The following is a 72,089-nucleotide window of genomic DNA, read 5'->3' as shown; positions in this document are numbered from 1 at the left end:
GAAGGAGAAAAATGACGACATGGCTGTCAGGAGGAGGGACTAACCAGCCGAAAACGAATGAGAATGCAGCATTTACAATTTAAGCCAGTGAAAAAGATGTGCTGAAAGTGGGCAGAGCTTCCCGCCACTATACTGTATACTGCATGCCTCGCAAAGTGAGTAGTGCATGCGCTGCACCGCTAGACGAGACCTAAAAATGGCAATGTCTCATCCCTGGCAAACAAACCTTTAGCTAATGCTGGAGATCCTAAGAACCTCTGCCCTTGTCATGCTTTCCTTTCCTCACAAAGATCATTAAAAGTTGTTTAGTTTAATGTATGGAATGGCTAAGAATTGCCATTTCCAATTGTGACTAATGTACAGGAGCAGGCAGTCTCAGAAATAGACCGCATGACCATAGTTCACTGCCTCATTCTGTCTAGACTTGATTACAGCTGCTCCCTATTAACAGGCCTTTCAAAGTGCACTGGGCAGGTTTGCACTCAGTCACTCACTTTGCCACTGGAAGCAAATCATTTGAACACATCCTGCTTCCTTAAATACCATCCCATGGTTTCCAATTGTGGCTAGATCAGTCTATAATATGGCATGTATCACTGGTAAAGTCTTGCACAAAAGCACTCTCTACTTGACCTAAAAACTGAGCATTTGAAAACTTCTGGAGGATAATGGATGCTAAGCAGAACTGAATCTCTTCTGTTGGAATCAACAGCATGTATAGGTTGCATACTTTTCTTTTGATGAGTGGACCATGACCCTATCATTTCTACTCTTGTGGACTTCAGGCTCACTTTTGGAGGTTAATAGAATTGTGTATGGTCATAATAGATGTCTCCTCTCTCTAAAAGTATACAACTTTTTGTCCTTTACCTCTTAGGCTGAAAGTGGTTTCCACCTGTTCATTTTATCTTCATTGGAAGTGAATAGTATTGTGTAGCTCTGTTACTTCTAAGATCTTTGTCTCTGCAAGGGGATCCAACCCAGCAGCATAGTGGATGGCACTCCCTTCATGATAATTCTGGCTGGAGGCTAGCTTCTCATCCCCACATCTTCCCCTATTCCCCCCACAGAAGCCTTTCTCATCACCTCCCACCCCACGTCGCTATTCTGAGTTCCATTTTCAAGCACAGTCATGGATCCTACCTCACAGAGATTGCTTGACGCCAAGTTGAAGACATTGGGGCACAATGCAGTTACTTGCTTAGTGCTTTCCTTAGTCACATGGTGCAGCTTCCTACCCACCTCCCATAGTTACTTCTGTAGTGTTTTCCTTAATTATTTGCTGTAATGTCTTCCCTTTATATTGGCATACTTGCTATCTTATATATATATACATACTGCTGCCTTGTCAAAGCATTCTTGTAGCTTTGTCTTTCAATTGTAAGGCACTTCAATCCCCTCGTGCCATATCTGTGATGTTCAAAACCACAAAATTAAATAAATAAATTGTTATTTGGGAACATTTCATTCAGACGTGAGAGGTTGTCTAGTACAGCAGTTCTTAATCTTTTGGTTTCTGTGGACCCCCACTGAATCACTACTGGAAGCGGAGGACCCCCACCTGAGCGATTTCTACGTTTTGAACCTTAAAACAATGCATAAAAATACTGAAACAAATATACATCAAACAAATGCACATATAAGGACATATTTTATTTAATTCAAAAGTAAAAATAAATAAAAGGTTTAATAAGAAGGGTTGAGCTTTCCAAAATGCGGTTTTATTTCTAAAAGAAAAACGATATGCTACACTCTGGCATATCACTTTATCTTTGTCGCGCCTAGTGCAGGCTCTCTTTTTGGTGGAGTATGCCAGTGTTTCAATGGAGACCGCTAGTCGACCATGCTAGATTCTGTTAGCTATGTCTGTGCTGCTCTGACAAATCAAGCTAAGGATACAAACTTAGGGGCAGATTTATGTCGGACTTGCGCCACGTTTACGCCGCCGTTGCGTGACGCTTGAAGCAGGCGTAAGGAGTGACGCACCATGTTATGTATGGGTGGCCTCTGTTATTGCAGGAGTTGCGTCGCACTTGCGACGCTACTCCAGCAATGCGCCGCCCGTACACCACAAGATGCGTCACGCATCTGCCCTTCCTTGCACCATGGTGCGCCGCATTGTAAATGCGACGCATCTGTGGTGCCGCAAGGAGGGAATTGCGTGACGCATCAGTTCTGGCGCATCCCTGCTGATTTGCAGAGATGCCCCATTATTTCTAGATGGTCCCTAGAGAGATGTGGACAGTACTATTGGGTTCTCCCAACACCTAAAAATAAGAAGTTGAGCAGGAAATTTGTGCTTCAGGGCTTAATAATAGCAAAGAGACGCATTGGAATTGAATGGCAAAAACCAACGCCGCTGAAGCGTAAAAGATGGCTGAAAGACATGTGTGACTGGGCAACTGCCGAGAGAGTAGGAATGAAACAAGTTAGGAGATACAACAAAGTAGAAGACAACCGCCAAGCATGGGCGGTAATGATAACTGACCTACAGCCCCCAACAGAAGTGATCTCACAGACTGGGAGAGCCAACCCATAAAATTCATAAGGCACACAAACATAGGATAGTTGAACAGACGATACATTATTCAGACAGCAAAAGGAATACAGATGTCTGATGGGGTGGGGAGAGTTAAAGGGATAAGTTGGAATAAAAGCAAATAAGCAGGAAACACCGACATTAAAGGTGTTTATCATAGAGTGGGAGAGAGACACAATCTAAAGGCCGCAACATCAGTAAATCATGTCTTAACCTGAAGGATACATAAGTATGCATAATGACCAGCGGAGCACGAACCCGTTGGAAGAGTTACTGTACGATCTATGCTAAACAACGCTGTTGTATGTATTTTTGAAATGCCAATAAAGATGTTTTAAAAAAAACTTAATTTCTTGACTCAAATTTCAAATTCTTCATATTTACAAAGTGTTTTAAAAAAGTTTAATTTTACATTATGTTTTCCTAGTGAATATACTTTATTGATCTGCTAATATTATTTAACTTTCTAAACAGTTGCGGACCCGACAGTGGCCCATGGACTTCAGGGTTAGAACTGCTAATCTCGTGGACAGCCCTAAGGCACATGAAATTCGCCATATAAAGCAAGTAAGCTTCCGAGGACAAACAATGCAATTAAACAGGGCAGGAGCACCAGAGCTGTTCTGTAAGGTGAATATTTCATAATATTTAATGATGCACACTCTCACGGTAGAGTTAACACCATCTGAGAAACCCAATTATGAAGCAGCCAATTGCAAAACAGGAGGTAATGGAACAGCAGCCAGAAGCTTTGCTTTGCTTTGCTAGCTAGAGTGGACCAGGATGCTGAGTGGATGCATTTTGATCTAGTGTTACTGCAAATGACAAGCTATGTAACTTAATTAAAAAGCATATGCTGATACCCAATAAGCGCATTAGATGGTACACGTAGGATACAAACTTTACTTAGACATGGAGATATAGTGATAACATGTATAGCTGGCACATAGTCCAGATGCGTTTGCTCTGTTGGTGCAATAAAAACTGAGGGGCAGACAAGTCTCAAGCTGATGGCACAAAGATAAATAGAAAGGGATCAATAATAAAGCAAGGATGTTCAATATTTACAGGTTTCAGTGGAAGGATACTGAAATCCTGGAGTTTTAGACGCGACAAAGGAGTTTAAAGTGTTTAGGAGCACTGAAAACAATAGTAGTGTCTGTATTTGGGAGAATCACTGGAATAATAGGAAAGGAATGAAAACAGATATGAGCGATTGCTGTTTATATCTCCTGCCATAATCCACTGCAATTTTTTTTCAACTTGTTGTAAAGCGTACTACTCACCCGTGAGGGTCTCAAGGCGCTGAGGAGGGTTAGGGGGGTGCTACTACTGCTCGAAGGGCCAGGTCTTGAGGAGCCTTCTGAAGGTGAGCAGGTCTTGGATCTGCCGCAGATGGGAGGGGAGAGTGTTGCAGGTCTTGGCGGCGATAACAGGAACACAATCGTGGAAATATTAGGTATGGGGTAAGAGTAGCAATAACCAAATACAATGCCCAGGACAAGATTGACTCGTGGTAAAGGTAGAACTTTAGAAGTAGTGAGAGTCAGGGATAAGACCCATATAATTTTATTAGTGGGAAGCTGTGAGTATCCTGAGTCCTTATGCAGTATGGCCGATAGAAACATTTGTGAGTTCTTGGCAGTCCAGTACCCCGCATTGGTTAGATGTTCAAAGGTCCTTCAGAATGCCAGCCGCTAAGTAATTGGGTTACACTAGAATAATTCATCAGGCTGGGTTTGTGCCCCTAGTTACTTGAAGGAGTCTGGCCTGCTGGGTGTACCTCATCTGCAATGTTTGGGATATTAGAGTAGCAAACTGAGCCTGGCCCCAGCAGCCTCTCTCAAAATGGCAAAGGTCTTAATACCTCAGTGAGAGTTTGTAAGTCAATTCTGGCAGCCCGCTATCCTCCACGCACTGGCCGTGTATTGACATTCAGTGGATCTTTAAGAGGCAGCACTTGGCCCCTGGCATTCAAGGCAGACTCGGCATCTGCTGTTTACCAGGGACTCACCAAAGCCGCTGTTCAGCAATCACCGTAGGCAGAATAAGAATAATGCAAGCGCCCTTTTATTTAAAAGACCTTAGCCTAGCGATTTGAAGTTGGGGGCAGCACCTTAGGCCATGCTTCTCCAGTCAATTTCACCAGCTGGAGATCCCTAACAGTATGTGGTCACCATCTTTGCTCATCTCTGGGTAACCAGGTATCTTGACTGGCTCTGGATGAGATAACCTGGCCAGTGTCCACACTACACTGGAGTACGCCCTCCTTCACGGTTGAAACCCCAGGCCTTGGAATGAAGGTGGCTTCACCGTAAGGCCTGCCAATCCAATTGACAAGATAATCCATTGCAAGGCGGGTTAAGGGCCAGATTGTGAAGTGACAGCAAGGGTTATTGATCATGGCATGGTGTCCTTTCCATTCAGTATTTTTCCAGTGATATTTTAGGCCTGGAGCTTTTTGAGGAGTGTCCATTCTTGGGATCCACCTGAAGACCCAGTGTCAGAGCTACACCTCGAGATAAACTGAGACTGGTTGTCACACAAACATTTTTGGAAAATGAATTGTACATCCAAGAACTGAGTCAGAACCATCCAACTTGTCTCTATTTGAGGACTCCGTCAACTATACCTTGAGCACATAACTCCCAAATAATCAAAATTTGGGACACCTTTTAGTGAAGCATGAATGGTAAGCTTCCAACACCTTGGATCCTCTATTAGGACTTTTTTTTTTACTGGTGCAAATCATTATATTCATTAAACATATAGGGCCAGATGTATGACAATTCCGTTTTGCGGGTCGCAAATTGCGGTATCTTGAGACTTGCAATTTGCGACTTGCAAAACGAAATGTACTAATGTGTCTCAGACACATTTAGCTATTCCCAATGGGGTCACAAATGGCCTGCCTCATCAATATTCATGAGGCAGGTCGCAATTTGCGACCCATTGGGAATGACCAGCACTCACAGGGATGGTGGTCTGCTGGCATCAGCAGACCCCCATGTCTGTGGCTGCTTTTTAAATAAAGCAGAGTTTTTTTTAATGCAGTCCATTTTTCTTAAAAGAAAATGGAATTCATTAAAAAAAGTAAAATAAAACATTTCTGTTTCATTTTTTAAGATTAGGAAGTGGTTCGTGGAATCATTGGCTGCTCTTCAAAAATATTTCCTCTACCCCACACAGAGGGCAAGGGGTCCCCTGGGGATCCCTTTCTGTTTGCTACTGGCTTACTACCTATTTGAAGTAGGTGGTAACTGCAATTGTTTTGCAACCTCATTTGCGGTCGCAAAACAGTCGTACATACCAGTGCAACTCGCTGTTAGGAAGGGACTCCCTTGGTACGACCCTTCCTAATAGCGACTGGCAAACACTCTTTTGCGAGTCGATAATAGGTTGGTTACCGACTCGCAAAATACGGTTTGTACATACCACAAACCTTTTCAGAGGTAGCAATCGGGTTGATTTCCCATACGCTACCAATAAAAAGGGTTGTACATCTGGACCATAGTTGTCTGCAAAGGTCTTGGATTGCATGTGCAGAGCTTTATCGGGATGCCAACACAATTGCGTCATCAACAAGGAGCAATACTGGGACAGGAAACTGAGTCACTAAAGGAAGATTGTTGAGATGAGACTGAAACGAATTGGGGTCTAACTCCTGTTCTTTTTCTCTGCATTAAGATCATATCCTCTTGCGTCAGGATGATGAGGTAAAGAAGACTTGTAACAGGCAAAAATAAGAACCAGAGATGGGTGATCAAGGCCCTCTGTGCAAAGAACTGCCCATTAAAGGATTCCTCAACTCAGTTACAGTTATGTCATGTAGTGAAGGTGGGGAAGGTATATGTAATACTAAAGCATGCATCCACAAGCATTGTTCATCTGTCCAACTCCCATTTTCAGCCTAGCATATGTCACTGAATAAGTGTTATTACCGCTTTATTGAAATAACCCACCATTTTCGTGAAGCAACTAAGAAACTTTCTTCTTCTGAAGGCCCCCTGCTATGGCAGCATCCTTTCTGAAGCACTCTGTATTTGAACCTTATTACCTGCAGCTGAAGAATCGCTGAAACCTGTGCCTGAAACCACCCACTTCTTCCCACGCCCTCCCCGAAGCCAGGCTGCACTCACTGGCGGTCAGCTGAAAAAGGACCCTTGACGTCAGTCACCCAGACTGATTTTTTTAAAACTCCTTCCTCGCAAACCAGTGGAAATGCAACTAAGAGCTCCCCAAGCACCGCATCTTCTCAGGTACAAGGCGTTTTATTTCTGTATCATCTTCACAAAAAAGAAAACAGATCGATAGACGACATGGTGAGGGGACTAGGCTTTCGTCACATTTACCTCTCACAATAAGAGTATCCATGAGGGCCAAATCCATGCCAAAAGTTTTAGGGTAACCACTGACTATGTAATAAAATAGTTCCATTTAATATTCATCATGTGTTAATTACCTTATGAGGCCATCCAGCCACCCTACACCAACGCTTTTTTACAAAATGGCGTCCGGGACAGCGGGGGCTGGAGGGTTGTGGCGGAAGATTGTCAACTGTTCAAGATACCCACACAAGAGGGGTGTTTCAGCTCTTTCCCTTGCTTTATGAAAAAATACTTCATTGCTATATGTGTAGACAGGAAAGCCTCCCCTCTACTGGACAGTGTTTATCCTTGTTTAATTTTAAAGAGGACTTTTAGTTCATATGAAGTGGGTGATCCCACCAAGATCCAGTCAAGTCTTGGGTTTATAGTAAACTCCTGTTATGTACAGGCCCATTGCCTGTCAAAAGAGACACTGCTCAGGCCAAGGGCTCTGTATTATGTGTTAAGCGACCACCTTAGTGATATGTTAAGGAGCCATCACCAAACTGTGCAGTGGGAGCCTGTCATTGAGCTTGACACCTCCTGTTCTGAACCAAAGGGTGTTATTAAAGTGTATCAGTTTGCAAGAGCCCTTAGGGACTACAGCCGTGGCCGCTGCAGGTAAGAGTGGTGGGGTGGGTTGGTGGGGCCGGCTGAGGGGATTTCAACAGACGACCATAAATTATTTATTTAATTTTTCCTTGTGGTCATTTCTCAAAATCCCCCCCCCTGCCAACACCCGCTGCCCCATCGCTCTTACCTGCAGCGGCCGTGGATGAGGGACTGTGTATAAATGAGGGGGTTTGAACCTCGCAGACCAGCGTCTGCTCGAAGTAGTGTATAAATGAGGGACTATCACAAATGTGCATGTTGTTGAGCATGGTCCAGGGCTGACCCAGGAGATGGTATTAAAGAGACACTAGATCCAGACCTCCTAGGGATTGTCGGAAAAGTGCATGTTTCTAGGCAGTGTCTGGGGCTGGCCGAGAGGTGTTATTAACGTTTCTCAGTTTACAAGGGTTATCACAAATGTGTATATTCCTGGCAGGGTCCTATGCCGGGCCAGAGGGTGATATGAGAGTGTCTCAGTTTTGAAGACCTTTTAGAAATGATCACAAGTGTGCATTTTGTTGAGCATGGTCTTGGGCTACTCTAGGTGGTTTCACCCATTTCAGGACTTCTTAGGGATTGTCACAAATGTGCATGATGCTAGGCAGGGTACTGGGATCGCTCAGATGGTATTATCAAAGTGTCACGGTTTACAGGACTCCCGGTGGAGTGTCACAAATATGCATGTCACAGTTCACAGGGCCCTTTCAGGATTATCACAAAAATATATGATATTCAGCAGAGTCCTAAGTGTGTCCAGGAGGTGCTATTAAAGATGAACAATTTACAGCAATCCTTAGGGGTTCTTACAAATGTACATGTTGCTGGGCAGGGTCCTGGGCTCACGCAGGGGGCGTTATTAAAGTGTCACTGTTTACAGGAAACCTTAGGGACTGACACAATTGTACATGCTACTGAGCAGGGTCATACAATATAAAATATTAAATTGTCACCGATTATAGCACCCCGATTATCAAAAAAGTGCAGGGTCCTGGACTTGCCCATAAAATGCTATTTTAAAAAATCACAGTGTACGAGACCCCTTAGAGAATGTCTCAAATGTGCATGCTGCTGGCCAGGGTCCTGCGCGGGCCCAAGGTTTTTGTCAGTAGTGTAGCTCCATTGCTGCAGCTTCGGTCCCCAGAGACATGAGGAGGGTCCACTGAACATTGATATGCCTTTTCAAAGCTTTTAGACGATGTCAACGAGCTTTGGCCAACACCGGCCCCACTTATCATCTGAAAAAGTTTAAATGGTATAATATACGGCCTGGGCAGAGTTCACAGAGTCGTGCTACGTGGAGCTCTGCGAAGTGACAGGAAAACTCAGCCATGCTATGCGGAGTTCTGCAAGCGGTGGAGTCTGATATGTCACGCTGTTTGTACTGATTTTTGGTACCAGGAGTTTTTCCCTTGCTGTAAAATCAACGCGAACGGCATCACACGGAATACCAGAGGCTTCTTTATACCGCTCTAGTAGATTTTCTACTCGAGTGGCAGATCCCTCAACATCAGCGGCAGCTTTTTCAATGCAAGCGGTAGTGACCTGCTGCAACCACCCGTATTAAAAAAACTCACAGGGAGGTGGTCTAGCACACGATTTCTCTGACCCTCACTCACCAACTAAATGCAAGCCACATGAGAGAAATAACTGTGCTCCGCATTGCTTTGGGGAGTTTTTGGGAACTCCAAGCTCCACGAGGAGCAGGCAAAACTCTGCGAACTCGACCTGCGGAGTGTAATTCTTCGCCCACCCTTACATAATATACTTAGCTGCAGCCATACAAACGTGGCGTCCAAATTGATGCTGCTCTGTAGTTTCGGATAGATATGGAATATGGAACTCAAGCTGGCTAGTGATTTTGTACCGGTGTTCGTTTGAGGGCCGGGATTGTTTCCGAAGTTCCTCTTCGTCTTGGGTTTCAGTAATTTCGTGACTGGACTCTTGATTTATTCTGAGCCTTCTGGATTGCATTTATTTCTCCATTGACGGTGAACTCTTTAGTCAATAATAGTGAATGAGATCTTAAATAAAACTCGTTGTTGGATGCTCTATCAATTATTGTACTGTCCTGATGATGACCATTTAATTTCTATTTGGTCGAAACGCCATCAGCACTTACCTTTGGCACCTATTCAAGAGGATGCAGTATTTGCCATTCCTGGTTTTGTGTTTTGTCCAATCAGTGATTTTCTATTAATGTTTTTGCCTCTGCCATTGTCTTTCTGTTTTACACTGGTTATTGTATGTACTGAGCTGGTTTTGTGTAAGTGTGTGAGCACCGTCAGTTAAAATTTGTATTGCATTTTTTATACTGTGTTCTTATTAAAAAGTGTATATATATTTTGCATGGGTATCAATGTTTTTGTGGTTTATTTTTTCTTCTTTTATTGCATTTTATTTAAGTGTTGTATAATTATGTACCTGAACCACTGTTAGTATTATAGCTTTCATTTGGCCCCAGATTCGGGTAATAGGGCTGCCCCTATTGATGCAAGCATCATAACTAGTGGCACCTTTGAGACAACCACAGCTTGTTTGTAGGCTTTCAAGTAGTGAGGAGGTGGTGGGTGTTCCAGGCTTTGGCTGTGATGTAGAAGAAGGACTTTCCTCCCATTCTAGTCTTGCTGATACATGGGACAGTGGCCAGTAAGAGCTGGGCTGATCAGAGGTGTCTTTTGGGTGCGTGGAAGGAGAGGCAGCTATTCAGGTATGCAGGTCCGGTTTTGTGAAGGAGCTTGTATGTGTGGGTGAGGAGTTTGAAGGTTTTTCTGTTATTGGGCATCCACATTCCGCCGCCCTCAAAATACTGTAGTGGGGTGTCTGTGTAAATATTCATTCATTCATTCCATTCAATGGCTGTAGCCAGGAAAGTCCACCAGTCTAATTTCCTCCCTCGCTTAGCTTGAGTACTTAAAAAGCATGCAGTTTGCTGGTCCCTGTTTCTGCTTCTCTCATGCGCCCCCCCTCCCCAGCTCCATGCCACCCTCATGTTGGTGGTTGTTGCAAGACTGATCCGCCTCTCCACCCCCTTCCACCTGTGAACATCCTTCATTCAGTAGATCTGACATTCTCTTTTTCACTGAACTTATGCCCCCATGTAAAATAAGGTTCACATTCAGACAACGATGGATCACAACCTTAAACTCTCTCTCTACACTGATTTGCTGAATGAACTGACATCACAACCATATCATAGCAAGAGGTACTCGGCCCTAATGTGAGCAATGAAAAAAGGCCCCAACCCACTGTTTGGGAGTACAAATATCCATAAGGGGGTGCCAAGGACATTTTACAGCTCTGGGCTCTGGTGCTAATGCACCTACTGCACAGTTGATAGCTACAACTTTGCATGTGTAGTCATTTTTTAGACCAGTGCCCCAGAGAAATGATCTATTTTCCCAAAGCCGTCACAACTGATTCACATTTTGTAAATGAGGAAGGCATTCTGTAAGGAACCCCTAATGCGAAATATAACTATCATCTCATATGACGGTTTGTGTGGCATAAAGGGGCATGTTTACAATAAAGTTGTGCGGTATTTCATTAAGCCAAGAAGGCTAACAACAAGGGTTTGTGACTTTACAAAACACAGGGCTGCACCATATTTACTAGGATATGATGCAGCCCTGTGTTTCCCCCTGTTCTGGCGCTAACTTTAGCTGCATAGTACCAACGCAGGCACCCTTGCACCATAGTGCAAGGGTGCCTGTGTAGAGGGGTGGATTGTTTATGTGCAAGAAGCTCCCCCTTCCTGCCCATAAACAATCTTTAAATGCCATTTTGTAACTTTTATGTGTGCTGCTTAATGCAGCACCCAAAGAAGTTGCAAAACTGCATTTCTTTTTAAATGATTGTTTATTTACAGGGAGGGGGACCTTCCTGCATATAAACAATCACAAGGCAGCACACATGGAAACAGCAAAAAGGAGGAGAAATAAAGCATTTATTCTTGTTTTGCCTGTTTAAGACCAGGTTTTCCCTGGTCTTAATTTTGACACTGCCTCCTATTTACGCTGCCCTTGTAAATTGGAGGCAGCGCCATCATTAATGGGTGTTGCGGTGGAACGCCCACTGCAACACCCTTTGCTCTCCCCTTCACGTTAAACACAGCGAGAAAGGGTGCCTTAGTTACAAGGTTAGCGTTAAGTCGTGTTAAATGGCTTAACGCTGCCTTGTAAATAAGGAAAGGCCCCTATTGCCATGACAGCGTCACTGAAAGTGACAGTGTGGTGGAGATAGGTGCTTTCAAATATGCCTAAATGTGTTTTACACACTGCTTTATACCGCACTTCTGTCGTTTCTAGCTACTTGCAAAGCAATCCTTGCTATTACTCAATTTCTTACTAGCCAGTTTGGTGACCTCAGGAGAAAGCATGGTTTAGTAGCTCAGTGGACTAATGCAAGCACCGTCAAGATCTGTGCATTGCCGTCTCCTTACAGGTTTGAAGCCCAGTAGGTCCAATGACTAGGAGACCTCCTTGGGAGTAAATGTGCACTCTTCAAATACACCTGTTAAACTACTGTTATACCGCACCAGGACTAAAACTTTTCACCTGCAGAAGACACCGGATGTCAGAGCCAAGTCTTACTTCACTGAGCCATTCCTGGTGGTAATAGATGTTCTTTGTCTGCACTGCTGTGAATAGCCAGGTAGCGAGTAGCTATACTTCTTTAATTTGAAAGGGAGACTGCCAGCTCTTCTCGGCAGTGTTACAATATGTGTATTGGTAGAATGCCAACAATTCTTAGTGCAAACTCAGGGGGTGATTTACTAAGATTTTGCGCCATAAAAGTGATGCAAATCGGCGCAAAATCTTTTTTTTTCCAACTTACTTTCCAGTGCTAAACTTGTTTAGCGCTGGAAATAATGGAAAAGTAATGCAAAGCAGCTGATGTTCTGCCTTGCATTACTTTGCACCATCGGGCTGTACCAAGGGTGGAGCATAGGTGTTCCCATGCAACCACATAAGGTTTCTCACGTCAAACCCAATTTACTAAATAAGAATATTGGGTTTAGAATGAGAAAACTGTACCCTTTTCAAGTAGACACAAGGAAGGTGAAATGCTTTCATTTCTCCTTCCTTTTACGACTTTGCATGTGTGCTGCACTTCACAGTACACATACAAAGTAGGAAAATGGTTAAAGTGAGTCTATACATAGTATTTTGTACTGGAAGGATACCGTTCCAGTACAAAACCTATGCTAGACACACGGAGACACCCTGGCACCGTAGTGCAAAGGTGTCTCCGTGGCAACCGGCAGCTGATTTAATCGCCGGCCCCAGTAAGGTTGGAGAAGAGTGCCTTATTTTAGTAAATAAGGTGCTCTCCCCCTCTCTCTTTTCCAAGTAGCGCTGCATTTGTGGCTGCTGCAGTGCGCTACGTGAAAAAATATAAAATCTGCCCCTCAGTGCATAATTTGTAAAAGAATGAGCGCCGGTTCCCGAAGCTCTGCTTAGAAGCCAGCGTCTGGTGCTATTAAATATGATCGCACTGAATAACAAGGCTGGTAGCCTAAATCCACCACATGCCTCTTTAATCCACTTTCAGACATTCCCTGCACCTTTAGCTCACTCTTGCAGGTTCAGGTCCCTGCTGTCTCCAAACCACGATCAGTGAAGTTTCTTAAGGTGCAGAGACACATGGCAGAATTTACTACGCCCCAATACCAAATGGTATGGACTATCTGTAACCTACGTTCCCTCTAGGGCGCTCGCGTCCGCGCGAGTGCACCTGCCTTGACGTCACAGCGCACAGCCTCGCATGGAGCGCGCACATGGGACGTCCCGCGAGAGAGGCGAGCAACACAAACATCAGGCACTTTTGAATGCGGTGGCGGAGGAGTGCAGGTAAGGAGGCGGGGGTGGCTGGGGGGGCTTGTGGTTATGTATGAGCGCGGGGCAGACTGTGGCCTTTTGTTTAATATTGCTGTTAATCAGAGACCCGTCACGGGCTCCGATTAACAGCAATACTGAAACAAAAGGCCACAGTCTACCCCGCGTTTACTAACAAAGGCGTAGTCAGTTTCCAAACACAGCGTGTACTTTAGCACACGCTGTGTTTGGAAACTGACTACGCTTTTGTTAGTAAACGCGGGCAAGACTGTGGCCTTTTGTTTAAGTATTGCTGTTAATCGGAGCCCGTGAAGGGGCTCTGATAAACAGCAATACTCAAACAAAAGGCCACAGCGGCTGGGGAAACGAGCGGAACAAAAGGCAAAAGGGGCAGAAAGGCAGAAAAAAGCGAGTGGGACAGAGGGCAGAAAGGCACACAAAAATGAGTGGGACAGAGGACAGAAAGGCAAAAAACGAGTGGAACAGAGGGCCGAAAGGCACAAAAAACAAGTGGGACAGAGGGCAGAAAGGCACCAAAAATGAGTGGGACAGAGGACAGAAAGGCAAAAAAAACGAGTGGGACAGAGGTCAGAAAGGCATAAAAAAAGAGTGGGACAGAGGGCAGAAGGGCACCAAAAACGAGTGGGACAGAGGGCAGAAGGGCACCAAAAACAAGGGAAAAACAAGTGGGACAGAGGGCAGAAGGGCACCAAAAATGAGTGGGACAGAGGGCAGAAGGGCACCAAAAACAAGGGAAAAATGAGTGGGACAGAGGGCAGAAGGGCACCAAAAGCAAGTGGAACAGAGGGCAGAAGGGCACCAAAAACGAGTGGGACAGAGGGCAGAAGGGCACCAAAAACAAGGAAAAAACGAGTGGGACAGGGGGCGAAAGGGCACCAAAAACGAGTGGGACAGAGGGCAGAAGGGCACCAAAAACGAGTGGGACAGGGGGCAGAAGGGCACCAAAAACAAGGGAAAAACGAGTGGGACAGAGGGAAGAAGGGCACCAACAACGAGTGGGACAAAGGGCACCAAAAACAAGGGAAAATGAGTGGGACAGAGGGCAGAAGGGCACCAAAAACAAGGGAAAACTAGTGGGACAGAGGGCAGAAGGGCACCAAAAACTAGTGCGACAGGGGGCAGAAGGGCACCAAAAACAAGGGAAAAACGAGTGGGACAGAGGGCAGAAGGGCACCAAAAATGAATGGGACAGAGGACAGAAAGGGAAAAAAACAAGTGGAACAGAGGGCAGAAAGGCACAAAAAACAAGTGGGACAGAGGGCAGAAGGGCACCAAAAACAAGGGAAAAACGAGTGGGACAGAGGGCAGAAGGGCACCAAAAATGAGTGGGACAGAGTATAGAAAGGCAAAAAAACGAGTGGGACAGAGGGCAGAAAGGCACCAAAAACGAGTGGGACAGTGGGCAGAAGGGCACCAAAAACAAGGGAAAAACGAGTGGGACAGAGGGCAGAAGGGCACCAAAAATGAGTGGGACAGAGGGCAGAAGGGCACCCAATACAAGGGGAAAATGAGTGGGACAGAGGGCAGAAGGGCACCAAAAACAAGTGGGACAGAGCGCAGAAGGGCACCAAAAACGAGTGGGACAGAGGGCAGAAGGGCACCAAAAACAAGGGAAAAACGAGTGGGACAGAGGGTAGAAGGGCACCAAAAACGAGTGGGACATAGGGCAGAAAGGCACAAAAAATGAGTGGAACAGAGGGCAGAAGGGCACAAAAAACGAGGGAAAAACAAGGGGAACAGAGGGCAGAAAGGCACAAAAAACGTGTGGAACAGAGGGCAGAAAGGCACAAAAAACGAGGGGAAAATGAGTGGAACAGAAGGCAAAAGGGGCACAAAAACGAGTGGCACAGAGGGCAGACGGGCACAAAAAACTAATGGCACAGAGGCAAAATACAGAATACAGAAATATAGGGGCAGCTAAGAACAGAAGGCAGAATGGGCAGAGAGGACGGGGACAGCGAGGGGAACAGAGGGAAGAAAAAGGGTCCGGACCACGTACAGGCAGCGGGGAAGACAGACAACAGCAGTCAGAGACACAACAATGAGAATACAGGCAATACAATAAATTTGCAAACTGCCCTTAAGACCCTTATTGTGGCTCTGTATGTGTGAAAATGCACTATCTTTTCACTTTTTAAAGTAAACGTTTTGAGTGACATTTGGCGCCGCAGACACGCGCGGTTTGGTTCCTGGCGTACATAGCCATGGTTGCAGAGCACAGAGACCCTCCACTGCCGCACACAGAGGAAAAAAATTAGAGGGAACATTGTCCGTAACCACGAAATATGAGCTTCAGGCTGACTAAGAAGCGAAGCATTACAGCAGTCAAGTCTGGATCTAATGGAGGCTTGAATGACCATTTTCCTGAATGCTTCTTGGATCTTTTTCACTCTTTGTAATGACTTTTTAATAAACCAAAACAGGTAGAAACTATTTTTGAGATGTGTTGATGAAAAGACAAAAAAGGTATCAAGCATCAGTGAGCAGGAAACTGGTGGGAGATCTGCGGGAACCATTCATGGCTTCAGATTGCTGACTTTCCAAAAACAACATTTTCTGTTTTTGATGAGTTCAGTGTAAGTGTGTTTGAATTAAATCACTTTGCAATATCTGCCAATCAGGCTCTGAATTTAACCTGTAGCTGAAGGAAGTCACAGTTCAACTTTAAATAAGTTGGTTTCATAGTTGTAAGTACAAAAATTAAAACTATAGGAATGTACAGTCTTTGCCGGCAAGCGATATATAGATTGAATAAGGAAGGGCTGAGCCGTAAGGTACACTGCAAGAAATGTATTTAAGTTCAGACTGAAAAGGCAGCTTGATATTGGTCTGGAAAAAAGGCGAGAGCTACTCCAATGTACAGGCTCCCACTTCTGATGTTGTTAGTCGTCATGCTAGAATATTGTAGGAAACCATATCTAACACTGTTGACAAGTCAAGTAATGTTGTACTACTGAATATGGACCCCCCCAGAACATTGTCAAACACTTGTATCGCTGTATAAATTATCAAATGGTAAGTGCGGATAAAGGAAGTATAGATTTACTGTTCCTAACCAGTGGTGGTCGCAGCCCATTTTAGGTGGTAGGGCAGCTGCGGGGGAGGCAGGGGTTTGGGGAGGGGGGGTTGAAATATAAAAGAAAAAAAATAAATCATATTTGCCGCTCTGCTCCTGCTAACACCACCTTGCTGCTCCTTGGGTCGCCGTCAGGCCGTCGGGCCGACTCCACATCCAATCCAGAAAGCAACAGGATTGGTCAGAGCGGCCTTGTTTGCCGCTTAGACAGTGCATTGGAGCCCGTGCCTTTTCTCCAACCCTGCTGTGTAATGCAGCCAGGTTGGAGAAACATAAGTGGGCATGTGTGTTTGGCCGGCCTAGGACGGCTGGCCAAGCACACTAGTGCAGTTATTAGTGCACTTTACTCCTCCTCCCTGACAAGCCCGTCCCTGCCCTGCTCTATAGTAATTGTAATGCGGGGCTCAGACAAAATAAATGAAATGTATTTATTTTTTGGTTTTTTTTATTTAACATGTTTTATATAGCGCTGGCTGGACCCGGGGGTATCAGAGCACTTTACACGAGTTCTCATAGCAGTATAGAAAATTTACAATGAGGTAGTATTCAGAAACCAATACAGAACGGTAGAAAGAAGTTTAAATAATACACAATAAAACAAACAAATTGCTAAAAAGGGTTAGAAATAATCAAGAAAGATTGGGCTAGAGAGAGGGGGAGGGGATATCGAAGAGGGCGGTATGGGAATGGGGAGAGGCAGGGGAGGGGGAAAGTAAGGGGATATAAGACAGCTATACGTAGATAAATATCTTGCATGATACAGGATTACAATGAGGTAGTATTCAGAGTAGCTCAAGTTTGATACCGTCACAGTCAGAGAATGGCAAGGGTAGTCCCAAGACCAGAGAGAATTAGCCTAGCGTAGGAGGGAAAGCATTGAGAAGAGGGGGGAAGGGTGTGTGAATATGGGGAGGCTGAGGGGGGAGGGGGGATTAGGTAAGACTTGGAGGGACGGGCAGGTCCTGTAGGCAAACGCTGGAGGGGGGAGTTGGAGGGTGGAGGAGGACGAAGGAGGGGGAAGAGAGCAAATAGGATGGCAATAACTGTGTTATTGTCATTTTATTTATCATCTGCAGGTGCGGGAATTGAGGTGATGCTCCTCGGACATTGTGGAGGAGCCGCCCCTGTTCCTAACTCCACATCTATGTATCTTGAAGGTATATATCGAGTAGGTACATATATGTGGAGCTACATATAGAACATCTAGACTTCATTTTTTGATATTCTTTCTTTGCTATTATGTCCTACTGATATTCTGGTGTCGATATTCTGGGTGAGCACTGTCAAGTCATATCAGATTGGTGGAATTTCCTGCACCAGCACACATATGAATACCACCCAGTACTCTAGTCAGCACTGATTCTGTACTAAAACCCTTACTGTATCCAGAGTGATTTGGACACAGGATCAGTAGTGGCTGATAGATAACAGGGGCGGGGAGGTGAGGGTTAAGAACATTAAAAAAAGAAAGAAAACGTACCTACTGTCGCGTTGCAGCCACTGCTTCTCCTCCGTTGCAGGAAGCACCAGGGCTTCCCTAAGCCAATCACAATGCTGCAATGCAGCGTTGTGATTGGTCTGAGCACCTTGGTTCAATGCCCATATGGGGACAGGGAGCCTGTGCATGTTCCTCACCAGGCTGGTGGGGAAGATGCAAAGTGCGCATGACTGTTTGGCCGGCCCAAGAAGGTCAGCCAAACAGTCATCCACACTTAGGGAGTGAAAACTACTCTTCCCTCTGGCCAGCCCCGCCCCTCCCCACACCTAGGAATGGAAAAATAAAATGATAATAACGTTCAGTTGTTATCATTTTATTTTTCTTCTGCACTGCTCTCAAAGCAGTGGGAAAGCGATTGCCGAGGGCGGAGTACGGAGGAAGACGTTCGGTTGCGGAGCGCAGCTGGAGGCTTCCCGAGGAAGACGCCGTCCGGTAAGCGCTGCTAAAGGATGTTTACCCCCACTGCCTGTACATGCGTACAGTGAAGCGCATAGAAAAGCGGGCATTACGGCAGGGTGTCCGAGAGTGAAATCACACAGACAGGGACGCAGGCACTCTCACTAAGTCTCCAGCGTAGCTCTGAGCAAAGAGTGCTCGAAACTACATAGCGAGACGTGGAGAACAAACTTTTGCAGGCATTTACTGTCATGTTTACCGATTCTGAACGCCACACTGCGGCACAAGGAATGTTTAAACGGCGAGAGCAGCCGCCGGCTACAGCAGCAGCAGGCACATCAGCAGAACCGGTCTGTGACAAGCTAACAGCGGTTATGGTGAAACTTGAGAGGCTCTACGAGCGTGAAATACGCAAGTGGTGGGAGGCGACTAGCCTCACCAATTATGTAGAAGAAGGAAGGGTACCCAGAGGCTTGAGGGTGCACACAGTCCCATCTTATGAGCACCCGGATCCACAACTGCTCACTGATTGGTTTGAACATACAGCCACGTACTGCGAAGGGACCCTGAAAATCCTGATAAAATATGCATGGAGTGACCGTGAGAAAGTATTGGCTGAGATCTCATTAATTAATGAGGAACTAGATAAAGAAAAGGACTCGAGCATCATATTGACAATCACTGAGAAGAAAGAACAAATGAAAGCTCGTCTGGTAAAATACGAGACCAAAATAAGGAATCGGAAACAAGAAAAGTACGAGCGTGATGCCAATGATTACCTAACAGGACGTGTCCTAACTTATGCCAAGAAATTTGACGCCCCACGCAAGGCCCTATTGAAAAGCTCAGGTGCAACCACCGGAACATCTACAAGACCGGACATCGCCACCTCGGAATCTGAGGTAACTGAAAACGAGTCAGGCGATGAGCAAGCTGAGCAATCACAACAACGGGGACAGAACCGCGGAACACAGCAGGGCAGGAGTAAGAAAACCCCTTTTCAAGAGGAGTACGAAGTGATCCAGAGCACGTGGCTCCGGGGAGGAAAGAACAAACCCCCGGATACGGAGGAGCGGGCAACAGGAGCACCAGGAGGACGAGGAGGTCAGGGGGCGGACAAAGGAGGAAGAGGAGGAACAAGGAACTCCCGCTGGGTCAACCGCAACCGCACCAAGAAATAGTGACACCAGATGCGACTGGCTCACAAGAACAAGCCAACCTAACAGTTGTTAATCTGACATCTAAACAACTGACCGACCAAGAAACTGAAGTTCTCAGCTTAGGACTAACCTTTTGCCCCAACAAAGAACTGGAATATACCCAAACCCGGATTGACCTGTTTCGCTTCACGCGAAAACTTAAACTTCATAAGTATTTCAAATTACGACCCCACACCCAAGATCCCAACAAGAAGGGGGCTAGAATAACAGCAACGGATGCACTGAGCAGTAGAGATCTAGTAACAGTAGAAGCTCTGGAAGATCTTGAAAGAGAAGAAACACTAGACGTGCAACATTTGGATACTGCTCAAAGGGCAGAGATGCAAGGGATCGATCAAGAGAGAGAGGAGAGCAATTTCAAACCTCCTTCCGTATTCGTTCCCCAGTCTCCGTGGGACGCTGTGGATGCGTTTAGCGAAGCCATGATAAATGACCTTATGAGATACCGCAAGTCTAACCATACCAGTCACAACTTCAACATCACTGAACAGCAATATGAGGCATTAATGAACCTAAAAAAAGACAATAACATCGTGGTGAAACCTTCTGATAAAGGTGGGAACGTTGTTTTAATGAGTAGGGATTATTACAAGACCGAGGCATTGAGACAGCTCTCTGATGATAACTTTTATACTAAATGTACTATGAATACATACCAACAGAGCATAAAAGAGTATGATACTCTTATCAAAAAATGGTACGACCTACAGATGCTGGGTAAAGATGAACACTTATTCCTACGCAATAACTGTCCAATGATTCCCACCTTTTACCATCTACCCAAGCTGCACAAGAGCAAAGAGAGTCCACCCGGACGCCCCATTATCTCTTCAATCGGCAGCTTGACAGAGAACATGTCACGCTTCATAGACAATATCCTTTTCCCTTTGGTGCTAAATCTAAAATCATACATCAGGGATACAAAGGATTTCCTGACGAAAATACAAGATCTGCAGTGGAATCCAGGATATCTGCTTGTGGTGCTTGACATCACAAGCCTATATACAATCATTGAACACCAACAGGGTTTGAAAGCAATAAGACATGCTCTAGAACAGCGCCAGATGCGCTTCGCCAGACACAATCTCATGATATTGGAATTTGTTGAATTCTGCCTAACCAATAACGTATTCCTGTTCCAAGAACAACTGTATCTACAGAAGTTAGGGACGGCGATGGGTACTTGCTTTGCTCCCAGCTACGCGAACCTTTTCGTGGGCTGGTGGGAGGAGCAAGTACCCAGGAGCTGTAAGGTTGGACAGGAGGTGGGCACCATCGTGTGTTGGCATCGATACATCGATGACCTTTTCATCGTTTGGGATGGCAATGTCACAACAGCCACTGAATACATCAAGCTGCTCAATAACAACAATCTCAACTTACATTTTTCGGGATCTATTTCTCCTGTGGCAGCGGAGTATTTGGACCTGAAGGTGTTTGTTGAAGATGGGCAATTACACACGAGCCTGTTTAGGAAAGAGACTGCTGGCAATTCTACACTCTTTGCCAGCAGCAGCCACCCACCGCAACTTATCAATAGCATCCCCTATGGAGAGCTATTGAGAATTCGTAGAAACTGTTCCAGAGATTGTGATTTCGAGGCGGCTGCCTCTGAATGTATATCCCGCTTCAAGGTAAGGGGATATGGCGAAGACCTACTGTATGACACGCTGAGAAGGGTAAAAAAGACACCAAGAGGGAGTTTACTCACTGCCAGACCAGATGGATCAGGCCGTGACAAAAACAGAACCACCACCATCAATAAATTTAGGTTGATCACTCCCTATTCTACAGGAGCAAATGACCTGAAAAGAATGCTTAAAAAGAACTGGCATATTCTGCAAACGGACACTGTATTAAAGGATGATCTTCCACCTAATCCATTAGTTACATTCAGTAAAGCAAGGTCTGTGGGTGATATACTCGTCAGGAGCCATCTGGAAAAACCTCCCCCTAGGGTAAACACCTTAAAAGATCAAAAAGGGTTTTTTCCCTGTGGGAGATGTAAAGCTTGTGCGAGTAGCAAGAGAGTTCTCTCGTACACTATACCAGATACAGGAATGAGCATACCAATTAGAAAATTTATCACCTGCAGCACACAATACGCTGTTTACTGTTTGCACTGCCCGTGTGGCCTCCGCTACATAGGCAGCACCATCAAAGAACTGAAGCTAAGGGTTATGGAGCACTTGAGAGCCATCGACAAGGCAGACCCTAGCTACCCAGTGGCCCGCCACTTCGCGGAGGTCCATGGACGAGACCGGAAATTATTACAATATTTCGGTCTTGACACCATACCACCCAATGTGAGGGGCGGAGATCGCCTCAGACGACTCCGTAGACTTGAATCGAGGTTCATAATAGACCTCTCTACGAAGTACCCCAGGGGCTTGAACGCGGGGAGGAGATGGCTTTTCACCTGGGTAAATAAAATAGGAATACATAGTACCGTTAAGGCCATGTAGCGTCCATATTACTTCCCCATCTGTAAGAATCAACAGGGAAGTACAGTAGTAAGAACTTTGGATGACTAGATAGCCTATAATTGACTTCTAAATATAGCTGTAATGTGATGTAGAATCCGATGTTCACTGGAGTGGCTGTCTGCTCGTTTTGTGAAGGTAATCATAACTGTTTATTGAGCACATACCTTTTGTGTACCATTGTCGCCTAATTGGCAGAACACTCACTAGATCGAATCATAATTTTATGTTGAATGGACTTTGATCATTTTCCTAGGGTTTTTCCCTTACCTAGAACCTTTATATGTCTTAGCATTTAATAACGCTGTGTTCTAAGGATTTTGGAACTTCTTATTACTTACATAATCATGGTGATGAACTGAGTTTCAAACCATGTGAGTTGTACTGCTTTGCGACTTATACGGTAACAACAGATGTTGAATGTCTGCAGACATTGGTGGACCATTATATGATTCATTAGATAGAGGACCCTAGCTGATCCACGGCTTTATTTTTGTTGTTTACATCAGAAACATATAATCTATTGTTTATACTCACTACTTGTATGGATTTGCCCATCTATGGGCTTTATTGTACAATCTGTGATAAGTCTTAGGTTGCACATTCCACATTCCAAGATGGCGCCCATAGCGTCTATAGTGGGGTTGTCCTCTATCTATCTCTATGTATAGAGTAAGAAAGTGAAAATGGTGCATTTAATCCATCTAAAAGTGAAAACCACTGTTACCACACTGACGAAGGCAACACGCCGAAACGCGTCTGTGGAGAGTGCCTGCATGAAATAAACCTGCACGTTTGAAAGTACCTCTTGAGTGCTGTTGTCTTCTTTTGAAACAAAGAGGAATTGGAGCGTTATATATATATATATATGTATATATATATATATATATATATTACCTACTGGCGGTCGCCAGTAGGTATATATAGTTAGGATTTTTTCTCTATGGGATTTTTGAAAATTCTATGTCTAATAACTTTGGCGTTTGTGGACGGAATTGGCTGAAATTTTCAGGAAAATGGAACATTTTGTTTCTGAGCAGACCCTGACAATTTGGGGGGGTTTTATCAAGGGGGGGCCCAGAAAAAAGGGGGGTCCCAAAACGCGTTTTTCCCATGTTAATGTCCATAGGGCGGTTGGCCTCACTTTTAGCTCGAACTGCTGAATGGATTTGCACGAAACTTGGCAAAATTGTAGGGACTGTTAGCCCGATGTGCCTTTGCTAGGTCTCAATATATGTGCTCCAGTGGATTTTGAGTAATTTAGGTTAAAAAAAAAATATATATCTGGGCGGAGCCTAACCACACATCTGATCTGATTGGCTGTCAGCACTTCATCCAAGAAGTGTTGGCAGCCATCTTGGGACCAATATACATGATAGCACCTCATTAAAAAGCATTGTAGTTAATAGAGGGTTTTAGGACTTTAGTTACATTATAAATCATTTGTTGATGGTACCATACTCGTTTTAGGAATTGTGGTGTGTTCTAAGGTGATTTTATCATGTGAAAAAACCTTCTGCTGTGATATCATGAATATTGTTTGAAAGAAAACTAATATCTCATGATTTTCCCACAGTGGTTTGGAAGGGGATCTATAAGCTAAACTGAAAGCATATTTTCTGTAAATTCACATTATCTTTATCAGTCATGTGAAAATGAAGTCTGACATTCTCAGTAAAACATGTACATCCAACAAGGACAGAGACTGTCAGTTGATTCCTTTGTGTTCTACTGCAGCCTCCTAGAGTGTTCTAAAGAACAACTAGAGCGCTAACAGTCCTACTTATTACAAAGGTATGGCACACCTGAAGCCATCTTGATTGGAATAAAGTGGTAACTCTTAAAACATTTAATTTAAAAAGAAACAACATGAGGGGGTATATTTTGCCATAGAAAGTATGATTAGTGCTGCAGAATGAAAAATTAGGGCACATTTTGAGTGACTTCTCAAATCCTTTTCTATTTCATTAAAACATTCTGACATGCAGTCTCCCAAAATGGCCACCAGAGACAAAAGAGCCCAAATGTAGCCCAAATATCACCCAGATGTAGCCCAAGTATAGCCCAATGACAGAATGTCCCAGAGTGTTCTAAAGAACAACTAGAGCGCTAACAGTCCTACTTATTACAAAGGTATGGCACACCTGAAGCCATCTTGATTGGAATAAAGTGGTAACTCTTAAAACATTTAATTTAAAAAGAAACAACATGAGGGGGTATATTTTGCCATAGAAAGTATGATTAGTGCTGCAGAATGAAAAATTAGGGCGCATTTTGAGTGACTTCTCAAATCCTTTTCTATTTCATTAAAACATTCTGACATGCAGTCTCCCAAAATGGCCACCAGAGACAAAAGAGCCCAAATGTAGCCCAAATATCACCCAGATGTAGCCCAAGTATAGCCCAATGACAGAATGTCCCAGAGTGTTCTAAAGAACAACTAGAGCGCTAACAGTCCTACTCATTACAAAGGTATAGCACACCTGGAGCCATCGTGATGGGAATAAAGTGGTAACTCTTAAAACATTTAATTTAAAAAGGAACAAAATGAGGGGGTATATTATGCAATAGAAGGTATTATTAGTGCTGCAGAAAGAAAAATAAGGGCACATTTTGAGTGACTTTTCAAATCCTCTTCTATTTCATTAAAAAATTCTGACATGCAGTCTCCCAAAATGGCCACCAGAGACAAAAGAGCCCAAATGTAGCCCAAATATCACCCAGATGTAGCCCAAGTATAGCCCAATGACAGAATGTCCCAGAGTGTTCTAAAGAACAACTAGAGCGCTAACAGTCCTACTTATTACAAAGGTATGGCACACCTGAAGCCATCTTGATTGGAATAAAGTGGTAACTCTTAAAACATTTAATTTAAAAAGGAACCAAATGAGGGGGTATATTTTGCCATATGAATTATGATTAGTGCTGCAGAAAGAAAAATTAGGGCACATTTTGAGTGACTTCTCAAACCCTCTTCAATTTCATTAAAAAATTCTGACATACAGTCTCCCAAGATGGCCACCAGAGACAAAAGAGCCTAAATGTAGCCCAAATATCACCCAGATGTACCCCAAGTATAGCCCAATGACAGAATGTCCCAGAGTGTTCTAAAGAACAACTAGAGCGCTAACAGTCTTACTTATGACAAAAGTATGGCACACCAGAAGCCATCCTGATTGGAATGAAGTGGTAAGTCTGAAAACACTCAATTTAAAAAGGAACAACATGAGGGGGTTAATTTTGCCATAGAAAGTATGATTAGTGCTTCAGAAAGAAAAATTAGGGATCATTTTGAGTGACTTCTCAAATCCTCTTCTATTTCATTAAAAAAATTCTGACATGCAGACTGAAACATGCACTTTGAATACCAGCAGCAGACGTCCCTGGTGAGCAGTAGCTTTACTACAGTGATCTAATGTGCAACTAGAGTGCTAACATTCAGAATTTATGGCAAATGTGTGACACATCTGAATGCCTTCTTGATGGAACCAAAGTAAACAAGCATTGAAAATGCAATAGATCTCGCCCTCGTTTAAGTTAAAGCCATTCTGTTTGTAATGAGGAGGCTTTTTAGCTTTGCTTTTATTAGTGTTTTTTCAACTTTCATGTAAATAACATGCATCTGTATGCATATAAGTATATGTATGCATGCATTTATGTTTGTATTTATATAGATATACAGATGATATATGTTTATATATGTATGTATATATATATATTCACTGAAAAAACCATAGGCTATAGACCATATATAGTTAGGAATTAGCATTTACAAAACCTTGAAAATTCACTGAAAAAACCATAGGTTATAGACCATATATAGTTAGGAATTAGCATTTACAAAACCTTGAAAATTCACTGAAAAAACCATAGGTTATAGACCATATACAGTTAGGAATTTGCATTTACAAAACCTTATTTTACTCACACAAAACCATTGAAATTCCATATATAGTTAGTTGCACTAACTATATATCGCGCACCCGCAATCCACTGCTGATGATGTCACATATTACATCATTCATGACATGGTCAGTGACATCACTGATGACATCACTGATGACATCTCAAATGACATCACTGATGACATCACTGATGACATCACTGATGACTGTATGTTTCTGTAAAGTTAAAATATGTCTTACATATTGAAGAATGAGTGGATGTATAAGTGTCTGGATGAAGGATTTAGTAGGTGCATGACTGACTGTATGAGTGAGTGATTAAATGTGTCTCACTGAGTGCATGGGTTAGTGACTAAACTGTCTCAATTTGTGCATCATTATGTCTGTTGTTCTGTAAACTGTTGCATGTGTTGATAGGTAGCTATATGAGTAACTATATGGGTTATTGATTGGTTGCCCAAGTATTTGTATGGGAGACTGAGTGTGTGTGTGGGTGGCTGGGAGGTGTATGACTCTGTGCATAGATGTGTGAGCAGTTGATTCACTAGATGTATGGTTTCAAAATTGCATGTGGAAACAGCTGTATGGGCGGTTGACTGTGTGCATGAGTGTATTGGTGAGTGAATGGATATCTCAGTGCTACATGTCAAAGTAAGTACATATGTAAAACACAGTACATGTGAGAGTTGACATATATAAATAACTGTGCATAAGAGCCAGTGAATGTGTGAGTGGCTGTATGGATCATTGTGAACTTGTATCAGGGATTGTATAAGAGAGTAAATATGTGTTAGTATATGTTTGAATAAGTAAAGTTTGTATAACTGTATAGTTGAGGAAATGGAGGTGTGATTGATTCTTTGCATGACTGACTAGGTGTGTGAGTAACTCCATGGATGGGTGACAGTCTGTGAGTGTCTGTTTACACTGATTGTATCTAAGGTTATATTAGAGTCTGAAGAGGTTCATCGTATTATCACATGAATGATATCATCAGTGATGTGATCAGTAATGTCAAATGAGATGTCATCAGTGATGTCATCAGTGATGTCATTTGAGATGTCATCAGTGATGTCATTTGAAATGTCATCAGTGATGTCATCAGTGATGTCACTGACCATGTCATGAATGATGTAATATGTGACATCATCAGCAGTGGATTGCGGGTGCGCGATATATAGTTAGTGCAACTAACTATATATGGAATTTCAATGGTTTTGTGTGAGTAAAATAAGGTTTTGTAAATGCAAATTCCTAACTATATATGGTCTATAACCTATGGTTTTTTCAGTGAATATATATATATATATATATATATATATATATATATATATATATATATATAAGAGGAAGAACCAGGGCTTATTTCCACTCGGAAGACAACTGTCCTGACAATAAAGAGAGATTGTAGATCTCAGTGAGGACTGGGACACTTTCATCTGCCCAGCACGTAGACATGGCTCTTTCTTTTGTTTTTTCTTTTAGTGCGTCTGTGCTTTTCAAAGCTTGGCCAGTGCATATTTTCACAGCTTTGGCTCCTCATTTGCCACTATTATGCATATTGCTCTGTTGGTCAGGTGAGGAACACCCACATCCCTGTCCTGTCCACCTTGAATGAACTCTGCCTATCTTGGCAGGTGCTGCTTTTTGCAGTCACCACAGGAAGTACATTCAGGGAGGGGACTGCTATGTTACTTCCTTAGTCCTAGTATGTGCACATTCATTATGGGTGGGCTAAGTTGGAAACTGCCTCTTGTTTGTGTTCCCAGCTCTCAGGGGGAGGGAGGAAGCCCCAATAGGAGGTTAGGTGCTGTTTCTCCAGTCTGCCAGGAAACTTTTGTCTGTCAATCAGTACCTATGCTCGGCAGGGAACTGTGACCTTGCTGGGTTGCATGCAGGGTGCAATCATTATGCACTTTGGCCTCTCACACATAGTAATCTAGTCAATTAATAATTGTGGCTGCAGACAAAAAGCGGCTTATAAAGAGGATCTGAAATCAGGGAAGACTGCAAAATCACCAGATGTCTTAACTGGCTGATGTCTCTCTAAAGCAGGAAGAGCTGGAGTAGGATCAGTAACATCTGGCAATTCTAGAGACACTGACAGATCAGAAAGTCGCTTGAAATCCCCAGCGCCCAGGCCACACCTGACCGTGGCAGATGCAACAGCAGGGACCGGTTGTGACACCTGAAGAAGTAGCTGACCGAGTCTCTAATTTTCATTGTGCCAATAAGCATTAGCAAAGCCAATGGGTCTCCCCTTTAACATGTGAGCTCATTATCAGCACTTGTTTGCAAAGTAATGTCGAAATTGAAAGAACGAAATCCAAATGTGCTGGTGGTAAGTTGCAACGCGTACTCACTTATGAGTAGTCTTCGTTAGCTGAAGTAATATTGGACAAGAAGATGCCCTCTGTGATTTCACAAACTAGAACAAAGAGAAGGGTGCAGTTCAGGATGCAGTAGGTGAGATGCGGCAGTGTGTTGTATGTCGACCAGTGAGGTAAGACTACCCCATCCTGCCCAAGAGAAGCCCCATCATTTATGAGGAGATGTACACAAGGTGGACATGATGAATTGCTAAAGTGTGTCCATCTCCAGTGGGATTGTGGGGATTCTGCAAATACAGTCATATTTCTATTGGGTCATATGAGCTATCTTACAGCACACTGTTCTAGATATATAGGTTAAAATGTTGATTTTACAGGCAGCTCTGAAGAGAAACCTCTGACGTATACATGTATATTTCAGGGGACCCTAGTCCGAAGCATGTGTTTATTTAATCAAAAAGACTTCAGTTGAAGTACAAAAACTCATCACAACACAATTCCATAGCGACACTATTGATGTTGATCAGTAACAGATGATAATAGTAGAAGAAAACTAAAACAGCACACACCAATACAAAAACAAAACACGTTTATAACACACAACACTGCACAGCAACTTAGCACATCAGCACTACACCAGAATATGACAGACTGACACGGTACACCGAATCAATTCAACAAAAAAACATAAAGCAGCAATACAATGCAATACCTATTGCTAACAAGAGAGAGTAAAAGATAACCACCACAAAACCATGGTAACTCAGCACCAAAATACAACGCAACGCAGCAACATGATAAATAACCACCACAGCACACCGACAGAATACAATTACACTAATACAACAACGTGCAACAAGGCAACAATGCAATAGCACAGTAGAAATGTACTGTGGTTTTAGGTTGCGTTTTTGTCTTGTGAGGGTGTGTTGTGCAATGGCGGCTGGCATCTGTGGGGGGGGGGGGGCAGACAAATGGAAAATAAAAAATAAAAAGCACTTACCTTACAAGTCCTCCTCGCTCTGGACCAAGGATCTCTTCTTGTGTAGACTACAGAGCAGACACCAGCAAACTCCCTTGACCAATTCTGACCTCTGATCTCTTCTTATGTCGACTACAGAGCAGGCACCAGCAAACTCCCCTGGCCAATCCTGGTGTTGCTCACATGCTGTTAACCAGCATGAGAGCAGTGCCCTGATTGGAGGGAGCGGCTTCTCTTGACGCTCCAGAGCACACTAGAGGCCTGCACTTGCTCCTAACCCAACTGTCTAAGACAACTGGGTTGAGAGGTTTAAAGTGTGCATGTCTGGCTGTTGCAAGATGGCAGGCCAGAGACATGCACACTTTAACAGTGCAAAGGCAGCCCTCTGACCACTGCTCCTCCCTGCTGCCCCTCACCAGGCCCCTTCCCGTCCCGAGACTCGGTTCAGAACCGGCTGATGAAAAATAAAATGGTGATGAATTACCGTTTTATTTTTCATCTATGGGATTTGGGGGCATTTAAGTGGGGCGACGCCCTTCAGCTCCAACGGAGGAGCCGCCCCTCGTGTTGTGGTGTATTTTGCTGCTGTGTTTTTATGTTTCATTGTTGTGGTCTGTTGTTAATATGGTAATGTCTTTAGCTTAGTGTTTTTTTATTTAGATTTTTGTTGAGTTTGTGGCCAGTTGTGCTTGTCGTTATTGTGTTGTTAGACTGAATTATCTTGACTTATTCATTTCAATTGTGCTGTAGTATTTTGATTCATGTTGTTGAATTAAATTACTGACTTCAATAATAAATGGTGCCAAAAGCAACACAATATATTATAGTTTACGTGAAAAGAAACCATGTGCCACTGTAGAATGTGCTAACATACCAGTGCTCAAGACCTATAACTTTATGGGTCACTAAAATGTCTGATGGACCGTGCTGTGATATGGCATGTCTCATTCTCATATTCATTATTCTAGATGCAAAGGGCCCCGGTGCTAGTTTCCCCACTTCACCAAATTGCGTAAACTTTAGCAGATCATTTTATCTGTCTGTTCATGGTTTTCCTTATTTGCCAAAAATGGGAATACTCTGACATGGGTGTATCTATCTCCAAGGCAAAGACCTGCATAATGACTGGATATTTATATTGAACTGATTACAAACGGGCATCAGTTTTTGCTGGGACAGCACTCTGCCTAACTTGCGTCTGTACTTACAGGCGTATGTGCTAAATGCAATGAGAAAGCTCTCATGATGTACGTCACCTCTGTGAATGGCCCTGCACCAAGAATGGCCTAGGGAAGATGGGCAGCTCCGCTTTAGATCCTCCCTTATTGCAATCTCCATTGCAACACTCTTGTTGATGGTTTTAGTGCATATGGATGGAACAATGCTGTCTGAAATCATGGAGCAGACCAGGTGTTCCCGCAGTAGGGTGTGCTAAAGGCGGAAATTATTTCACCTGGATAGACAGGTTGCCATCTTGACTGCATCTCCTGACTCTGCTGTGAATGAGCCAACGCCAGAAAGCAAAAGGTGGACGGTGTTATCAGGACAGCAGCCAGAAGTATATTTTAGAGGGACATTTCCCTCATCTATGGCCAATCATTAAAGCTGTGACCTATAGATGCATTATTTCCCAAATACTGGTTGTACTACTAAATATCGACCCCTAGTATATCGTGATACAAGAATATCGAGGACAGAATGTTGAAAGGTGAGTGCATATAGGAAAGTATAGGTCTAGTATGTCTAATTCCACATTTACATACCCTGAATACACACACACACACACACACACACACACACACACACACACACACACACATATATATATATATATATATATATATATATATATATATATATATATATATATATATATATATATATATATATATATATATATATACCTATATATATACCTATATATATACCTTTATCTCTGAAGAGCTCTAATTAGAGTGAAACACTGTGTCAGGGGTTGCTTTTATTCATTTCAGGTTGGCTTGAGTTGGTATTTTACCAATTCAAAGCTGTAATATTGTGCCTGGAGTGATAAATGGCTTTTGTCATTTACAGCTCTGCATGGACAGCACTGTGCTAGTCCTATGCTTAAAAACTTTGCTGTAAAAATGGCAAAAAACTTTGTCCATTTCTAACTCGGCGTGGATAGCACTGTGCTAGTCCTATGCTTAAACACATTGATAGAAAAGCAGACATTTGAGGTGAGCAGATCTAGAGTGTCGCTGGTGATGAGAGTGCTCTATACAGGAGCTGCTTTCCACCTAAAGTTGAGAACTACCCAGAGTTCTATTCTTCTTTTCTGCATACTTTATTTGTCACTCTATGCCTGAAAGGTTATTTTTTTGACTTATACTGGGTGGTCCCTTGTGTCTGGACCAAGCTATACCTCTCTGAAGAGCCCGAAAGGTTATTTTTTTGGCTTATACTGGGTCATTTTACAGCTCGGCAAGGACAGCACTGTGCTAGTCCTATGCTTAAAAACTTTGCTGTAGAAATGGCAAAAGACTTTGTTCATTTCTATCTCGGCGTGGATAGCACTGTGCTAATCCTATGCTTAAAGACTTTGATAGCAAAGCAGACATTTGAGGTGAGCAGATCTAGAGTGTCGCTGGTGTTGAGAGTGCTCTAACAGGAGCTGCTTTCCACCTAAACTGAGAACTACTTAGAGTTCTCTTCTTCTTTTCTGCTTATATACCGCAGCATCTCATCAATAGTACCATACGGTGAGATGCTGCGGATGAGACGGCTGGATAGCAATGAAGAAGATCTCAAAATAGCCCAATATGAATGTATGCATAGATTTTTGGCCAGAGGCTGTTCACTTAAAACAATTGAATCGGCCATCAGTAAATCCATGACTAAGACCAGAAGTGAGCTCCTACAAGACAGAAGGGCAGAAGGAGTAGATACTGATGTAACATGCCAGACAGGAGATGAAATTGGGGCCCAAACATCAGGATGGTATTATAATTCAGTAACCAGCAGAGTCAAATAAAAACAAATAAACATAAAAATTGGCCATTGGTCCTTAACGACCCAGTTATTGGTTTAGATCTACCAAAAAGATTATCAATCACACATAGTCGAGGGCCATCCATGAGAGACCAGCCAGTAGATACTAATCCAGAAACCATTGACTCAACCAACTGGCTTAAAACTAGAAAAGGGTCCTATCGCTGTAAGACATGTAAAGCGTGCCAACATGGCACCAACAAGACAGAGTATATAACTCCATTCAGCGATAGGAAAAAGACCATCAATAAATTGTTAACATGTAAAACGGATCACGTGGTATATATTCTGACCTGCCTTTGTAATTTAATGTATGTAGGGAGTACCAAATTGGCGGCACATAAACATATACTGCAACATCTCAGGGCTATCAGTAATCAAGATAATACATATCCTGTAGCCCGACACTTCAAGGACAAGCACTCTTCCAACAACAAAGATCTTACATTTTATGTAATTGATACAATTCCTCCAAGTAGAAGGGGGGCGATAGGGAGAGTGCATTGAGGTTACTAGAGACACGATACATTTTAGAACTTAATACCAAATAACCGAATGGCCTCAACATTTCAGAAGACATGTATACTTGCATGTAAACATGATTATTCCATCACTGTCAACCTGTGTCCATGGATATCATAGAGATAACTAAATTATGAGATTGTTTATATGAAATTATGTGCACTTTATCCAAATCAATGACTCTATTATGACATATGCTACGCCTCACAAGTGATTATAAGTGGTTGGTGTCCATGATATATGTTGTTACCCCGGTTAATGAATGAACAGCACGGGCAGGCTAAGGTCATTGGAAAGGCACTACTATGGTTTGAGAAATTGTTTTTTTATATAAGTACTATTTATATATTTATTGATTATATATAATTTTTTATTGATGTATCTATATGATTGCGACATTGCACAAATTATACAAAATATTTAATGATGTATTTGTATGATTGCGAATTTGCACTATGCACAAAACCAACAACCTATGCAACACATTGGCTCAACCGAGGTCTCACTATAGGAGGCAGATCGGGTATTTTACCATAATCAAACCTTGCATACTACAGACCTAGGACCATGGACATAGGACTTTGGATTTTACATTTTTAATTTTAAAGTCCGTACTGTGAAATTCTAATTTTAACCAGCAAGCAAACTGGGGATTATTTAAACACCAGATCCACTGTAGGAACCACCAGACTAGCAACAATTTCGAACATGGACAACCTACATCTTACAACTCTACATTTTATGTAGATCAGACCCACTTTTCCTACACTGTCACTTTATATTTTACTAGTAGCCCGTCCCGACGTTGTCCGGGTATGAATTGCTGCCGGCCAGTAGTATATTGTTTTGTAGGATTTCGTTTTGATAGCATTTCTTATCTGTGACAGGCCAGTGAAAGCTCCGATTCACAGTGCACTGCTGATGCACGTAAGAGTGCGCGTTCAGTAGTTTGTGAACTCGAGTTTCCCTTCTTTATTTTTCCTTGCAATATTATATAGCGCGAACTCGACAAAATGGCATGAGCACAATTTACATTACAGAAGAACACATTCATTTGTGGTAGGCACAGGGAGACAAAGAGATTTGCCTGGAATCACAGGATGTTGAGCTGATGCCGAGATTCGAACGTAGCTCCCCAGCTCTAAAGTTCCCAATTCTAGAACTTGTGGCGGGAGGTTTGTCTTGTCTCCGCACATCCGGACACAAGGCCCGCCTCCACGGAAATAGCAAGAAAGGAACTATCCCTCCCCGGGAATATGTGATGATATATGATGATATTCCGCAAACCAACATCTCGCATACCATCACTCCGCTATTTTTATAACACGGGACTATTACTCCGCAAAGACATCATTTCTAAATCTTTTACAACGCATATGACTTTATAACGCATGCCTTTATAACTCAAATGCATGTGTGGTAAAGTCTTATGCATTGTAAAAGTACATTATTAAAACATCAAATATACGTTTGTATATATGTATATGTATACACATGTTTTAGTTTAATTAAAACATTTATTCTTTTAAATTGCATTATTTATATTATTTTTATTTATTATTTTATTTTATTACCCTTTACACCCTAACAACAAATCCCACCCTGCTCCCTTTAAATACCCCTGCACCCCATAATCATAACACACCCTTACTCCTTAAAAACACCCCAACACCCTTAAACACTAACCCATCTTAACCCTATAATTATACCCTGTACCCCAAAACCCAAACCTATCCCTAAACCCTAAAAATACCCCTGTACCCCAAAACCCAAACCTAGCCCTGAACCTTATAAATACACCTGTACCTCAAAACCCAAACCTACCCCTGAACCCTAAAAATACCCCTATACCCCAAAACCCCAATCTAGCCCTGAACCCTAAAAATACCCCTGTACCCAAAAACCCAAACCTAACCCTGAACCCTAAAATGCCCCTGTACCCCAACCCCCAAACCTAGCCCTGAACCCTTAAAATGCCCCTGTACCCCAAAACCCAAACCTACCCCAGAACCTTAAAAATGCCCCTGTACCCCAAAGCCCAAACCTAGCCCTGAACCCTAAAAATAACCCTGTACCCCCAAAACCCAAACCTACCCCTGAACCCTAAAATACCCCTGTACCCCAAAACCCAAACCTTGCCCTGAACCCTAAAAATACCCCTGTACCCCAAAACCCAAACCTAGCCCTGAGCCCTTAAAATACCCCTGGACCCAAAAACCCAAACCTACCCCTGAACCCTAAAAATACTCCTATACCCCAAAACCCAAACCTAACCCTGAACCCTAAAATACCCCTGTACCCAAAATCCATACCTATCCCTAAACCCTAAAACTACCCCTGTACCCCATAACCCAAAACTATATATGAACCCTTAAAATACCCAAACACCCCAAAACATATACCCCTATACCCATACTTACCTTATCCAAACATTTTAAAAAAACATGCTTTTACCATTCATGCATTTACAACGAATTTCGTTGTAAATGTCTGCGTGGTAAAAGCATATAAAATATAATGCCATGGCATTGCGGAGTCATGGTACTTTCGTAATGACAGTATGCAGAGTGATGGTATGCGGAAACAAAGTTGCGGAATAATGGGTGTTTACACTCCCCCGGTAAGTACATTGGGGGCACGGCGGCCCACATCTCCAGCAACATACTCATATTTTTTCACCACCCATATGAAAAATGCACAGGTCTCTCTCATTGATGGCCAGCACCGACATACACTTTTAGACACACCTCCCGCCAAAAGTTCTAGAATTGCGAACTTTAGAGCTGGGGAGCTACATTTGAATCTCTGCATCAGCTCAACATCCTGTGATTCCAGGCAAATCGCTTTGTCTCCCCGTGCCTACCACAAACTAATGTGTTCTTCTGTAATGTAAATTGTGCTGATGCCATGTTGTCGAGTTCGCACTATATAATATTGCAAGGAAAAATAAAGTGGGGAAACTCGAGTTCACACACTACTGAACGCGCACTCTTAAGTGCATCAGCAGTACACTGTGAATCGGAGCGTTTCACAGGCCTGTCACAGATAAGAAATGCTATCTAAACGAAATCCTATAAAACAATATACTATTGGCCGGCAGCAATTCATACCCAGACAACGTCGGGACGGGCTGCTAGTCTATACTACTATTATAAAGAGAGAACACAAACCTTTGAGCCAGGTAAACTACAAAAGTAATGCACCAATCACTCCACCCAATACACCATTTGAAAGGGGAGATATAGCAGAAGGACATAGGCTATACATGTCTACACCATATACATTAAAAAAGCAAAAACGCCAAAAGTGTCAAAGTAGTCCCTTGGGGGCGTGGTCGTGTGTAAGAGCGTGACCGTGGGCGTCTCAAACAACAAATGTGGGTGTTTACAGGGCCTGCCTTCACAACACACTTACTTTGCACACATAGACCGGAAATGCGCTTTCACTGAATTTGTATGCAGACCGAGAGAGGAAATGCACACTTACATTGCACACATAGACCGGAAATGCGCTTTCACAGAATTTATAACGCATAATATGCAGACCGAGAGAGGAAATGCGCTTTCACTAAATTTACAACAAACAGTTGCAAATCCCAAAACATACATCGGAAATGCACTTTCAATCTATTTATGTACACACATACAGCGCGGAATGACAAATGTAGTAAAACACACACATTCCTTGCAGTTACCCAGACAACATTGACGCCTTTGTCCCATTACATTAAAAATCGGGCGTGCCTTCCATCCACGAAGACTCTACAATTACGTCACACAGGGGGCAGGGTTAATCAGACAGTACACCAATCACAAGGCAGCAAAAAAAACACACACAGGACTTCGGATACAAAATATAACAACTCTTTAACCATTGGCCAACGACGTCATAAGGGGGAGGAGACAGGAAGAAAACAATGCGACATCGAGTGCACATTCACGAGACATTCCGGACAACATAAAACGCTGAAAGCAATACATACAAAAAACGCATTCGTCCCATTACATTAAAAAGCGGCTGTGACTTCCATCGAAGATGACTCCAAAATGACGTCACACAAGGGGCAGGGTTATTCAGACAGTACACCAATCACAACGCGGAAATAAAAATACACACACGACTTCTCAGAAAAAAACATAAGAACTCTTTAACCATTGCCCAACGACGTGATAAGGGAAGGAAACACGAAGAAAGCAAGCCGACATTTCTTCACGGTCGAAAAACAAACAAGTGCACATTGAACAGACTTTCCTCCCACATTCCGGACAACATTAAACACTGAAAGCAATACATACGAACAAACAAAATATCCCAACTTGCCCTGATCACTCGAACAGTGCCACGTCTTGCACACACAATTGACAAACAGGAAAGGAAAGTTTCTTAAAGGAATACAAAAAGGAAAACAACAGACTTGAAAATTAAAGCTGATTCATTGAACAGGTCACACAACACTTTCCTCCCATCTTGCGGACAATATCAAACGATACTAGCAATACAGAACCATTACAAAAATAACACAACTGCCCAAAAACACTTCAACAGTGCCAAGGGTTGCCCACACAATTCAACAAAGGAAACGGAAACTTTATTTAAGGCATAAAAAACGTAAAACAAAGAAAGAGACTACACAAAAAAACGTTAATCAGAAAATAGGTGACATTTTTCCATTTTGAAACTGTGGCACTACTCACAGCCATCCTAAAAAAAAAATTATGTTTTAAAGGGATAGAAATACGGAAAAAGAAAAATACACTTTCAGCAACATAACAATTCAAGTCTATGTTACCACTACAATAGTCACACTACTTACAAGCACAATAACAACAAAAACACAATCTATACTACTATTATAAAGAGAGAACTGTGTCCTTTGAGCCAGGTAAACTTGAAAAGTACACCACCAATCCAAACACCCAAGACATCTTTGAAAACGTCACGGCAAGCAGAAGGACATATGCTATATAAAAATAAAAAATATACGTTCTTTAAAAAATGTACGAATAAAAAAAAAGTAGTCCCTTGGAAGTAGCGCCGGCTGCGACATGCGTAATGACATCGGGAGAGCGGGTAGGAGCGGCAATCTGCAGCAAGAGGAAGAGCAGCCGACATGAGCGCGGGGAGGAGCTGCGGACAGGCGGGGAGGAGCGGCGAGCGGACAAGCGGTGAGGAGTGGCGAGAAGCGGAAGAGCAGTGGAGCGGTAAACTGAGCAGCGCGGGGAGGAGCGGCGGATGAGGTAAGTGAAGCAGCCGCGGGTGCGCACCAAGGGACGGGTGGGGGCCATGAACATTGAGTGCTCAAAAAGCATTTTCCTCAAAGTCGGGACGTCGGGGAAAACAAAGCGTGGGCAGAAGCGGGCAGGACCTACGACGGGCCGGGGCCATGAACACTGAGTGCTCAGAAAGCCTTTTCCACAAAGTCGGGACGTCGGGGGAAACAAAGCGTGGGCAGAAGCGCCAGGACCTACGACGGGCGGGGGCCATGAACACTGAGTGCTCAGAAAGCCTTTTCCACAAAGTCGGGACGTCAGGGAAAACAAAGCGTGGGCAGAAGCGGACAGGACCAACAATATGGCGGCTCTGCTGCGCCTCTCCTGCTGCGATGCTGCCCCCAGCCCCTTCTGCTCCGGGCAACGCCGGGGCGGGCTGCTAGTATTCAATAAAAGAGAAGGTATCGGCACTCCTCACTAAGAGCCTGTAGTAACAAATAACAAGTGGGTGCCATGGTTAAGCAATTCTCAAAAAAACAATGTGGATTAAGTAGCACTGGTTAGCCCCTATTAGGACTATAAAGACCATTATGTAAGGTGATTTTTTAAACTTACATTAGGATCCATTCTAGAAAATAAAGCGTAGAATTGTGCATTGCAATCACATTGGGCCAGGTATATTGGCCAAAACATGATAAGCTATTTGGCATTGTGGGATAGGTCTTCCGCTGAATAGGCGCAACACAAACAACACTTGTTACTTTAACCTGTCCATCTCATGTCATGATCGATGGGGCTAGTCATGATCATTTTATAGATTGGCCGCTGCATCAACAGGTATTACACCATTCTGGTGCAACTTGATAGTGAAACTAGGTTAATGCACCACTTGCTTTTTGTGTAGACACATCACCTTTTTCACTAGGTCCTGAAGAATTGCTGCCAGATCCACCAGACTAACAGGCAAGAAACATGTTAACCGCATAAGATTGAGCTCAACAATCTGCAACATCATTGCAGAGAGTCACCACTTCAGTGTTTAACCAGGGTGAAGGCAGGATCATTAAAATTATTCTTCCTGACTCTTCCAATTCGCTGCTTTAAATCATAGGGTCTACTTGATTTACACTTTTGCACTTCTACACTCTCAAGGCCCCTTACACCCACTGCACCAAACGGCAAGGAATAAAAGATCTCTGCCAAAGAGCCCCTGCATAGGGTGCCCATCAGGTCATTGCAGCACAGACCCAACGAGGAGCATGCCGGATGATGAAGCATGACACCCAGCAGGCTGGGTGTGTGAGGGCCCTCATTCCAAAAAAAAGGATTCGCTGTCTTTCCTCTCGTTTGACACCTTGGGATCTCACCCCCTCCCTTTTACTTTCTCTCTACCCCCTCAGGAACTGCATACCTATTTTGTTTTGAGGCTATAATTTCCACCTAACATCTCCTATGATCTTTTCTCCATGTGTATCTAGCTCTCATTTTTGTTCCTTTTCCCTATTTCCTAAGCTTTTTCCTCACAGACTCTCCACTACCCCTTTATGTTTGCTGCTGCATCCTTCTTCCCATTTCTGTCTGTCTTGCTCTCTTGCTATCTCTCTTCCTTTTTCTATTTACTCTTCTGTCTTTCTCTCTATTTTCTCTTCTTTTCTAGAACTTCATGCCTCTATCTTCTCTTCTATCCTCCCTGTGTTTCTCAACATTTTTTGTTCTCTCTTCTCCCTAGCCCATGTATGGCAACTGAAACTTTCTCTTGGCTGTGCTTAGGCGTAACAGCACCTGCCACCTTTCTTTGACCACCGTGCATTTTGCTGTTCCCCAGTACCAGAAGTCTATGGTCCTGGGAACTCCTGGAACTGGAGACGTCCCCTACAATCATTGAACAAAGAAGTTAGTGCAATGTGGCCATCATATCTCTTCAGCTTTTTGTCAGAACTTGTTTGGCAGGACATCAGGCTGCATGGATTTGGTTGGTTCAAATTGTTTTAGAACAGACAATGACTCATTGACATCCACCACACTACCTTCATTATGTGGTGGACTTCAACGGATCATTCACAGTACTGGAAACTAAAATGTTTCTGGTAAAAACACCAGAAACATTTTGTTTTGAAAATTAAAGTGGGGACACAGGGAAAGGCTTCCCACGAGTCCCAAATTTGGTCTTTTGTTTTGCTGTATCATGCAGCATGCTGTGTGCGCTAATGTTACACAGTAAAAAAAAAAGTGAAAGCAGACCACCCTAATGGAATCTGCAGGGATCCACAAATGCCATACAACACAATGTTCCCTTACTTCTCTTGAAGACAACAGTACCCTAATTGCTTGACACAAGAAAGCATCAACATTTTCCCTTGCAAAGTGACCCATTATGGCGATGTGGGTAGCTGCGGAATTTAGGCCAGGACTCAATAGGTACCCAGGGAAACCTGTAATGCCTAGACATTTCTGAAAACAAGGCACAGAGGGTTTCCAGAGATTGGGTGTTGTGGCTTGCATGGATCCCATCATCTATCTCACTCGGATTGCCCTGTAAACACATACATTTGGCTATATCGTGTTGACCCTGGCAGGGTCATCTAGAACGTAAACAATTTTTGAAAGGTGGATAGTCTGTTATAGAAGCCCTTTGTGACATGACAAGCTATTTTGAGTCATTTCAGATTCGCACTACTGCTAGTTAGGGTATTTGTGGCGCTATGCAGCAGACGCATTAACCTAACAAACTATGTGGCTCCGGCAAAGAAAATAAAGATCTCTAGAGCAGATACATTATCTAACCAGGCTATATTTCACAACAGGCCAGCGCCCCTAGAAAGGCTATAGGCTGTAGTAACGCCAGTCAAATGTAAGTTGTGCCTGACTTGTGATGACTCTGACCAGGGTCGGATTGGGATCACAATTTGGCCCGGGCACTGACGAAAAAAGTGGCCCACAATTAAGGGGCGTGGCCCACATTCAAGGGGCGTGCCCTTTCATGAAACACCATTTGCTTACACACGTCAATGTCCTTGAATATTAAATGTAAATACATTAGGAATTTTGGACAAGTATGGTAGTGCACTGTTCTTTGGACCCCGACACGCCACCTTGTCCATTCCCTCGTCTTGTACCCTTCTCCCTCGTTTCCCCCTTGACGATCCTCAAATGTTTCTTCCCTTTTCTGTTTTGCCTTTTCTCCATACCCTTGTATCCCTCCCACCCTCCCTTGGTGCTGTGACGGCATCCCCCCTCCAACCCCACTTAATGGAACTCTGCCTGAGCAAATCTACTATGTGTGTATATATATGTATATAGAGAACTCTAATCGCTAGAATATGAAGTAGACCTTTGTACTATCTACCATTCCTATGTGACTCTTAGAGTATATCCATTCGTATCCCTTCCTTAGGTATTTATAGATAACTCTAATCACTAGTATATGCAGTAGACCTTTGTACTCTCTACCATTCCTATGTGACTCTTGGAGTATATCCATTTGTTTCTCTTCCTTGAGTGACTTTACTACTTGTACATTTGCAATTTTTCTTTCTGTTTGTATCTCTTCCTTGTGTTACTTTACATTTGCAATTTTTTCTGCTTGTATTTTTTATGTAATGCATGTAATCCTAAGTCCTTATGTTTCGCAACTGGTTCTTATGTAAAGCGCTCTGACACCTTCTGGTTAAGATCGCGCTATATAAAATCGCATTACATTAAAAACAAAAAAAAAAAAAAAAACCTAACACTGTTTATGTGCTGCGTGGGCCCCAGGGGGGCCGAGGTGAAAATGGCTCAAAGGCCTGAGCAACACCTGGCCCCCAGGGAGGCCGATTTTTTTCAAACAATCACCCCCTCCCCAGCCACCCTCAGCATGATTGCTTTGCTGGGCTGGGGGTGAGGGAGAGGCCACAGCGGATAATCACTGCACAGTGAAGCTGCATTCATCTCTCGGTCTCTGTCTCCGTGATCTCTGTGGGCCGTGTTTTTTTCTCCCCTTTCCTAGTCCACAGAGATCACGGAGACAGAGACAGAGAAATTAATGCAGCTTCACTGTGCGGCTGGGAAAGGGGAGAAAAAAAAACGGCCTACAGAGGGCACGGAGATACAAGCCCTTCGGCCTATGCGGGAATGCCCGCAATGCCAATCCGCCCCATATTGGAATCTGGAAATTTCCTAATTGAACATTGTGTCTGAATGGCTGGTAGGTTTAGGTAGTGTCAACCAATATGTATCAGGAATAGGAAAGGTCATGAAAGTTGCTAGCTTAACAACAACATGACTCTACGTCCAGTACAGTTGTGTAATCTTTTCACACAACAAATGTTTGTTTGACATACCGTATGCCAAAGACGAGATGTAGCTCAGCTAATGCGCATTGAATTCTTGCAAACAATACTGAAATCATTTCTTAAATGGATGGTGTGGAAGACCACTAAAATTCAACACTTCATGGCAGCCTTTCGGCTATAAACATACAGATAGAAACTAACCATGTAAAGACAGATATTATGACCAGCGGACAATGGCAAAAATTCGAGCCTACCACCATATGGCCTAAGGAACACAAGACCCTCAACAATATCAAGAGACGTCAGAAACCATGCGGGAACCATGGATTCATTCAAATGTTTGATATGTCAATAACATCAAACAGGGTGCCTTCTACACAATGAAAACAGTGCGTTGCATCCTCCAATACCTTGGATACTAACAGAAGCTGCAAGCCATACATACACTCGTAATCTCCAGGCTAGACTATGCCAACAGCCTATACCTTGGCGTACTCATATTATGGAAAATAAAACTCTTCCAAAACACTGCTGCAAGACGTCTTTGGCACCTTCACGCAGGAGAACATATGACCCCAGTCTTGCAATCACTCCATCGGCTACCTATAGCAAATAGGGCAACGTACAAGGCACTTTGAATTGTACACATAGCTTCCAAGGAAAATGACCCATATACCTACAGGTTACATTCAAGCAATACAAACAAAGCTGGACATCAAGCTCCAGGCTTGCACCACTTATCAGGATACCACCTTACCATAAGAAATCTGGAGGAGGCACTGCTTTCTCAGTGCAAGCCGCCAAGCTCTGGGACTCTCTACCAGCCAGCATTCAAAGCATCCAGAAGCATACACTTAAGAAGAAAGGCAAACACCTAGCTATGTCCACGACAACTACACCACACATTCCAGCAACAGAACCCTTAAAGACAGTCACATCTTCAAGCTCAAACTTCAGAAACGCAACCAGCAACCTACTTCTGATAGCTAGGTAAGTTAACACCTTAGCTGCGTCGAACGTTCAGCACCCAGTGCTGAACCTTCGAATAACGAGCGCTGGCCCGTCGGCCAACGGTCGTGCGCAGCACTGGCAAGGTAGTGCTCTCGACGATCGTTGGCCGACGGCAGCGCTTAAGGGGTTAAAAAGGGATGACCTATGGTTCACCAGAGTATTATGAAGTTACGTCATTTCTTATCTGGCCCACACTAATACTAATACCATAACACTCCGCAGTCAGTGGCCAATGGTAACTCAAAACTGCTACACTGACATAAGACATTTCTACTATGAAGATTGTTTATCACCAGTACTGTGCATTTAATAAACAACCTGTCACTAAATGCACAGGCATCGAAAAACTGAAGAGATCTGTCACAAACTGCATGTCAATCATAGGACTTTATTCTAGTCCATGAATGCAGGATATATATATATATATATATATATATATATATATATATATATATATATATATATATATATATATATATATATATATATATATATATATATATATATATTCACTGAAAAAACCATAGGTTATAGACCATATATAGTTAGGAATTCGCATTTACAAAACCTTATTTTACTCACACAAAACCATTGAAATTCCATATATAGTTAGTTGCACTAACTATATATCGCGCACCCGCAATCCACTGCTGATGATGTCACATATTACATCATTCATGACATGGTCAGTGACATCACTGATGACATCACTGATGACATCTCAAATGACATCACTGATGACATCTCAAATGACAACACTGATGACATCACTGATGACATCTCATTTGACATTACTGATCACATCACTGATGATATCATTCATGTGATAATACGATGAACCTCTTCAGACTCTAATATAACCTTAGATACAATCAGTGTAAACAGACACTCACAGACTGTCACGCATCCATGGAGTTACTCACACACCTAGTCAGTCATGCAAAGAATCAATCACACCTCCATTTCCTCAACTATACAGTTATACAAACTTTACTTATTCAAACATATACTAACACATATTTACTCTCTTATACAATCCCTGATACAAGTTCACAATGATCCATACAGCCACTCACACATTCACTGGCTCTTATGCACAGTTATTTATATATGTCAACTCTCACATGTACTGTGTTTTACATATGTACTTACTTTGACATGTAGCACTGAGATATCCATTCACTCACCAATACACTCATGCACACAGTCAACCGCCCATACAGCTGTTTCCACATGCACTTTTGAAACCATACATCTAGTGAATCAACTGCTCACACATCTATGCACAGAGTCATACACCTCCCAGCCACCCACACACACACTCAGTCTCCCATACAAATACTTGGGCAACCAATCAATAACCCATATAGTTACTCATATAGCTACTTATCAACACATGCAATTGTTTACAGAACAACAGACATAATGATGCACAAATTAAGACAGTTTAGTCACTAACCCATGCACTCAGTGAGACACATTTAATCACTCACTCATACAGTCAGTCATGCACCTACTAAATCCTTCATCCAGACACTTATACATCCACTCATTCTTCAATATGTAAGACATATTTTAACTTTACAGAAACATAAAGTCACTGGATGTTGTCATCAGTGATGTCATCAGTGATGTCATTTGAGATGTCATCAGTGATGTCATCAGTGATGTCACTGACCATGTCATGAATGATGTAATATGTGACATCATCAGCAGTGGATTGCGGGTGCGCGATATATAGTTAGTGCAACTAACTATATATGGAATTTCAATGGTTTTGTGTGAGTAAAATAAGGTTTTGTAAATGCGAATTCCTAACTATATATGGTCTATAACCTATGGTTTTTTCAGTGAATTTTCAAGGTTTTGTAAATGCTAATTCCTAACTATATATGGTCTATAACCTATGGTTTTTTCAGTGAATTTTCAAGGTTTTGTAAATGCTAATTCCTAACTATATATGGTCTATAGCCTATGGTTTTTTCAGTGAATATATATATATACATACATATATAAACATATATCATCTGTATATCTATATAAATAGAAACATAAATGCATGCATACATATACTTATATGCATACAGATGCATGTTATTTACATGAAAGTTGAAAAAACACTAATAAAAGCAAAGCTAAAAAGCCACCTCATTACAAACAGAATGGCTTTAACTTAAACGAGGGCGAGATCTATTGCATTTTCAATGCTTGTTTACTTTGCTTCCATCAAGAAGGCATTCAGATGTGTCACACATTTGCCATAAATTCTGAATGTTAGCACTCTAGTTGCACATTAGATCACTGTAGTAAAGCTACTGCTCACCAGGGACGTCTGCTGCTGGTATTCAAAGTGCATGTTTCAGTCTGCATGTCAGAATTGTTTTAATGAAATAGAAGAGGATTTGAGAAGTCACTCAAAATGATCCCTAATTTTTCTTTCTGAAGCACTAATCATACTTTCTATGGCAAAATTAACCCCCTCATGTTGTTCCTTTTTAAATTGAGTGTTTTCAGACTTACCACTTCATTCCAATCAAGATGGCTTCTGGTGTGCCATACTTTTGTCATAAGTAAGACTGTGAGCGCTCTAGTTGTTCTTTAGAACACTCTGGGACATTCTGTCATTGGGCTATACTTGGGGTACATCTGGGTGATATTTGGGCTACATTTAGGCTCTTTTGTCTCTGGTGGCCATCTTGGGAGACTGTATGTCAGAATTTTTTAATGAAATTGAAGAGGGTTTGAGAAGTCACTCAAAATGTGCCCTAATTTTTCTTTCTGCAGCACTAATCATAATTCATATGGCAAAATATACCCCCTCATTTTGTTCCTTTTTAAATTAAATGTTTTAAGAGTTACCACTTTATTCCAATCAAGATGGCTTCAGGTGTGCCATACCTTTGTAATAAGTAGGACTGTTAGCGCTCTAGGTGTTCTTTAGAACACTCTGGGACATTCTGTCATTGGGCTATACTTGGGCTACATCTGGGTGATATTTGGGCTACATTTGGGCTCTTTTGTCTCTGGTGGCCATTTTGGGAGACTGCATGTCAGAATTTTTTAATGAAATAGAAGAGGATTTGAAAAGTCACTCAAAATGTGCCCTAATTTTTCTTTCTGCAGCACTAATAATACCTTCTATTGCATAATATACCCCCTCATTTTGTTCCTTTTTAAATTAAATGTTTTAAGAGTTACCACTTTATTCCCATCACGATGGCTCCAGGTGTGCTATACCTTTGTAATAAGTAGGACTGTTAGAGCTCTAGTTGTTCTTTAGAACACTCTGGGACATTCTGTCATTGGGCTATACTTGGGCTACATCTGGGTGATATTTGGGCTACATTTGGGCTCTTTTGTCTCTGGTGGCCATTTTGGGAGACTGCATGTCAGAATGTTTTAATGAAATAGAAAAGGATTTGAGAAGTCACTCAAAATGTGCCCTAATTTTTCATTCTGCAGCACTAATCATACTTTCTATGGCAAAATATACCCCCTCATGTTGTTTCTTTTTAAATTAAATGTTTTAAGAGTTACCACTTTATTCCAATCAAGATGGCTTCAGGTGTGCCATACCTTTGTAATAAGTAGGACTGTTAGCGCTCTAGTTGTTCTTTAGAACACTCTAGGAGGCTGCAGTAGAACACAAAGGAATCAACTGACAGTCTCTGTCCTTGTTGGATGTACATGTTTTACTGAGAATGTCAGACTTCATTTTCACATGACTGAGAAAGATAATTTGAATTTACAGAAAATATGCTTTCAGTTTAGCTTATAGATCCCCTTCCAAACCACTGTGGGAAAATCATGAGATATTAGCTTTCTTTCAAACAATATTCATGATATCACAGCAGAAGGTTTTTTCACATGGTAAAATCACCTTAGAACCCACCACAATTCCTAAAACGAGTATGGTACCATCAACAAATGATTTATAATGTAACTAAAGTCCTAAAACCCTCTATTAACTACAATGCTTTTTAATGAGGTGCTATCATGTATATTGGTCCCAAGATGGCTGCCAACACTTCTTGGATGAAGTGCTGACAGCCAATCAGATCAGATGTGTGGTTAGGCTCCGCCCAGATATATATCTTTTTTTGAACCTAAATTACTCAAAATCCACTGGAACACATATATTGAGACCTAGCAAAGGCACATCGGGCTAACAGTCCCTACAATTTTGCCAAGTTTCGTGCAAATCCATTCAGCCGTTCGAGCTAAAAGTGAGGCCAACCGCCCTATGGAAATTAACATGGGAAAAACGCGTTTTGGGACCCCCCTTTTTTCTCGGCCCCCCCTTGATGAAACCCCCCCAAATTATCAGGGGCTGCTCAGAAACAAAATGTTCCATTTTCCTGAAAATTTCAGCCAATTCCGTCCACAAACGCCAAGGTTATTAGACATAGAATTTTCAAAAATCCCATAGAGAAAAAATCCTAACTATATATACCTACTGGCGACCGCCAGTAGGTAATATATATATATATATATATATATATATATATACAAGGCTGATAGTAACAATGCATATCAAAGAACATCACTCCACTTCTCTCTCCCTACAACCATTCCAGCCCAGGCCCACAACTACATTTAACCTTTATGATTGGACAACCCAGTGCAGTAACTATCTAACTATAATCATTAGAAATACCATAGAGTGACCTACAGAGCAGTTCAAAGCTACCAGCATACTGAAAAACAAACACTTTGTGTGTGTGTCTCTCACACCTCATCATCCACCACATTGCTATGTTCTGAGTCCCAGAACACAATAACCACACCTTGGTGGTCATTATCCACAACATAGAAACACATGCCACATAAGCTCACAAAACAAAGACAACACCCTTCCAACCACACACCATGCTATATGGCATAGTTTGCCGCCCATGTAAGTAAGCGCTGTATAAAAGCTTCAATGCAACACAATATTTATCATTTGTGCATTCCCATGTTTTGTTTCAATCACACTTCAAAATTACAAAACAAAATATGCTTCATTTTTGCTTTGGTAACTGCTGATATATGTTGAAATATCTGTACAGTTAATCTATTGATATATATATTTTTGTGTGTTAGAAATAAATTTACATCTTACAGTCTTTCTTTTCTCATTCCCAGTCCACATGGCACTGGAATTATGCGGTTTTGAGGCTGCAGTGCTTTCCACATATTTATCAATTTTCCACACTTGCCACATAATTCATTATCTGCTACATAACCTGCAGATTTTAACAAAGAACATGTTTGTCTGTAGCTCAAACGGTTCGAAAGTTACAAAAAATGCAGCAACATGTTGTGCCAAGCAGTGGAAGGTCCTTACACAAAGGTTGACTGGTCACCTTTCAGTTGCATATAGTTGTATTTGGTTGTGGAACTGGTACTAATGAAGTGAAACTTTTGCTCAGAGAGTGCTTACATGTGATAATGACAAAATAATGAAGTAATAGTATCACAAAATGTGCCACATTAAGACACATCATTTGTGTTTTCTTGCCACATAATTTTGTGAACATTGTCATATAATGTGAGACTCCCCTGCCATATCATTCCAGTGCAAACACAATACAACATCAGGTGGTTATGTGATTCAAAAGCATCTTTACTTATGCATGAGGGACAGCTTACTCAAAAAAACATTACCTCAGATGTCTTTAGTTATATTTGGAAAAAGCACATTTAAAACTTTCACAATTGGTGTGATGAAAGAAAAGGAAAACCACATTCAATTCAATAGCTGCACAATGAATAGCTTGTGAAAAACCTTGTGCTAAGTGTTAAAGATCAATAAAAACAAACTAGGTTCAAGCTCAAAATTGATACAAACTAAGACATAAACGTTAAAATTCAGTCTTCACCAATCCTAAATTTGAAAAGCCAGAGCAATAAATTCACAGAAAATGCTCTTGGTGATATAATTCTAGTGGGCATGCCTATACCCCCACTAAATAGTCACATATTTCACTTTATAAAATCTTCCCAATTTGCAGCCAGAGAAAGAACAGTAAATAACATCTCCACGTTTAAAAAAATAAGCCGCAATTTGTCAGAAGACATAGCGTGACATTTAAAGTTTTTCTGTAAACATGCAGCAGATATAACAAGATGAAAAAGGCATCTTTATTGCTCATTCACCTTCTGAACTCCAGCATGTTCTTTTCTGATTAGACTGTATGCATTCAAATGAGAATGAGTTTGTTCAGCTAAACTTAATTTTAAATGTTGTTTCGATAAATCCTGTGCCAGCTGCCTTGGTCATTTGGGGGTGTGGAGGCAAGGATTAATATGGGCTGGCCAGGCCCTCAAATGCTTCTCCTCCCCACCCCCGCGGCACAGGCCCTGGGTGTTACCGCACTCCTGATGCTCAAATGAAGAACTAATTCTGGACATCTCTACCTCAACCGTGCCTTCCCGAACTGAAATCCGTAACTCACAAGCCTCCACTCTGCCGTCACCTGGCAATGCTCCTCCACTCCCTACCTCATCCCCTCTCCCTAACCCCCTCCTTGTTTACCGCCACTAAGAGGAAGATGAAGCTTAAGACTTTGTCCATGCTTCGAGACTACCTCTGGACCTCTCTACCTCAATGGCGAACCTCGGACGCACAGCACAATGCAACTTTTGAACACTTACGAACACTTATGTTTATTTTTATCTCCTTTATTTGATTTCTCTCCTTTCTGCTGTAAAGCGCTTCGATACCTTCGGGTCTGGCCAGCGCTATATAAAACCTCTTAAATAAATAAATAAAAAAAACAACAAACCACAGCCACTTGCAGAAATGAACCACTGCAAGAGATATACCCTTCCTAGATGGATTGGGCAGGGTGTGTTACTGTAAACAAGGCAGAGATGTTGCCCTGGGCCAGGAATATTCTGGGGTCCCGTATTCGAAACAAATATGAATGTTATTGCCTATTTGTTTTTTTTATTCAAGCCTGTATGATGCCCACCCATATTGAATTATACTTTAACCTTCACACAAACCCAGCTGAAAGTCTTTAAAGGGACTCCAAAACTCCTGAAAATTACACGGGGCAGAGAAAGTCAGAGGTAGAGATAAGCAGATAGAGGTTCTAATAGAGAAATCGACAAAGGTGTGATAGAGGAGGAGAAAGATAATCTTTCCAGGGATCCCCTGCGGAGTGGGGGCCTTCGGTATTGCCCATTTTACTCATTCATGAAGATGTCTGTATCGGAGAGCCGGGGCGTGGAGGATCCATGTCTGCTGCGGCATCAATACCACCAAAAGCATTTCTACACCAGCTGGTAGTCCTCAGGAAAATATCCAGAGCTTCATATTTCTGGGTCATAAAGACTCATTTCTCAAGCCTATCAGCCAGTTGGAACTAGCTCATAATACAAAGTGCAGGCCTTTCCGCCCTTGGGATTACAATGCACGGTTCCCAGCATGGTTTCCATGCCGGCCTGTCTGACATGGAAACCATGTTGGAAAACGTGTTTGGGAGCTCCCAGCAGAGCCCCCTTGGGCGTGTGACCTCAGTTTCGGGGCCGAGGAGGCACCTATGGTGCTCCCTAGTTGATCCATGCACCCCGTGGCAGGCACCTTATGAACAGCACCTCCCATTTCTCTATGGGAGCATGTATTACGGCTAGTTTACGGCCATAATGCATAGTCCCATAGGGAAATGTAGGAATGCGACTGTACAGTGTTCGGGTGGCATCCTAATTAGGCGGTCAGGATAGCCGACCAGAGGACGATCAGTCCCAGGACTGAAATGGTGTCGGACTTAAGTCTGCCCAACATCCTAATCAGTCCTTTCGTGTAGTAAATGAGTATGTGTACGAAACCCACTTAGTTGCTCATGGGTGGGAGAGGAGAGAGTCCCCCATGACTCAAGCAGAGCATAAATAAAGAGAGAAAGATTACAAAATAAGAGAACAGGGCCACACACTGAGATCAGCAAACATGATGGAGGACGTCCCGGATGAGCCGCGGAAGGGTTGTGAGCCAAGATAGCGCCGGACCGAGCTGCAAGAAAGGGCCGGAGGTCGAGCTACGCCGCAGGGAGGTGTCTTCTACAGCCCATCAACCGGGGAGACGGTTGGCAGCAGGGAAAGTAAATTCCAGGTAGGCGGAGAGCCCAGGGCAGCGCTGCGTGGTATCAGTCTGTCACTCCTAGGACGGCAGCAGGGGGCGGTGGACGATGCCTGGAGGCCACCCCCCTGGGTCCCCGACTCCTTGGAGTGATGTTGCGGGGGTGAAGGAGTCCTCATGAGAAGTTTACTGAGCGAGTGGAGAAAGACACCGGGGGTGTGCCGTCTGATCTTAAAATGGCGGCCGTCTCTCTCCCTTGCAGCTACATCACAGTAGGCTCCCCATGAGTCCCCATTTAAAAGGTGGAGTGGCTCTAGAGGGGTCCCAGGCCCAAGCCTGTCACAAAGAGTTCAGACCACTGCAGTTTGAAGGCAAAGAGAAAATCACTTGATGCCTGACCCTAAGATGGCCCCCAGAAGTAGCCTCCCCACCATGGAACCTCAATTCAGAAGGCCTTCAGGACAGGAGGCATTGGAAAAGTTTCAGGGGGGCAGCAAGACATCACACAAGGGTGCGCTATAAACCCCACAAAGGAGAGATACGGTGAGGGGCGAACTGAAGAGAAGGAAATGACAGCATCTATGCTGTGACATAAGAGTGCACCAGCAGAGCTTCCGAGAGAGGTATGTCTGCAGGAATATGCAGGGAGACTGCTCCGGAGTATGTAGGGGAGGAGCACTCCGAAGCGCCCAGAGTCCCCCTGTTACTGGGACCCTGCTCAAATGCCACACACTCACCATTGTTGCTGGAAAAGGGGAAGATTTGCAGACTTTGGAATTGTCCCTTCCACCTTTCCTCTCTCTGCTCTTTGCTTGGGGGCGAGCTGGAGGATGAGGCAGACGGCGTTTCCCAGCAACATCGTCACCGGTGCTCTTGATGGAACTTTGACGATGCCCCCTGGGTGGAAACCATAACTGTTGGTACTTACTGCGGTGCCCGAGCAACCTTGGCTGATGCCCAGTGGAGCTGTCCTATGCAGCTGTAGAGGAGTTTGGCTCTGGTTCACCCCTCGGCAGGCACCTACCCAGCCGGACATCGGACATCGGACATTGTTTTCCTTGCTTCCCCGTTGTGTTTCCTACCTGCATTCCTTACCCGTTTACCATTCCCCCTCTACCTTTTCACTCCCCATAAGAAGTGTTTACGTGCTAATAATTCACATTATTGCATAATTCTCATGTTTTTTTCCTCCTATGTAATTATGTAACCAGTAACTCACTGATCCTCACTGATCCTGATCCTCATGTAAAGCGCTCTGATACCTCCGGGTCAAGCCAGCGCTATATAAAACTTTGCAAAGTAAAGGGCCAGATGTAGGTAATCACATATTACCGATTCCTAAATACCGAATTTTACCGATTCGGTATTTAGGAATCGGTAAATGTGATGTAGCTTATGATTCGGTAAATTTTACTGAATCGGTAAGAATCGGTATTTACCGATTCGGTATTTACCGAATCGGTAAGTCCTATTGATTCCTATGGGCTGGAGGCCCATAGGAATGAATTGGAATTACTGATTCGGTAAATACTGAATCGGTAATAGGGGTAAGACCTACAAGGGTGGCAGGGTGTCACATTGACACCCTGTTGCACCCCTGAATAGTGCATGGCACTGTTAAAAAATGACAAAAAATAGCTTTTTTCACGGTTTTTGATAGTTATCACCAACTTGTAGCTGGTGGTAAATAACGAATCCTGAAATGAGAAAAGCACTCATTTGAGTGCTCCCTACATTAAGGATTCGGTAATTTACCGAATCGGTATTTTAAGAATTCTGTAATTTACCGATTCCTTAAATTACCGATTCGGTAAATTACTGAATCCTTTGTTTTGGTCTCCTACATCTGAAAAGCCTAATACCGGTCGGTAACGGCCGAAATTCGGTAATTTCGGTCATTACCGACCGGTATTAGGCTACCTACATCTGGCCCAAAATAAATAAAATAAAATGAGTAGAAAAAATTTGGGGCAATAAGCTGAACCGGATAAGAGGGAGCAGAAGAAGCAACGGTGGGCATGAGTGGATGATGGAAGAACATATACAGCATGGAGCAGGGCAGAGGGCACAGATTACACTGGGGAACCAGGGAGGTGTTGAGGAGCAACGAAAGAGCAGGGGTTCAGCAAGAGAACGAAGCAACATAGACCACAGTGGGAGCACTTGGATACGGGGGTGACATTAGCACACACAGGAGAGAGAGCTGAAAAACAAATGCCTTCTGAAACTGTGCTTAACGAAAAAGAAAAAGGTAGCTCCCTAAAAGTGAGCAGTGGAGGGATACAAGTTGACCAATGAAAATTATGGAAAATAGTCTTTGCTCCAGAGGAGGAGCAAATACAAGAAGAGGAAGGCAAGCAGTTGAAAAAGAGGAAAGCAAATGAGAGTGACAATCAAGACAACAAATGGTATACAAAGGGCGGGCAGTGAACCCACTGTAAGTTCACAGCATGTCTTTCCCATTGATTCAGGGCTCAGTCTAATAAAGGGCATCCCACTAAATTGAGGTGCCAATTTTGAGACAGCCCTATTGAGGAAGGCCAGGAAGAAAGGAGGTGGTCCTAGTTCCCTTGCACTATCCTTAATAAATCTGATATATTCTACGGATGAGATAAATTAATTATTTTAAATTCTGTATTGTAGGGGAGTCGACCTTCCTATTACTAAACATTACAGGTATGGGGTGACCCTAATGATCACGTGCCACAGATGACTACAATCTGTGATTGTACCAACGAATGTAAATAGACCATGTAAAATATACAACTTGGCCAGGACACCCAGGTTGAGACACTCGATCCATCTTTCCTTGGATCTATCGGCTTTCTCTTCTAAGACTTCACGTTGGGATTAGTCCCCCACTCACCCATACTTTTGAGCACAGTTTCCTTTGCTCGTTCCCCTCGGAGCAAACATTGGTTCTCATGATGAAATGTCAGAAATTTGGACTGAAAATAAATTTGATGATTAACTGTTAACCAAAGCTAAGGCTCTGCACATCCATCATTTTCCTTGTTTTTGACAAATATTAAATTTACTGTATGTATAGAAGTGGTTAACATTGCAAATACTATATTACTGGGATAAGGTTACCCCAAAGGAGTACCAACCTTATTCTTTTTTTGCTTCAAAACTAGAGAATGTATTTGGTGCAAATAATTGGTTTTTGGGCCCCTGTTTTTCTTTATTTTCCATTACTACCGGTAGAAGCACAGGCTTTTAATGTAAAGTTGGAGGAGATGGTAAGAAATAATCACGCAGCAAATCAGGTCATACAATGTATTGTACATATGTTCATTATATGGAGCTGGATTAAATCACAAAATTCAATTTGACTTTAGATAATTTTATTGTTTTTTATTTGACGCTGTTGTTCATAAATTGTTTATGGTTGTTGGCATAAGAATGAATTGTTGTGCAGATTGTCTTCCAGAATGGTGTTCATTTTACCATCCAACACATGTTTCACCCTATTGTGACATGTAAACCTAGGGCTTTTTCAAGGAATTGTGGTGGCGCGTAAATAGAAGTCTTAAAGTCATAAAGTGGTTGCTCAGTTGTGTGTACATCGGCCACTCACAAATGACTAGTCCGGATGCTGTCTGGTGGTGGCATCTATCTGTTAAAATCCTTCTCCTAAAAGTAAGTTGCTATTTTTTAGTTTCTGAAAAGCATATGCCACTTTTTATTAAGTTTACAAAGTTTGCAACATGTAAAAAAAAAAATCACAATGCTGGCAGCCCGTTACGAATACCATTCACAAAAATTAAACATCCATGAAAGTAATTCAGAATCTCTCTACTTCGTGGTGTCATATACTATGCCCCCTACTTAAAAAATACTAAACAAGCATTGGCAAAGCTAATAGTTAAAGGCTAAGTTTTATTTTTTTTGTAACTGCAGAACTTTAGCTTAAGACTGTACCCACTATGCTACATTGACTGCCACCTAGGTGGGAGGTGGTGGGAACTAAAAGGCTGCAAATGCAGTAGGGCAGTCCCTTGATGAATGTGTGACTACAGACAACCCCCCCTCCCCCCCCACACACACACACACTTTCCCAAGTGAGAGAAGAGTATCTAACCTAGTGAAAGTAGAGACAAGAATTGTCCCCATAATAAGTTCGCTCACTGCCAGGACACTTGCATACATTAAATATTTTTGTGTCAAGTAGACTTTATACACAGACTTTTCGGATTTAAATCCAGAGATTAGTTTAGGTCATGAAGAAAGCTGTGAGACCATTTTTTTTCTTAAATGGCTGAAACATATAGACCCTTTCAGCTGATAAGCCACTAGGAACCCCTATCCACTGCTGATAACAACCCGTTAGTGTTGTTCCTTCAGTTTTAAACAGTCATAGTAATGATTAATAAATCATTTGGCAGTGTTATTGAAGACTGTTTTCATCTTTGTCCTCTGGCTTCGGGAGGCAACATCTCTCTCTCAAATGTTGAAACAGCTCTTGCTCTGATCGATGATGGTTGTAGCCCACTTGGACTCCTATGACTTTGACTGTGTCAATGCCCTGTGGTGAAGCTTGCCACATTATGTGGGTGAGGGCCTTGCAATGCCCAGTGGCACACTTATCCCAAGTAACTGACAAGGAGTAAGCCCTATTCTTCTTGTGAGTATACACCTAAGGCTATCAGCTGCACTTTAGATCGAAATAAATAAATCAATAATGACATCATAATTCTCATCGTGTGGTGATCTTCTATGTGGAATCCAGTTAAGAGCGTCTGAGTTACCACAACAAACATTCTCAGTGCTTGTACCAAAGGGAGTTTGTTAAAACCTGACATATTATCGTGAGGGATGGAGAGAAAAGGGTATCCCTTAGTATTCCCTTAGAAGATGACAAAACAGAACCTTTACCCTAAGAGAGTCATTTGAGGAACAAGGAAGAAGAGCAAAGCAAAAGAGGTGGAGTGAAGTGCAACTTAAGGTGAGGCGAGAAGTGAGCCAGCTGACAAAAATGTCCTGAAAGCTGGAGAAATAAGTTACTCTGAGGGTCAGAGGAGAGGGTTGGGGGAGAGGGTATTCTGCAAAGTTGTTCAGAGAGCATCCTTTGGAGATAGGCAGGGGTTCACCTGAGGAAGGGCACAGAAGCCTTCACCACGAGAGAGGTGGGTGATGACAAGAATGAACAAGAAAGAAAATAGGGGTGCAAAGAACAGAGCACCAGATTGGGACAGAGAGCAGAAAATATGCCTAAAAGAGGGCAGAGAAGAGACCCCTGGGGGTAAACAGAGCAGAGAGTGTGCATGCGCTTGTGCAGTGTGCAGCAGAGATCACAAGATAAGATGATCATAAAGAAACACCAGGGTGAGACAATTCCCTCAGTGTGAATTTAAAAGTGCAGCGTGAGGAATTCTTTCATTATTATTGGGGATATTCTTGATGGAGTTTTAAAAAAGAGAGTGTAAGACACGCTGGTCCATACCCCTTTCACCCCAGAGGGGTGAGAGAGCCCTTCAGAAGGTGCACAGCCTAGGCTGGAGCAGCTTAGGCTGCAATACATCATGGTGGGTTGGAAAGTGGGGAAGAAAATCCATCAATGTGGTGTTGGTTAAAAAAGTCAGCACTGTCTGGAACTGTTGCAAATGGGGAAAAACAACTTTCAGAGGAGGGTCAAAGGGAGTGTGTTTATAGACCATCCAAGTTAGAACCCCTGCTGAGACTATGAAGAACAATAAAAAACTTGAAGGTCTGGAGTTAAGCTAAGTCCTCTAGGTTCTCACTGAAAAAACTACAAACTGACCATGCCCTGAACCAGCCCCCAAGTGGTCGAGGACTCTTCTCCTTATGATTTTTTGGGAGACAATAGAAGTATGGTACCACCGGATGTGCCGTACTGAGATCCCGCAACAAGAGACTCTGGATTGCATTAGGAGCTTGTTAGAGTCAAGACAACTAGATACATTTACACCAGTATCTTTTATCATGGAGTGTGCCGGATTGGCCATGATGGAAAATTACTTTCAATATCAAGATGACCTCTACCTTCAAGTCTCAGGAACATCAATGGGGAGCGTTTTTGCCCCAAGTCTTGCTAATTTGTACATGCACCAGTTTGAGCAAGACCATGTTCTGAACCACAGCAACCCTTTCTTTGGGCAGGTGTTGCTGTGGCGCAGATACATTGATGACATCATCGTCATCTGGAGAGGTTCGTGCATCGAGGTCACTGATTTCCATACCTGGTTGAACTCCAGGAATCAATACCTCAATTTCACGATGGAATATAGTAAAGAGCAGTTGCCATTTCTAGATCTTCTAATCTTCCCTGGAGAGGGAGGCTTACACAGTCAACTCTATAAGAAGCCCATGGCACGCAATTCACTTCTATCATACCGGAGTTTTCACCCGCAGTCACTCCGTGACAACCTACCTGTAGGGCAATTTCTGAGGGTGCGAAGAAACTGTTCCTCCAACACTCTCTATGAACAACACGCTAAGGAGCTATCCGTGCACCTGAAAGAACGTCACTACCCAAATCATCTGGTACGCCGAGCGCACAAGAGAGCGTTCAATAACAATCGAGAGGCACTCATAGAACACCGACGCAGTAAGACACCTACAGATCGAATGACGATGGTGCACACTTTCAGCACCCTATCCAATGGGGTTAAAAAAACAGTGCTGAAACACTGGAAGATCCTCAATACAGCATCTGGAGAAATACCTAGGCCTTTGTTTGCCTATAAAAGAGGGCCAAGTATCAGGGACAGTCTGGTACACACCAGGCCCACGACCCAGAGAAGAGAAACCTCTGCTACTCTCGACACCATCTGGAACACTTCTCCAGTTCGGGGCCATTACCCCTGCGGCGGATGCACCGTATGTCCCCAGACTCAGAAGACCTTATCAATTGATATCGGAACAGCGAGACCATGGAGATTGAACAACCATACCAATTGCAACTCCGAGAAATTGATCTATATGATCACGTGCCCTTGTAATCTGTCATACATCGGACACACCACCAGAAAAGTTAAACTACGCATCAGTGAACACAAGAGCACAATACGTTGCAATAAACAGTCTACCTGCCTAACTAATCACTTTCTAGCCAAAAAACACAAGGCGGATGATCTAAGGTGGGTGGTCCTTGACCAGCCTTTTATCCCTGCACACATCACTGATGTTTCACGTTTTCTTTTTGTTAAAGAACAACGTTGGATTTTCAAATTAAAAACTGATGTGACAGGGTTAAATGACAACATTCCATGGGTGTCTATATGACCAGCACACTTACCATTGGGTATTGATCATCATAATTTCCAGAGTTAATGAAACATGGACTATTTTCATATTTTTGAAACTAATGTGATTCAGTTTCCTTTTTGCAGGCAATCAGTGGTTAATACTGTTAATAGCCTGAGTAGTTTCGATCATCACTCCAGGAATGTTAACTGCTTTAATTGGTCCTACTCAGACACACCCATCAAGTGATCGAGGGGCATTAAGTGTCAGTTATCTTGACATTCCACAGGATATAGAGTCCAACATACGTTCTATAGCTCGGTGTCTAAGACACCACTCCTCTCTACCACAAGATATAGAGTGTGAATACGTTCTACAGCTCGCTGTATAAGACACCTCTCCTCTCCACTTCACTCAGCCAGTATGGCCTCAGAGGTCGACTATGTTATATAATATACATAGGGGATTGTTCCATCTACACCTAGTTCACATCAAAACTCGGGACTGCATGACTGTCTTATGAGTAATGTCATTGCACTTGTCTCGTTTTTACAATCAATATACAATTTTCTGACAGAACAGAGGACTGTTGGCCTTATACGAGTGGGGTTTCAATTGCTTGGTTCCCCGGGTGTTTCCTTAGTAATTACACGTGTGTCAACCATTTGACCACGTGTTGATTGAGTTTTGTAGTACCCCAGGCTAATGCGAGCATGCATATACTAGCAGGTACTGTAGAGCCACAGCTCTATTGCGATGGGGAGTGTCTATAAACGGAGATGTGTCTTCAGCGCATGCTCTATACTAAGACTAGTGATAGTATCGGATGCGCATGCGCGCATATCCATTTGTTCTTTAACGGGACACACCTCCATTCACACTGGGAGCGTCTGAAACCGAGACGCTTTTTCAGCGCATGCTCCGGATTGAGACCACAATCATCGATGAGTGGTCCACCGGCGCGCACGCGCATTGGCTACAGTTTTCGGATCAAGATCGGCATGACGCGCACCAGCACGCCAGCTGAACCGAATTAATGTCATTTCCCACCAATGAACGTGGGTATTTAAACGCGACTCTCGCCTCTCCTTGTTGCCCCCCCTTCGGCTCAGGACTACGCCGAGAGGTACCGACGGAGAGGTGAGTGTTCGCGCTACATGGCTGCCTTGCACGCTTGTTTGTTTTGCTTTTGGGCCCCTAATAGTCGGGTTAGCTGGCGTTTATACATTTACACGCCGAGATATGGTTTTTCACCTTGAAATACTATCTGTTAATGCTACACCTTATGCTATACTTAGGGACAACCTTGAAGTTTACTGCAGGTACAAGCATGTTACCAGCATAGGCTTAAGCACTAAGGGAACTTAGATATTCGTTTCTCTCAGTTTCAGATAACTTCACACAACACCCCCAGTATGAATAATAAGACAGCCATCTTGTTGACATCTCAACGACACTGTGCAGGATTGAGCTTTCTTAACATCAACTCATCCTGATTGTCAGTAAAGAATTTCCTTCTACTTAGCACTTGATGCTACACCTACCTTCTTCTCCATGGCAGAGTGATCACTGTGGGCAATTTACAACCAAGTTTCATGCACATTTGAACACACACCAATGGTTTAGGACACCTATCAGGTTTCTGAATGTGTCTTTTATATTTATTTTGATGTGCATAGAGCGGGGCCTCATTCTCCGAGCTGTTGCCGGGCGAGGTGAGGCTATATTCCCACACATAGTTGGGTAAGTCTATTTGTTTGTTTAATTTACTAACAGATTTTTTGTGGTTTACCCTCATGGCAACCGTTATCATTGTAATGGCCGTCAGAGGTATGACTGGCTTAGCTGAGTCTTTTAGATTCTCACTTTACTGTACCATAGTTGTGTCCAGGGCTGATCGCCTCCTGGAATCTATCATGTACATTGATATAGCAACAAGTTGTTGTGTTTCTCTGTCCTTTTTTGCAGGGATTGCATCCTCTATTATCACACAGCTCAAGAGGATACGGTAGGATGGTCCAATTGACCATATTCACTGTTGATAGACTTGTTTTAGTCTTATAGTTCACTTTTTATGCACCACAGATCAGAGTGTATCTTTGCAGTAGCACTTATATAATCGTGGCCCTGAAGAATGCCGGTGTACTTTCACCCAATGGCAGAAACATGTTGGCCTTATTGACCACCTAGCAAAGTAGACAGTGATTTTGTCACACTGTTTTCCACCCTTTTTAACGTGACGTCCAGGTGAATACCAATAAAAGGATTTTTCTTTTGCCTTGACCGTCATTTTAACACCACCTACTTAATTTTCACTGCACTGCACTGTATCAGCACCGCCAGTGGCGAGGACACTTTCATTCTCTGAACCTTAGCCGTGTGATATCTAGCCGATACATCTGGGCACGGATACACTGGCCTGGTTCTAGACGTCCTAAATGACGAGGCTCCGCCACGAGGGTGGGCTGATAGGACTTTCATCAAATCCTTAGTGTCTTTCGACCACTTGGGGGCTGGTTCAGGGCATGGTCAGTTTGTAGTTTTTTCAGTGAGAACCTAGAGGACTTAGCTTAACTCCAGACCTTCAAGTTTTTTATTGTTCTTCACTGTTGCAAATGGCCTGGGGCCAGTGGGTGCCGGCATGCCTCGCGGGTGGCGGGGCGGATGCGGGGGTTGTGGGGTTTCACGTCTCTGCTCCTGCTCTCCTGCCTCCGACTCCAGGAAGCAGGCAGCCATGCTACCTCCCCTAAGCCAATCACAAAGCTTCAATGCAGCATCCTAAGGCAATCACAATGCTGCATCACAATTCTGCAATGCAGCATTGTGATTGGTCTGAGCACTGTGACACGGCACTCAGCCTGGGGCTGGAAGGGTGGGTATGTTCCCCATGCAGGCTGTAATGCAGCCTACATGGAGAACAGGGAAAGTGCCCATGACTGGTTTGGGCAGCCCAAAAGGTTATTGCGTACTTAGGAGTGGGCAAACCACTCCTCCTCTGCTCCGAGAGCAGAGCAGCCCAGCCCACGTGCCCACTTGCCCGCCCGCAAAGCAGCAGGACACGGAGCATGAAAACTCTAAGTTAATATCATTTTATGTTTCTACTTGACACTGCTTAAAAGCAGTGGGGCGACGCTCCTCCGCCTTAGCAGGGGAGCCAACTTCCAGTGTTGATTATGTCACACAAAATCAACATGACCTCTAGGTAACTTTCTCTGTGGGTTCCTTCTGCCACTGGCTGTCCTGGGCCTTTTGGGTCTTTGACTGTGTGGCCGGCCATCCTCTGCCCATTCTCTTTGCATGATGTGCTAGGCCATTTGCCACTGTTGTTTCTCCATCTCTGGCACAGACATTGGCAATCGACAAGGGGTCTGAAAGAGTAAAAAAAGACAAGTGGCCAAGGGTCTCATCGCGAATCTCAAATTTCTTGCAAAATCAGCAGCCTGCAGTGGTGCCCATGCAAAAAAGTGACTATAACAAACATCAGTGGGGGGATGATTCTATTATTTTCAGCAGAAAGCATTGGTCCTGCTGTGCACCACGCCATTTGGCTCTCTGTTCACCCCACCACCAGGAGACCCACCAGCACAGTAGAAACTATGACTGTGCTGCACAGGCGAGACGACCCCCGGCTCCACCTCCAAGTCTTTTCCACTGACCCGAGCAGTGTGTGTTCCATGTGTGACCCAAGCCAGTGAGCTGACTCGACTCTGATCACATTAAACCTGGAAGCAAATGCGTTTTTCCTGTGTACATGTTTATCAGTGTAATTGAGAAAGGGTTGTAATTGTTTTCGATTGAAACTTTGATCTACAGGTTAGTGATTTTCTGCGGGCTCCTTTTACTTTCTTAGGAATCAGATAAGCAGATCTCCCAGATCTCACAGATGGGTCTACGTTGCTTGGTATCTGTAAACAAACACTAATCTGTGTCAATCTCTCAGAAAGCAAAATATGCAAAACAGCCTTTGTGAACGCCCCTGTCCCCACCGGCCATGCAAACGAGACCACAGCCTATGAATAGAGAGTCAGTCCAATGACTGGGGTAGACTGCTGCTGGCTGCACCTGGCATGCAAGCGACATTGAAGCCCTAAGCATGACAGGATTCTTGGATTTCTCACAACTTCTTAATAGGCAAGACAATGTCTGAGCTTTTTCAATGCTTGTTGAACAGCATGGCATACCTAGCTATTGGGGCAGATGCTGGCCACAGTTTGATCTTGAAAAACACACCGAAAATGACAAGGGGATGAGACTTCTCTGGCTCCTTTACTATCAATATAAACTCACTCAACAGAGAAGTGCAAAAAATGTGGTCCTATCTATGCAATGTCAAAGACAGGCTGAAACTATAGATCATATAGTAGTCACATAGGAACAGTAAATATCATATCTACTTGAACCTAAGACAGAACAAGGGAAGACAACACATGTCTTAATACTGCCCTCACACACTTTGCAGTGTCATGCTTCATCATTGGGCCGCATCATACATCCAGGTGCAGACCAACACACTTGATGGAGCGCAATCTTTTTTTTACGAAGAACAGTGATGAGGGTAGAGAAAGAAAAAAAGTGATAGTGCACATACAACACGTGAAACAACGTGAAACAAAAGAAAGAAGGGAGGTCTAATCCCCTCTATAACGGGACTAAACTGTGCAGTACTTTGACTTAAAATCTCAATCTTTTGGTACTCTCCAGAATTTCTGAGAGGGAACCACTTCACAAGTTCATAAAACTTTCTCTGAACCCGGGACTTAGTGGGACTGTGCTCTCGCCGTCACATAGTCACAAGAGTCACCAGGAATCCTGCCCTCACTTCAGTCCTACGAAAAGAGTACCAAAAGATTGGGATATTCACCTACAGACCAAATAAATTGAGGTAAAAAACACCCGATTGGGGTGAGGACGGCAATTGGGGACCAACACCCTGATGAAAGCCAGTTCTACCCTTGTGTGGGCATAATATTGGCAGAAACATGTTGGTAATTGCAGTGGGGCTATAGGGATCGTCACTTTCCCAGTATACCCCGATGCATATATTTTTAATCCTAACAGGGGTCCACAGACAGAATAAAAGAATTTATGTTGACCCCTAGGTTGTTTTAAGTCAAAGTACTGCAGTTTGGTCCCGTTATAGAAGGGATTAGAACTCCCTTCTTTCTTTTGTTGTTTCACGTTGTTTCACGTGTTGTATGTGCACTATCACGTTTTTTCTTTCTCTACCCTCACCACTTTTCTTTGTCAAAAAAAAAGATTGAATAGTTTGCTACACAGTTTTAATTTATTGGTGCTGCAGAATGTCCTAATTTATGCCTCAATATCCTCGGGGTCTGCTCAATGGAATGTGTCAATGGTTTGCCACTGCAATAGCTGTAGTAAGCCATTTGTCAGTTACTGACTCCCTGAGTAGGGATAATATCTGATTGACAAAGGCTGGGGTTATTTAAGAATTATGTTATCTGGCCTCTGAGAGGCAGGCATTTGGAGCAAGTGCCTGTCAATTTAGGAATTTTATCGACATAAGAAATTACACTTTGTCACCAGCAGAACCCTGAACAAAACATCTAACAGCAAGACAGGACAACTATTAGAAACTGTTAGAAACAAGGCATTTGCATCTCCTTTACATGTGACATCCGCTCCACCCAAACTACCCCATTAAGGCATCCTTTGAATTCATAGACCTTCTTCTCTGCCAACATGCACCTACCATGTCCTCCTCACAGGTTTTCAGGCCAGGTGGCTCCTTTACTCTTCGATGCTTGGAAATATTGCATTTTGTGAATTTTGACTTGCTGGGAATGCAATTGCAGAGATCTTGTGCCTCTCAGATGTTCATCCCCACATTCACACCCATTTATAAAGGATCGCAAAAATGTTACTTACCTCATTATTATTCATGAGTCAGGATTTTCTGTGAGCAACTGAATAGTAATTGCAGTTTGTCCAAGGACGCACTGTATTTGCGACGACTATTTCCAGTTTCCTAAATTAATGAATTTAGGGCCATATGTATCAACATCCTCGTTTGCAATTCTCAAATAGCGATTTTTTAGAAATTGCTATTTGAGAATTGCAAAAAGGGATGTATGTAAAAAATCACAGTTTTTTAGCGATTTCTTAATATTCCTTAATTGCGATTCGCAAATTGCGAATCGCAATTAAGGAATACTTTCCCATTCATTTCTATGGGCCAGGAGGCCCATAGGAATGAATGGGAAGTTATTCTCAATTTGCGATTCGCAATTTGAGAATCGCAAATTGAGATTAATTTTAAGGGTGCAAGGGTGTCATAAGGACACCCTGATGCACCCCTGAAATTTACATGTGTGCGCATATGGCGCACATACATGCCCTAAGGGCATGTATGTGCACCACATGGCACCTTTAAAAATGCCAAAAAGTGCATTTGTGAAAGAAATCGCAAATTACCACCAACTTGAAGTTGGTGGTAATTTGCGATTTCTTAATGAGAAATCGCACAACTTGGATGCTTAATACATAGCATTTAAGGAATCGCAAATGCTGACGCAAAATTAAGGAATCGCAAATTGATTTTGCGATGCGATTTTAATCATACATAGCATTTTCCGATTTTTTTGTTGCAAACACTGCTTTTTTGCGAATCGCAGCGTTTGCAAGTAAAAAAACGGATGATACATATGCCCCTTAATAGCATCTGATTTAGGGAATAACACAGCAGCACCAAATTTTCCCTAGAAAAGCAGATTGTGATCATCTTATGTAATAAAATTCACATAGTAACTGCTTCCCTCATATAACCTTACCCCTTGCAACTTTTTATGTGGCATAAAATCCATGTGAAAAAATGCAATGCCAAAGACATATAATCTAAAAGAAAGAAAGAGACCATTTCAGGATCAGGTTCATTATGGCAGAACAAAAGAAATTACAAAATCAGGATTCTTTATTTTGCTCCAAGACAGGGAAATAATGCACATTTGTGCTTTTACTTCCTTGAAATGTTGAACTTGGTTTATTATTTCCAGGCTGAGACAAACATACCTATGGTGTGACTGCTAAAACATTGCCCTGATGTCAAGCAGGACTCGGTTGCCAAGCGCTGGGGTCACAGCAAGAATTACACACATTTGCTATGCATGAGTGAGAAAACAGCTAATTCTAACACCAGATACCCTGCAGAGAGGGGGTTTACACCTGACACTTGTAACTGTAGCTGCAGTAGGGAATAGGAAAACTGCAAAATTGAACATAGTTGCGAAGCCCGGGAAAGATGGGCAACAGCAATCCACCACATCACCTACTTTCAGACCTGCAAAGGAGATACCTGCTCACTTTTTAGGTCTTGCCTATTAGACAGCGCAAGCTACCTGTTTGCAAAACGACCTATTCCATACTTGAAGTGGTCTTAGAACCCACCCATTGTTTCCCATTGGTTGCCTTTGTCTTTCTTATATTCTTGCTTCTTTTTATTCATTATCTTGCATGGGCTTTTCTTCATGGTCTGTTTGTACCTCCCCTTTGGCAAAGCCTCATTAATTCTACTGCTTTCTTTTCGGGTACTACTTTTTAGGTGTGACATTTGCCAAGACCTTTTGATTTTACTAAACTTATATGCATAATACATTTAAAGGGGCTTGCAGCCAACTCTCTTCATCCATTGGTCTGTTGTTGTGTTGTTCATACTGTACTTCCAACCACAACAGCATTCAGCATGGGAAAATGAGTAGGCGGACTTCAGCCACTGGTTAGCATCACTTTGAGTGACTGTACTTTCTCTTTCACAATGGACACATCCACACACAAGGTAGTTCCCTTCAGTGCCAGGGCTTTTGTTTCTACTTTATAATAACTTTAGTGTTGCCTTTATGTGTAGAGCCTAACAACCTTTCTGCCACATGTGAGCAGAGGCCACATTCCACACTTTATCAGTTCGTGTGTCCTGCCAATCCCATTGTAAATTCCTTTTGAAGTGTCCTTTATCTGGCTGCTGGTATTTTACAGCATAACAGATTCCGTCCATTTGAAATTGTTCAGTATTAATTTATTCTCTTTTAGTAGTAAACAAATTGAAAGCTTCAATATTATACATATGCATTAATAAGCAGCAATTCTTCAGACTCCAGAATTCTACTGGACTAAATTTCACCAATGGTTCTTAAATACACTTTTCCCAGTAAGAAAATCAGCCTATATTGTGTTTAATTTGCAGCACTTTTTCTTTCTTTCTTTCTTTCTTTCTCTCTTTCTTTCTTTCTTTCTTTCTTTCTTTCTTTCTCTCTTTCTTTCTTTCTTTCTTTCTTTCTTTCTTTCTTTCTTTCTTTCTTTCTTTCTTTCTCCCTTTCTTCCTTTCTTTCTTTCTTTCTTTCTCCCTTTTTTCTTTCTTTCTTTGTTTCCTTGTTTCTTTTCTTTCTCTTTCCTTCTTTCTTTCCTTCTAACCTAATTTCTTTCTTTCCTTCTTTCTTCTGTTCTTTCTTTCTTTCTTCCTCTTCTTTTTTTCTCTTCTTTTTGTACTGTGTTCCTTCTTTCTTTCTTTACTTTCATTTTCTTTATTTCCTTTGTCTTTCCTTTCCTTTCTTTCCATTGTTTCTTGCCACCTTTCATTCTTTCTTTCCATCTTTCCTTCCTTCCTTGCTTCCGGCAAGAGCCTGCCACCTAATGGCAGAAAAATTAGCTTTTGTAGGTCTGTTTTAGCCAAGACCTTTCGACTTGACTGATTGTCTGACTGTTGAAGTCGCCATAATGCTTTATTTTGCACCTTCGTGATTGGCTATCCCATGATATCGGTTTTTGTAATGGCAGGGCAGGCGGTTAATGGGAGTGTTTTCGTATCCATTATTAATGATAACATGCTATTTGCTGTGCGTTTCCTTTGCTTACAAAATTACTTTTCTTTTTAAATCAATACACTTTCTGGGAGCAGCAACAGGTGATTGGCGTTTTACATATAAATGACAGAAATAGTCTCAAAATATGTTCATTAAAATCAACTTCAATTCTGTTTTTTAAAGCCTACGGGGAGAGGGACAGACAAAAAGAATAAAGATGCGTTTGAGGACCTTTCATACACTGTTAAAAACAAATGTGCTGAACACCAGCAGAAAGGAAGGAAGTCATGTTTACAGATGACTTAGGAACAAAAGCTAGGCCTTTGAAGGTGGTGGTGTGGCAAACCTGTTAATCCACACTTACACCAGCAGAAACATCTGTTTCCTCGAGGGCTCCACTGTGACTCTTAGAGAAGAAGGCATCGCAATTTACAACCCATTACTAACAGGTGTAAAAAATCTAACTTCCTGTTGCTAAAAGGTTCATTTCAGAGGAATGTAGGCTTTACTTTGAAAGACGCATAGTAACAGTGTCCCTACTCCTTACACTGCGTGTTAATGTTGCCATCCACTGTACATTTCCTGACTACAACATCTGTACTGACAGCTACAATACAGCCCAATATACAAACTGTACAAAAACAGCAGTGCCACGCACGATTGACTTTACTTTATTTTTTCTTATACAATCTCTGTTTGTTTTCAATTATATATAGTATGCCTATCTGGGATATAACATGCTTGCTTTCTGCTTTTTACAGCAGACAGGAAAAGGTTAACCTACATTACATGAGCGCCAGACATGTTCTTGTATGTGAGATGCACATGGCTTCAAGTTTTGATGGATACATCATGTCTTTTTTTTGTTGCATAAATTCTTTCCAATGTTGAACATTGCCTTTGTTTGTCATCCACGTCTTATTTAAAACACAATTTTTGCTTTATGATTTCAATGCTTCCAGCTTGTTTGAAGTGAATGTCTTTATTGTGGTTTTTAGACCTTCATGCCAGCAGATTGATTTGATTTTGGGTTTCGCGAGGCGCGGATACCCCAGGGTGTCCCTGGCGCTGCCGCCTGTAAGAGGAGAAGCCGACATACAGAGACAGGCACAGGAGAATTATGGAAACAAATGAGTTTTCAGAACTTTGCGGAACATAAGTGCGATTCCATAGGGATGGCGGGAGGAAGAGCGTTTCAGGCGTTCGCAGTAATTACAGAGAAGGAGCGGCATCCAAGACAGGCTCGCCAAAACCTTGGGACCGGTGGCGGCTGCTCCGCTAAGGCGAAGCTGTCTGGACAGTTTCCCTACAGAAGTACCTAGTGTATAATTCCAAAGGTCTGGGGTTTTACACTTGATGCATGTGCTTTAAGGGCCATGACTCCTAACCTTTTACATATTTTGTAGTTTTTCAGCACTATCAGAAAAAATAAAATGATAATAACTCAGTTATTTTATGTTTTCATTGTTAGGGCGCGACAGCTAAGCTTTGTGAGGCGAAGCGGGGGCGGGGTGATGGAGCTGCCGAGGAGTGGCTTGCCCCCACTCCTAAGTGCACAATGACTGTTTGGTCGGCCCTTTCGGTTGACCATAAGAGTCATGCACACTTTCCCTTTTCTCCACCCAGGCTACATTACAGCCTGGGTGGGGAACATGCCCATGCCCCATGTCCCGTCTGAGCGCCAAGCCACTGCGCTCAGACCAATCACAATGCTGCATTTGTGTTGTAATTGGCTCAGGGGAGCCTGTGTGCTTCTGGGCTGCTTCTTGTTCCTGCCAGTTGAAGTAGGAGAGACGAAACCAGGAGGAGTGCCAAGGAGGACGTTGCAAGCAGGTAGGTTTCATTCTTTTTTATTCAACAATACCCCTCCCCTCCACCCCCTATGCTGCCCTCCACTCCCGATCAGTGCCGGCCACCACTGCTTAGGACACAAATCAAAAAGGAGGTAGAGGAGCGTAAACTTCTGGCAGGAGTATACTTTGTGAACAGTGAAGGTGAGCAGTTCTTGTGTGCAGTTGGGTGGACTGCCTAATGGCAGAAAAAGGGCATTTCAATGGCTCAGGGCAGTGTCTTAAGAGGCATTGAAAGGCTAGCAAATTTAGGAATATTCAAGACTTAAATGGCTGCCCGGTTTGGAAAGAGTTGCCGCCTATGAGGTAAATGGAGAGGGAGTCCCACAAATAAAATGTGTCACTTTTAATCTCCGTCCTGGCGCCAGGAAACCCTTTTTGGGTAGCTGAGCGCATTACAAATTAAAAAAACAAATAAATGATAAATAAGATGTTGTGATAATCCAGTCTGCTTATGACCACTATTTAGATCAGTTGTTGCCAGAAAACGGGGATCAGAGGTAAGACTTGTTTTTAATATTTTCACAATAAAGAAAGAGGTGGAATTTTCCGAATCTGAGCCTCAAAAGACAGATTGACATCAACAGTGACTCCTAAGTTACATCCATTAGTAGCGGAACCAGGGCTAGCACCAAAGAATGAGGCCACCAGGATGAGGACCAGGAGGTGGAGTTTCAAACATGAAACGGTTTTGTCTGAATTGAGTTGGAGCTAGTTGGAATTCATCCTCTCCGCCACCATCTAAGATTTTAAATCATCGTGGAAATCTGATCCATCTTCCAAGTGACGAATCAGCTGAGTATCACCAGCATGAGCATACAGTTGGACGCGAAAGGATGAAACTAGATCTGCTAGAGGTTGAATAGGCTCGGACTGCAGACAGGGCCTGGGGTAACGCCGTCCCTTTGCACTGTGCCGGATGAGCGATGTGGGCCATGAAAAACCATCTGTGAATGAGAGCTCAAGAATGACTAAACCCATCAAGCACTGTTCCTAGCAGAACAGCTAGGGAAGGCACTGCATCGCAAGGTTGCGAAAGAATCCAGACTCATTCGCATGTTACTGCTGGTTGCGACCAATAAGGTCTCTGCACTCAATGTGGGTCTAAAGCCTGATTGGAAAGTATTGAGAAGAGTCCCATATAGATCTCATTTCAGGTTTTTTTTTGCAGTTTTATATAGCGCAAACTCAGCCCGAAGGTGTCAGAGCACCTTACATGAGCACCAGTTGCATTACAGACAGACACATTCATTTTTAGGCATGGGGAGTTTACGTGATTTGCCCAGAATCACTGGATACTGGAGCTCCGCCCCCCCCGCCAGACTCGAACCTGGTTTCCCAGCTTCAAGGTCGGCTGCTCTAGTGGTTTAGAGACATCTGCTTTATTGTGCATAAGCTGGCATTCGCAAAGCTTGTTTCTTTTTGTTCAAGCTGTGCAATATCAGCAACAAGCACTGACAAAGCAAAGAGTTTGGTTAATACATTTCAAAGGTGAGACCAGTTGGCTCTGCCACTGCTTGTTGAATCTCCAAACCAGTCCATGGCGGTTCCCAGCACTTCCGATCAGACTTTACTTTCACTGCAGCACTGCCAATGACAGTACCAACACAACTACTAGCCATCACCCTCCTATAAGTGTGACAATTCAGACTATTCCAGGAACCAAAAACTATGAAAATAGCTAGGGCCGCATGTGCCATTTTTGATGTACATTTAATTCATAATAAACTGCTGTTGTGCCCCTCTCTAAATTGAAAAACCAGCACCACCAAGTGACAGACTATCGTAAGTGCTGGAGTAGACAATTAATTCCTGGTGCCAAGCACCGGAAACCACTGGCTCAAATTAAGCAATGGGTGACACTAGGTAGCACCAAATCCCAGGTGCCTGTTTTCTAGTACGGGGTTTATGGAATGTCTCCCCCCCTCAAATGTCGATTTTTCAGGCTGGTAGTTGAGTCTGGCAGTCGGATTAGCCTGTGTTTTTGTTAGGTTCGCTGGGAATCAGCAGCAGTGAAACACACAGGCACGTGCCTCCGAGTTGATAAAGTACCCCCATACTCCCTTTCACAGGCAGATCAGAGATTGAAATTTTAGAGCCCTGCAGGCTCTGCAGTCAACTATGAGAGAAGCATTTCATACTGTAAAACCAGGCTTCCTACATTTTCAGCCCTGTGAATAATTCCCGCTTATTTATTTTGTAACATGCTAAGGGACACAATTTCAACATGCATTTGCTTTGATGGCAAGTGATGAACAGGATCTCTGTTGATTTCTCGTTTCAGTAACTTGCCTTTGTTGTCCAATGGGCAAGATAGAAAATAAGGCAAAAGTACATAGCCTCCAATAACACTTTACTATTTGCATGTACTCATTTGTATCTTCTTTAGCCTGGAGACTGGTTAAAATGTTGCCCCTTCCTGTATCTCATATTGTGAATATTATATAAAAATTGTGATGTTAAACTTAACTGTCCCTTAGTGTGCTGCCTAGAAATATCCCACTAACATGCTGCTGTTCTCTACATCCTCAACACATTCTGTTGTATGGCGTTTTAGGACCCAAGTGAAATGTTCCCGATTCATGCCCTTATATAGGTACTATTCACATTGCCCTAATATAGGCATAGAAATCATACCCATATTTAGACATAGCCCATGCAGTCCAAATACAGGCATGGCTACTTCCACACGTACCAAAAAGTCAGAATGATTTCTTGGAAAATCGGCTTAAGCAGTCAGGGACATCCCCTTGCTTGAATATTGATTTGTCTAAGAACTCATGGGGTTTACAAAGAACTACCATTCCCTTGGGGTTCTTTACTGACGTTATTATGCCCATCT

This window comes from Lissotriton vulgaris, chromosome 10, assembly GCF_964263255.1.
Source record: "Lissotriton vulgaris chromosome 10, aLisVul1.2, whole genome shotgun sequence".
NCBI lineage: Eukaryota > Metazoa > Chordata > Amphibia > Caudata > Salamandridae > Lissotriton > Lissotriton vulgaris.
This window is presented reverse-complemented; position numbering follows the sequence as displayed.